At 34.1% G+C, this 72,089-nt stretch overlaps 1 long non-coding RNA gene and 1 pseudogene across 21 annotated transcripts; one reads left to right on the plus strand and one right to left on the minus strand.

Annotated features, from left to right (window-relative positions):
• Window positions 1-4,060: 4,060 nt before the first annotated feature.
• On the minus strand, window positions 4,061-33,233 carry LOC129891290 (uncharacterized). 21 transcript variants are annotated; one of them, XR_008767158.1, is made up of 9 exons: window positions 32,839-33,226; window positions 32,483-32,560; window positions 20,434-30,396; window positions 20,262-20,324; window positions 15,031-20,087; window positions 8,339-14,937; window positions 6,416-8,098; window positions 5,612-5,928; window positions 5,169-5,468 (listed from the first exon to the last, which is right to left on the minus strand). It is a non-coding gene; the product is annotated as an uncharacterized LOC129891290 (long non-coding RNA). The 21 variants fall into 21 exon arrangements; XR_008767153.1 differs by having other exon boundaries at window positions 6,416-6,554; window positions 8,044-8,098; window positions 8,339-8,367; window positions 10,329-14,937; window positions 20,434-33,226; XR_008767138.1 differs by adding an exon at window positions 4,061-5,162 and having other exon boundaries at window positions 5,251-5,468; window positions 20,434-33,226.
• Window positions 33,234-53,892: 20,659 nt separating this feature from the next.
• Window positions 53,893-61,050, plus strand: LOC129892925 (uncharacterized; annotated as a pseudogene).
• The last annotated feature ends 11,039 nt before the right edge of the window (window positions 61,051-72,089 follow it).

A 72,089-nucleotide genomic window follows, 5' to 3' on the forward strand; every position in this document is an offset into this window, starting at 1 on the left:
TTGGGCTCGACTTGGTGTTAAAGATCCCTTATGACTCCTAAACACATCTATCACACTTCAAATACTTAGGAATTAATCCTAAATCACATGTAGAATTACAAGTCCTCCGGCCTGAGTCTACCCACACGTGAAGAAATGTTTGATTATTTGCAAAATATTTTCCGGGGTGTCACAATATTTTAAAGAGGTTTTATATGGATAAAGCACATCCATTGAGTACCCCAATGGTTGTGAGATCTCTTGATATTAATAAAGATCCATTTCGACCTCATGAAAATGATGAAGAGTTTGTTGGTGCTGAAATTCCATACCTTAGTGCAATTGGTGCATTAATGTATCTTGCCAACAATTCTAGACCAGCTATAGCCTTCTCAGTAAACTTATTAGCAAGATTTAGTTCTTCCCCAACTCGAAGACACTAAAATGGAATTAAGCATATATTCAAATACCTTCGAGGTACTATTGATATGGAATTGTTTTACTCAAATAATTCCACGTCACAATTGATCAGTTACGCAGATGCGGGATATTTATTTGATTCCCATAAAGGTCGGTCGCAGACAGGCTATTTATTTACATGTGGTAGTACAGCTATATCATGGCGTTCAACAAAGCAAATTATGGTTGCCAATTCATCAAATCATGCAGAGATAATAGTCATTCATGAAGCAAGTCGAGAATGTGTTTGGTTAAGATCAATAACTCAACACATTCAAGAAACATGTGGCCTTTCTTTAACAAAAAATGCTCCAACATTATTGTATGAAGACAATGCTACATGTATAGCCCAATTAAAGGGAGGATACATCAAAGGAGACAGAACAAAATATATTTCACCAAAATTCTTTTTCACTCACGATCTTCAAAAGAAGGGTGAAATAGATGTCCAACAAATTCGTTTAAGTGACAATTTGGCAGATATGTTCACCAAAGCATTGCCAACTTCAACCTTTGAGGAAAAATGAGATACAAAATTGGAATGCGTCGTCTTCGATATATTAAGTGATGTTTTCATCAGGGGAAGCAAAATACTCGTTGTACTCTTTTTTTCTTAGCCAAGGTTTTGTCCCACTGGGTTTTCTCTGGTAAGGTTTTTAATGAGGCAGCACTCAAGGCGTATTACCAGATGTGTGTACTCTTTTTTCTTCACTAGGCTTTTTTCCATTGGGGTTTTCCTAGTAAGGTTTTAACGAGGCACAACATCCATGGATGCTCAGAATAACTATGTATATTATTTTTGTAAAGTTTTTATTAATATACATTTCACGTGGACATCCAAGGGGGAGTGTTAAAAAGCAAGATGGACAATGAATTGGATATCCACTTGCAAGTGTTGTGTGGGGCCCACTTAAAGTGGGCAATTTGCCCACTATTTTTTCTTCCTTTGTAACTTTTCCTATCTATAAATAGCTTGTGTTTTTGGCATTGAAAGATGCACACAGATATATATATACAAGGCAAATTCCTCTTTTCTCTCTTCCATTCTTTCTTTCATACACTATCTTTCTGTCTAATTAATTATTAAGTTAGTGTATTTTATAACACAATTCACTTTGTCCAGTATTATTCCAGATTATATTTAGTGCTTTATGGGACAATCACCCATTTTGTCACTAGACAAAAAAATTATATTACTGCATTTTTGTTGACCAATACACCAAATATATTTTGTTGCATACACCTTAAAAATAACAGTGAGGTTACGCCATATTTCCAAAATTTCATCCATTAGTAGAACATTTCTTCAAAACAAAACTTTTTTCCATTGATACAGATGGAGGGGTTGAGTTCATTGGTCTTCATCCCTATCTTCAAACTCATGACATTAAACACTTAATTACACCTCCCTATACATCACAATGTGTTGCCATAGCTAAACGTAGACCTTGTCATATTCTTAAAACGCTTAAAACCTTCTTCATTAAGCATTCTTACCACCTGAACTTTGTTCTTTTGCCTGTCATTATATTTTCTACCTTATTAACCGACTTCCCATTCCCATCCTAAATAATGAGTTGCCCTAGCAAAAATTATTTGGTCTCTTGGCTATACCACCCTAAAAGTTTATGATTGTCTTTGTTATCGAAGGCTTAAAACATTATATCAAAAATAAACTTGAACCCCAATTCACCCTGTGTGTATTTAGGTATCTCTCATATCTGCATAACCCACTTCTATCTAAAAAAAATTGTAAGTTGTGATAAAAAAAATCTTCATTCATTTACGAAAATATACTTCACAATTAAATTGGGAAGTTGTCGAGTGCAAAGAGACAGTTAATAACTCCTTTTTTTTCTATTTCATCACTTTTCCCAATCCCTGTAGAGTTCAACTCTAACAATACAACTAATATTCACTAACCAATGCCCACTCCAACAGCAACGACCAAGTGACAGCAGCCACAGAGACATCAGACAACAAAGTTTAAATCTCACAAATCAAACAGTTGATGCCTCTCCTGCTATACTAGCTCAACCGGTCCCCCACTACCTTCAAACTGAATTGTCACTCCGAGTTCGGTATCTATTTAAGCTACAAAGAAATAAAATTGACACAAACAAGTCATATTTTTAAAATGTAATTAAAATAGGCTTAGTATAATTTTTTTTCCATTTTATAAAAAAAAAATTAAACAGGATCTTAGTGTCGGAGGATCATTTCCTCTTCCGGGCCCTTCCAACCTATCAAACTCCTCCTCTAAAGATTCGTTCGAGGAGACGTTAATTTTTAACATCTAAAGTTTACCTTAAAACGAAAAATCTCCGTACACTTTATAAAATGGACAAATAATGAAATTCTCCCATAGATGAAGTCACGTGATAGACAACTTTTGTGCCATGGCTAGTGCAAGAGTTCGGAACCTATTTGAGCTACAAAAAGATAAAATTGACATAAATAAGTCATATTTTCAGAATGTAACTTAAATAGGCTTAGTGTAGATTTTTCTCCCGTTTTATAGAAAATAATTAACAGCAAACGTTAACTTTTAACGTCTAAATTTTAGTGTGAAACGAAATTTTTTCTTACAATTTGTAAAGTGTAACTATTTCTTACACTTAATAAAAGAAATTTCGTTTTACCAAAAACGTTACACTTTCCTTTTTCACTTTATTCCTCAACCTTTCAATGGTCCCCAACCTGACAACCCAACAATCGATCCCACATTAAAAATTTGAAAATTCGCGGAAAATCAAAGGTTTGTAGCTCAATCCGTCAATCCGGGTCCACAAATCTTTTAAATTAGGATATTTCCTGTACAAAATTTGCATTCCCAATGCTTCCTAGCCTATCGAAAACTCGGTTGAAGCTAGTTAGGTCCTCCGGTCAATCAAGTGTTGACACCGTTCTAACGTAGTGGGAGTACCTAAAGGAAGATGTTTTAATTGTGTAAATTGTAATATTTTATTTTAATTGATTTGGTTGCTTTAAAAAGAGTGAGATATGTAAGAGAGCTGAGCAAGTTATTTTCATATTTTTCATTCACTTTTTCCTCACAAAAAGATACACACATAAAATGTATTTGCATTTAATTTCTTAAAATTCACATTAATGACTAATAATACTATACATAATACTAGGTTCAACTACTCTTTCTTGAAATTCGTAGAATATCTTTTGGCCTAAATTTCGTATACCCGTTGGGTTGTGATAATTTTTGTACAGGCAGGATCATTTTTTTAAAAATTTGTGGGGCCGAATTGTTATGTTGTGCTACGAACCTCCGATTTTTGAGAATCTTCAAAAAAAACCTTCGAATTTTCAACGTGGGGTCAATCATTAGATTGTAGGGTGGGAACCATTGTAGGGTTGAGGGAAAAAATGAAAAAGAAAAGCATAAAGTTTTTTGAAATTTCTTTTATAAAGTGTAAGAAATAGTTACACTTTATAAAGTGAAACAAAATTACATTTTACATAGTTTAAAAATAAGTTTCGTTTTACATTAAAATTTAGACGTTAAAAGTTAACACCTGTTGTTAACTTTTCTTTTATAAAACGAAAGAAAAATCTACACTAAGCCTATTTTAGTTAAATTCAAAAAATATGACTTATTTATGTCAATTTTATCTCTTATCTCAAATAGATTCCGGACTCCTAATGCAAAACATGACTTCAAAAGACAAGATACTACTTGGGAGATGCATAACAGCTAAAAGCTACATATGTCAAGACAATTTTTGGGCCCACGCTAGTGCAAAACATGACTTCAAATGACAAGATATTACTTCAGAGATGCATAGCAGATAAAAAGTAATAATGTCAATCGCATCTTGCAACTCAACATACATTTTATACCATGAAGTGCACTCCATAATTTCATAGCACCTTCAACTAAAAATATATATAATATCCAGAAAGCAGATTCTCCAGTTCTAGAGCTACAAAGTAACTGCACAAAGAACTATATGTACCCTGAAATCAATATTTTGCACCAGCTCCATAACTTCACACATGAAGCCTTGGTAGTTCCCTGTCCTCGCATCTACCAAAGTTCGAGATGCTTCATCAAGTGCTTCTTGCGGGGTTAAACTTCCATTAGTCCATGTTTTTACCCTGAACTCAAGCTTTATCACATCCAAGATACTAATCCACAATACCAATCCCAAATCAAAAACCAAATAAGCATTGTGAGAGGAGACAATAATTTTGAGAACATTCAGTTCTTACTCATAATTAAAACTCGACCACTGACACTGCCGCCCTAATAGAACACTCATTCTTCATAAAATGCAAGGCACATCTATTAACAAAATACCACACAATGTAGGAGAAAGCACAATAGATAGTTCTCAATGGTACAAGTTTCAGTTTGTGAGGGAATTTAACACAAGATCACCTGAAAGGGAACCTAGGACAACTTAGTAATCAATGAGTAACAAAGAAAGCTTGTACCAACTCAAACCTTGCAACAACTTCAAGAGGTAAATTTCCAATGGAGGAGAATCTCGAAAACAATTCATAATTCACAGTAATCTTATCAAGTTTATTACCAACATGCCATGGTCGGTTAGCAGGGCGAGTAACACTATTTTGTACTGAAGTACTCTTGCACATCCACCACATGGTCATTCAAATAAGACCATTATAGTTGCAAGAATGCATATGATGATATGAGCCAACTTTTTGATAACTTGAGCTAATATTATTACTTAGTACCCTTGATACTGCAAAGATACAACAGAACAAAAGGATAAGTAAATTCCCTTTCACAACGGAATCCAAAAATTCCAAAAATAAGTGTCTCCAACATACCGGCCCAACACCAGAAATGTAAGTTTTATATACATTTGTATTTCACAAAAGATATTGTTTTGGCTTTCCCCATCAAAACATCTTCACAACTCATTTCCCGACGTACTCTCTTCTACATACTGCAAGTGGGAAAATGATCTTCCAAATCTGATTGATATTGCTGTCAACTCTCTGTCCTTGCCAGCTTGAGTGGGCCTTACCAATGGAATGCCAAAAATCTTGGAAAAAAAATTAGGATACGGTAAATCAAACTTCCATCGAAGAGAAGCAAATGAAAGGCTTTCATAAAATAGTCCATACTCCGCTGGTAGATATAATGAAGCAAAAAATGATTCCTTGAAGCTTAAAAATGTTAAGTTACCACATCACGTCAATGAACTCCACGAGAACAATTCAGAAATGTGTGGAGTGCAGTTCAGCTCTTTTAGCGCCCTGTGGCTCTGGTACCGTGATGCTTAACCAAGCCTCACTAACACTGATACATCGATTGATCCCCCACATGTAGTTCGGTGCCAGCAGACAAGACAGAACTACACCCTTGGAGAAAGCCAGCCAGGATGGTTTCTGTTGATATTCACAAAGACAGCAATGTTGTTTTTTGGTAATACATCATGTGGATATTAGGCATGCTCTCCATATAAGGATCAACCCAAAATAAGCTATTTTGATGAATTAGACCTGTAAAATCCTAATATATGTAAAATTCTAATAATGTATCAGAAAAGAGACTAAAATGGCATCATAAGCAACATGCTCAAACAAAAATGCCAAGTATCATGTGATGATGAGATTTCACCTCCTCCTATGCCCCCTCTCTAAAACACAACCTATTAATTTGACTATAATTTCAAGAATAAAAGACATACAAACTCACATGACAACATGGATACTGCTTAGAGTAGCCTGACATATGGTATCACGTTATTTCCAAATCCCCATTGATTATTGTTGGAAACGTGTATCTATATGAATGCGCTTCCCGGCGGAAGCAAAAAAAGAGAGAAACAACTTCACTAAATACTTCAGCTAAAGAATAGACAAAATGTAGCAATTTAAGCACATCATTTTATATACCTTCCTGAGGAACCTGAGAAAATAAGTTTCAACGCTTTTCAATCGACCTTTAAAGACCAAAAGACTAGAGCATACTTCATCTTAAACTTACCGGTTCTTAAATTACCTGTTGCACTCCCACAGTAAGTCATATGGTATTAGGGAGCTCTTGCATCCAGTGTTGCATCTCACAGCTGTAACATTGTTTGACACAGGAACTTGCACGAACAGACTTATCAGCCAAACACTACCTGCAGCATCCATGAACAACCTCACAAACAAAACAGAGTTAAGTATCAGCTTGCAAAGGGTTATCAATCAATGAGTATCAGCCGTTTGAGGATATATATATATATATATATATATATATATATATATCGGGCTATCTACTACGTCGAGAGAAGCACACTGATGATTCTTGAACAGACACGTCCATCTGTTGCATGGCACACTGCCAGGCTTAACACGAATCCCTAGTTAAATATTCAGTTGAAAATCATCGCTAGACACCAAAAAGGGAACAATATTTACAGTGTTAATGTGGATCATAAATAAATCGCAACAGGTGCAAACTGCAATGCTTAGTTCATCACACTCATTGGGAATTAGTTTCTCACTGAAGCTAAAAATTAAGTTGCCACAATTTCTAATTACCAATTGCATGATAACTGAGAACACCTGACACTAAGGTTGACAAGGCCCTAACACATATCTTGACATTTCTTCTAAGAACTATATAGATTCCTGATAAGTTGTAATCAGAGATGCCATAAGATAAAGAGAGAAACACTAAGGGAGCACATGTTCCATTTGAATTGCTCAAGACAAATAAGGAGAAATGGTCATTTCTTAATTAATTAAAAAGAACAGACGACTAATTGCAAACTTAAACACCTTCCCTCCTCCTTAGTCTGGGCTTGAAATTCAGATTGTGACCTACCGTTTACCGGCTCGGAGCAACAAGCTCAGAGAGCACTACTGGGCGGTGGCTTATCGTCGTCCATTATCTAACCAAAAAGACGTGAAGTGAAGTAAAGACGTGTTCTTATGTCAATCCAGGTAGGAATAGGAAGAGTAGCTATGACCGTGGCATACTTTTACTGGGTGGATGCCCAAGAGAGAACCCCGGTCAGTAGATAGAGATGGCCTTTAGCAAGAGGCTCAACCGATAGTCCAAAGGTTCTAGATCCAGATGGTTATAACGAGACTAATAAGTAGAAAGTACACGCCCATTGCATTTTACTCAAGCCCTAGAAACATCTGAATTAGGCTTCGGAGTTCATGTCGGCGGTAGGGTCCTCGTTGGGACTGGCTGATTTAACAGGCGGAATTACAAGAGTCACCTAAACAAAACATGTAGCAACAAATAAACCAACACTAGTACAAAAAACCACAAGGAGAACCACTATTGGTGCAGAAACAATGCGAGATCATATCGAACTAACAAAATGAACTTCAATAAATTCAACTTAAACACAGAGAACAGAGCCAGGAACAACTTGGAAATAAGATGGATTATACAAAGGAAATGAAGACGGGGAGAACAGACTGGGAAGTGACCTCCAAGGTTAAGAGTAACAAATTTTGGCGGAATTCTTTAAAGTGGATACAGGTAGACTACACTAATAAGGTGGGAGTAGTCTCCGTAGCGGCCAAGATGAAGGAAGTGACCTCAAGAGGTAAATTTCCAATGGAAGAAAAATATTTCATAATTCACGCTCATCTCATCAAGTTTATTACCTACATGCCATGGTCAGTCAGCGGGGCAAGCACACTATTTTGTACTGAAGTACTCCTGCACATCCACCACATAAGTCATTCAGAAAAGACCATTACAATTGCAAGAAAATGCATATAATGATATGAACAACTTTTTGATAACTTGAACTAATATTATTATTGACTTAGTACCCTTGGTATTGCAAAGATACAAGAGAACAAAAGAAAAGAGAAAATTCAAAACATTCCAAAAAGAAGAAGGGTCTCCACCATACTGCCCCAACAACAGAAGTACAAGTTGTAAATACAAACATACCTTCAAATAGAATTGTCACTCCGAGTCACCTAAACAGAACACGTAGCAACAAATAAGTTAGAATTGGAATAGGTATAGAATAGGAATAGGAATAGGAATAAGAATAGAAATAGTAAATAGTATCCTACTTGGTAAAGGATTGTATGATAGAGTCTATAAATAGTGTCTCTGTGTAATAACGTAGAGACACAATTCAATAATATTTTTCTCCTATATTTCTCACATAAACCAACACTAGTACAAAAGAAACCACAAGGAGAACCACTATTGGTGCCGAAACAATGCGAGATCATATCGAACTAACAAAATGAACTTCAATAAAATGCGTTCAACTTAAACACAGAGAACAGAGTCCAGGAACAACTTGGAAATAAGATGGATTATAAAAAAAGGAAATGAAGACGGGGAGAACAGACTGGGAAGTGACCTCCAAGGTTAAAAGTAACAAATTTTGGCGGAATTCTTTAAAGTGGATACAGGTAGACTACACTAACAAGGGGGAGTACTCTCCGTAGCGAACAAGATGAAGCGAGGTTAATGGTTCAAATATATGAAGAAGAGATGTGAGGATGCACTTGTGAGTGTGAGAGGTGGTCATAACAGAAGTTAGTAGAATTTGGAGAGGTAGAAATAGGCCGAAGAAGAACTAGGAAGATATAATTAGATAGGATATGAAACAGCTTCATTTAAGATGATTGGAATGGAAACCAGAATCCAAGATAATTAAACCATCAATAACAGTAACGTAAGCATGAGACTTTTTGGTAGTACTGGTGAACCAAATGACCGCAGCGATGGAATCTGGGACGGAAGACTTGTAGTATCTCTCTAAATCTAACAAAAGCGAAAGACCCCCTAACATAATCCAAATGGATAGCTTCACCTAAATGAGGACACGACCCTAAATAGGCAGGCCGGAAGGTCGAGGAGTAAGAAGGCTAATAGGAAAGCATAGAGGTCGAGGAGCAAGGTAAAAGGGCAATAGGTAATGAGTTTTATCATACTTCTTAGTGAGTAGTCTTTTTCTTTAATGTGTATTAATAGCTATTGTTACACTTGTTAAGTATATTTTATTATGTTCCCATCTTTCTTTCATTTTCCCACTTTTTTAAGCCTTTTTTAAGCCGAGAGTCGATCAGAAATGTCTTTCTGTGCCTCCAAGTTAGAGGTAAGACCTACATACATCATACCATCCCAAATCCCAATTATGGGATCACTTGTGAAATTGCACTGCGTATGTTGTAATACAAGTGTAAGTGCTCTTACAGGAAAGAAGTGAAGGAGAAAATTACACGTCAAAACCGAAATTCCTAGTCATGGTGCTAGAATACTATTGTATTCCATTATCTTGGAAAATCTCACAACTTAAAATTGGAGAACGGAAGAGACTCGTAGTGCTGGTACATTGTTGCAAACCTCAATGAAAATAAATCACTGCATTAGAATTCTGTGGAGCATTCTCCCAACTTAATTTGGAGATAGTTGTGCTGGACAAATAATGAAATCAGTCACGTGATAGACAACTTTTGGGCACTTGCTATTGCAAAACATGACTTCAAATGACAAGATATTATTACTTCAGAGATGCATAGCAGATAAAAGGGAACTCCTAAGGAAGAGCCTATTCATGTACAGATTCTCGAAGAGTTGAGCTAAGACTGATGCCCCTATGAGTGAGCTGGCTGGATATCTTCTGGTTGTTGTACAAGTAGACTTGGCACTTGGCACTGCCCTTATAGGCAATAAGTGAAGAAGAAAATGTCAAAATCGAAATTCTTAGTCAAGGTGCTAGAATACTATTGTATTCCATTATCTTGGAAAATTCTAACTTCTTAAAATTGGAGATCTCATCATTTGGATCAATCCAAGAAAATAAGCATCTAGAATAAAAACTTGATGGCTGCAGAGTACAACACACACTAGTGGAAAATATTATGATTGTTGAGAACTTCCACACAACATAGTTTTGACAAAGAGAAAAGGGACCCACTGATTTGGAAGAAAACTGAATTGAAGCTCATGCTCTGGAAGACCCCACGGTTACATGCACGAAAAGACCACAACAGGTAAGTGGAAAACCATACCACGCAGAGAGATCACTAGAGACGCAAACAAGATAACATTGCAAAGTGCCCTGTTCTTGATGCCTGGTGATATATCCAACACCCAGATTATAGTGCAAGCACCAAAATGGCAAGAAACATGGTCCACAAGATGCACACCGAAACCAAACTATAAATTTCCAACTCTTGTCAAAACTCATCCAACCAAACTAAATCAACTGGTACACTAAAATAAATCAAAGAAGGTAAGCAGCGAGAACACGAAAAGTAGAGGAGTGCATTACAGGACCATCAAAAGATCCACGATTAAGTTTGAATACACTTATCATGCTTTTGTCCAACCATGGAGATCTCATCAGCTGGACCACCAAAGAACATAAGCAGCTGGATTATTAAAAAACAAATATGACAACAAAATACACACTAGTGAAGCAGTGTTGACAAGGGAGAAAGCAACCATTCTAATTAGGAAAGAAAACTGAACTGATCTCAATAATCATTATAGAAGATCCACGATTAAGTTTGAATACACTTATCATGCTTTTGTCCAACCATGGAGATCTCATCAGCTGGACCACCAAAGAACATAAGCAGCTGGATTATTAAAAAACAAATATGACAACAAAATACACACTAGTGAAGCAGTGTTGACAAGGGAGAAAGCAACCATTCTAATTAGGAAAGAAAACTGAACTGATCTCAATAATCATTATAAGCATCAACCAGAAAACCTCAACACAAAATTGAGAGACGAGGCCTCTCCAAGAAAAGAAGAATCTATGGCTCTGTAAGACCCAGCAGCTGCAAGCACAGAGAATGGAACAGTCTAAGTGCAAAGCTGGTGAAGCTCGTACCACCTAGGAATTCACTATAAATGCCAGAAGAGATTTAGAATCGCCTCCTTTGGAAGCCTGATAATCTCCAGATTGTAGTGCAAGCACCAACATAGCCAAGAAACAGGATGCATAGGAATGCACACTGGACATCAACCTTCAAAATCTTCAGTCTTATTCCTCTCAACTGTCGCCATAAATCCATTTAACAAACAAAATCAAGCTAGCGTAAAACAGGAACGAGAACACCAAAAGAGAGGACCATTTTACGAGGCTTTCAAAAGATCCAAAATTGAGTACATGTCAGGCAGGTGTCCATGAGACCATAACCATCAACCATCAGGAATCTCACCAATTGGATCATTGAAGAAAATAAGCATCTGGACTAAACAATAAAATGATAGCAAAATACAACACACTAATGAAGAAAAAAACTATTTAAGTTGAAAACGTCAGAACTCATAAAAGCCTGAACCATGGAAACCTCGTTATAAATGGACAAAGAAAGCCACTCCATGAAAAGAATAATTCATTGCTCTGTAAGACCCAATGGCTGCAAGCACGAAAAGAAGGATACAATCAAGTCCAAAGCTGACGAAACCCATACCATCAAAGTAATCACTAGAGATGCCATATAGACAAAATCTAAAAACTCCTTTCGTTGAAGCCCTGACCAATATATCCAGATTTCAGTGCAAGAACCAAAAAAGACCGAGAGGGTACAGAGATACCATACTGGATATCAACCTTTGAAATCACCAAATCATAACCTTTATTACTGTCACCATATAGGCCACACATCCACCAAAACAAAAACAAAAAAACATGTTTTGATAAACAAAAGAAGATGGCAGCAAAGAACATATGTAGCTAGAAGACCAGAAGTAGAGGAGCCTTTATGGCGCTGTCAAATAAAAAGATCCGGAGTTCGCCGAGTACTTATCAAGTGTCCATAGCCATAGGAGACCTCACCAATTGGATCATCAAAGAACATAGTGTCTGGATTAAATACTTCACGGCAGCAGAACACAACACACACTGGTGAAAAATATTATCTTAGTCGAGAAACTTCCATATAAGAGTAGCTTTTATAGAGAAAAGAGAGCCATAAGAAATGACTGAACCGGAAATCTCGATACTCATAAAAGACTTAAAACAAAAGAAACCTCAACACAAACTGACAAACACGGCCGCTCCATGAAAAGAATAATTCACTGCGCTGTAACCAATGGCTGCAAGAACAAAAAGAAGGGAACATTTAAGTGCAAATCTGACGAACACCAAACCACCTAAGTAAACACTAGAGATGACATAGACGAGACTAAAAACCCCCTTCCGTTAAAGCCCGGAAAATATCCATATTGCAATGCAAGCACAAAAAAGACCAAACGGTGGCAGAGGATCACGAGTTGGTAAACCAAGCTTTGAAATTTCCAAATCTGAACATCCATAACAGTATCACCACATGGTCTACACATCCATCCAACCAAAAAAAATAGTGAGATAATGAAAAAGAAATGGAAGCAAAGAAGAAAAGTAAGTAGCTAGAAGAATAAAAGTAAAGAAGTTACGCCACTATCAAATGATCTAGAATTGGCTGCTGAGTACTTATCAGGTGTCCATAGCCATAGGAGACCTCATCAATTGGATCATCGAAGAACAAAAGCGTCTGGACTAAAAACTCCATGGAAACATAACACAACACGCACCAGTGAAAAATAATATCCTTGTTGAGAAACTTCCATACAGCAGTAGTTTGACAGACAAATGGAGCCATTAGGGAAGAAAACTGAATAGAAAATCTCAATACTCATAAAAGACTTGACCTAAAGAAACCTCAACACAAACGGACAAACACGGTCGCTCCGTTAAAAGAACAATTCACTGCCCTGTAACCAATGGCTGCAAGAAGAGAAACCAGGGAAAAGTTGAAAGCAAATCTGACGAACCCCAAACCACCTAAGTAACCACTAGATGCCATAGAGGAGACTGAAAAACTCCTTTTGTCAAAAAGCCCGGACAATATCCGGATTGCAGTGCAAGCACCAAAAACCCGGACAATATCCGGATTGCAGTGCAAGCACCAAAAAGACCAAAAGGTGGCAAAGGATCACATTTTTGTTAACCGAGCTTTCAAATTTCCAAATCTGAACATCCGTAACAGTGTCACCACATGGTCTACACATCCATACAACCAAAAAAAACTAGTGTGATAACGAAAAAATTGGAAGCAGAGAATATAAGTAGCTAAATGAACAACAGTAAATCAGTATTTTACAGCACAATCAAAAGATCTGGAATTGGTCAAGTACTTATCAGGTATACATAGCCATAAGAGAGCAAGAGACCTCATCACCATAAGAGAACTCATCAATTGGATCATCAAAGAACATAAGCATCTGACCTAAGAACTTCATGGCAGCAGTATACAACACACATTGGTGAAAACAATGTCCTAATTGAGAAACTTCCATACAACAGTAGTTGACAAAGACAAAGGAGTCATTAAGGAAGAAAACTGAATTGAAAATTATCTATACTCGTAAAAGACTAAACTAACGAAACCTCAACACATATGGACAAATAAGGTCACTCCATGAAAAGAAGAATTCACAGCTTTGTACTACGTAATGGCTGCAAGCAAAGGAATGAAGGAAAGAGTTACATGCAAAGCTGACGAAACCCACTAGAAAATGCCACAGACAAGATTGAAAAAAAACCTCTCTCGAAGCCTGATAATATTCAGATTGCAATGCAAGCACAAAACTGGCAAAGAAACAAGATTTAAACCCCTCTATCAAAGCCTGATTATCCAGAATGAGGGTGTGCAGGACCAGACACTGGGCATCAACCATCGAAATTTTCCAAATCTAATCCTCTGAACTGTCCTCCATCCAACAAACAAAATCATGCTGGAACAATTCAGAAATACGCGGAGTGCAGTTGAGTTCTTTTAGCACCCTATGGCTCTACTACCGTGATGCTTGGCCAAGCCTCACTAACACTGATACATCAATTCCCTTACACGTAATCCAGTCCCAGCAGACGTCCCAGCGGACAAGACAGAACTCCCCTTGGAGAAAGCCAGGCATGATGGTTTCTGTGAATATTCACAAAGATAACACTTGCTGCATATACAAAATCCCCTTCTTTTGTAATATGTCATGTGATGTACTAGACATGCTCTCCGCATAAGGATCCACCCAAAACAACCTACTTTGATGAATTAGACCTGTAAAATCTTAATATATATAGCACTTGAATAACGCATCAGAAAAGAGGCTGAAAGGGCATCATTTCACCTTCATTTATACCTCTCTCTAATATGAAATGCGACCTATTAACTTGACCATATTTTCAGAATAAACGAACTGCATATACTGCTTAGAGTATGCCCCTCACGTGACAGCATGGATATTGCTTAGAGTAGCCCAACATATGGTATCATGTCATTCTCAAATTCCAATTAAATTTTGTTTTAAACACTATATGAATGCACATCCTAGCAGAAGCAAGAAAAGAAACAAACAACTTCACTAACCACTTCAGCTAAAGAATAATCAAAATGTCACAATTTGAGCACATCATTTTCTATACCTCCCTGAGGAACCTGAGAATAAGTTCCAACGCTTTCCAATCGAATTTTGAAGACCATAAACTATCACAATTTGAGCACGTCATTTTATATACCTTCCTGAGGAACCTGAGAAAATATGTTCCAACGCTTTTCAATCGACCTTTATAGACCATAAAACTAGAGCATACTTTATCTTAAACTTACAGGCTCTTAAATTACCTGTTGCATTCCCACCGTAAGTCACATGGTATTGGATACTCTTGCATCCAGTGTTGCATCTTATGAATGGACTTATGATCAGCCAAACACTACCTGCAACATCCACAACAAACTCACAAACAAAATGCAAACAGTTAAAAAGAGTCGCAACAAGCAACGGGTGATCAATCGAGGAGTATCAGCCATTTGAGGATATATATATATACCGAGTCATCAAATACGTAGAGAGAAAAGCACAAAGATGATTCTTGAACACACATCCATGTGTTGCATGGCACACACATGATTCTTGAATAGACACATACATACGCTCACCACAAATCAGTTGACTATTGAGTTGGAAACCATCTATAGACACCAATAATGAAACAGTATTTCCAGTGTTAAGGTGGATCATAAATAAATCGCAACAGCTGCAGGACTGCAATGCCTTAACTAATCAGAAACATTGGGAATTAATTTCTCACTGAAGCAGGAAATTAAGTTGCCACAATTTCTAATTACCAATTGCATGATAAGCAAGAACCCGACACTCAGGCTGACAAGCCCTAATGCATCTTGACATTTCATCTAACAATCCTGATAAGTGGTGACTGTAATCAGAGATGCCATAAGATAAAGGGAACAACACTAACTAAGGGAGCACATGTACCATTTGTATTGGTCAAGACAAACAATGAGAAACGGTCAAAGGCAACTCCAGAAACATTTCTATTAATTAATTAAAAAGAACAAACTAATTGCAAATTTAAGCACCTTCCCTCCTCCTTCGTCCGGGCTTGGGACCGGCTGATTTAACAGGCGGAGTTACAAGGGTCACCTAAACACAAAATGTAGAAACAAATAAACCAACACTACAACATAAGACAAATGAAACCACAAGGAGGAATCACTATTGGTGTCGAAACAATGCGAGATTATATAGAACTAACAAAATAAACTTCAATAAAATGCATTCAACTCAAACACACAAAGAACAAAGTCAAGGAACAACTTGGAAATAAGAATGGATTATACAAAAAGAAAATGAAGACGGGAGGAAGAGACTGGGAAGGTTAAAAGTAACAGATTTTGGCGAAATTCTTTAAAGTGGATACAAGTAGACTATATTAACAAGGAGGGAGCAGCCTGACATGGCGGACTAGATGAAGGAAGCAAGGTTAATGGTCCAGACATGTGAAGAGAAGGTGTGAAGACAGACCTATTGAGTGTGAAAGGTTGGTACAGCAGAAGTTAGGAGAGCTACAGATAAGCCGGAGAAGAACCAGGAGGAGGTGATTCGACAGAATATAGCATAGCTTCAGCTGACTACAAGGAGATCGAGCGGTAAGAAGGCTTAATAGGAAGCATGGAGGTCGAGGAGTAAGCTAGAAGGGTAGTAGGTAGTAGAATGCTGTCATAGTTCTTAGTCATATGATTTAGGTATCGCAGAATTTGTTTCTCTAATACGCATTAATATTTGTTGTTACACTTCGGCATATTGTTATTTTCTAATCTCTTTCTCTCACTTACTTTCCTGCTTTTTTGAGCCGAGTATCTATCAAAATTCAGTCATTGTGTTAGACTACTGTGGAGCATTCTCACAACTTAATTTGGAGATAGTTGTGCTGGACAAATAATGAAATTCTCCCATATATGATGTCATGTGATAGACAAGTTTCGGGCCCTGGCTGGTGCAAAATATGACTTCAAGTGACAAGATACTACTTCAGACATGCATAGCAGGTAAATAGTACAAATGACAATAGACAACTTTTGGGCCCTCGCTAGTGCAAAAAAATGACTTTAAACGACATTACTTCAGAGATGCATTAGCAGCTAAAAAGTAGAAATGTCATAGCTCCAAGTGGTCCTAGTCTTTTTATGAGATTGCCCAAGGGTATTTATGCAATGGAAGGAACATTTGACCAGTACGTGAAAATCAATTCTATCTTACAACTCAACATACATCTAACAACCCAAAACAGAAAGCCAATTCACACCTATGCTCGTTAGAATATTACCCTATACACCACCTATATTCAGTAACTGCATTCCGAACATGTGGGAGGAGACAATAATTTTGAGAACATCCAGTTCTAGTTTTGAGAACATCCAGTTCTTACTCATAGATAAAACTCGATCACCGACACTGCCGCCATAATAGAACACTTAAATGATGCACATAGATTAATAAATTATAACACATTGTAGGAGAAAGTACATTAGATAGTACTGAGTGACTAGAACACTCTCAAGTGTAGTAGAACACATTCCCACACAAAATAACCAGAAGCCCTTGTAATGTTAATCCAAAAAGATATTCAAATACTTTGGAACGTGCAAAAATGACTAGAACAGGTCAATGGAAAAACAGGAATCCAAGTGATCTAACCAGGACCTTTTTCTTTAACATGCTCCACATCATACCAGAACCTTTTCTGTTTAACATACTCCACAACAACCGATGTACCATCCTCCCAACTTCTCATCACTTACGGAGAGCAAATCCTCTTATATGGAACTAAATTTCTGTATAGCCAAAAAAATATGTCCATTCCTAGCCCTATCAAAGTAGCTACAGGGACTTGAGAAAAGAGGAACAAAGCTGGACCAACAGTTGCTCCAAAGCAACATCTCTGAGGTGATAACTCTGACTGGAAAATTTAGACAACCAGAGCTTAGAGGAAGAGAAGTACCCATTCAGAGTTATCTGGCGAAATTGGCCAACTGGAGCTTACAAAAGAGAAATACCCTGGCAAATTTGGACAACTGGAGCTTAAAGAAAGCAGAAATACCCCATTCAGTGCCCATATTTAGAAAAGAAATACCACGACGAACTAAAGTCAAAGCATCCTTACTTCAAGATGCTAATACCTTCATCAACTACAAAAATAGTGCACTCACGTCAGTAGCTTTTTTACAGGTAAGATATCCAAATCAGCAAATACAACAAATGCTTTAAAAAACAGGAATCTGACATTATTAAAACCACTTTAAATGACTATGACTGCTTCTTAGAAACTCCTTAATCTCTCGTCCCTTCGCATGTTTGGTGCATGAACCAGCCTAACTAATTGGGTGAACCTAACTAACTGGGTGGATATCACTGTGCAACTAATACTTTCTGATGGAAGATAACACATAAAAATCCACCACTCTAGCACAGGTACTCCATTTAAAGCTTATGGGTACATGAAGGAAAAACCAGAAGACTTGGGAGGGAGACCTCTTCGTGATTTTGAATGAGCCAATCGCCTAACATGGAATACAGAGAGCAAATTCTACCAGGAAGACTCGGAAACTTCCACTGAATAGTGTTTCAAGGGAGACGATGCAAAAAAAGATGAAGATGAGGTTCACTTTGTTACAAAGATTATTGACATCCAACAACAGAAACTGCATGGTCTTATACTTACCATCATTACCTCGGGTAGAAGCAGAAAGAAATTGGCATAACTAAAACAGGAAGCTCTTGGATGCCTCAAGAAACCAACAAAAGTGAGAATTTACAGCAAAGTCAAACTTCAAAATGAATCTGCAAACCCAGAAACATACTCCCTGCGCCGTAAGCTCACCCTTCGGGTCTCACTTCCATCACAGGATGCCAAGCATTCCGCCAGACGTTCGACTCTGCAACTGACAGATCTTCTCATACTCCATACCTATATAGCAATATCAGAGAACTTACGGATACAACTGCACCAAAAAATCCAGACCTATCCAATTCTGTAAATACCCAAAATCATCAACTGTCCTAAGAACCTGAACGCCTGAAATCATAGTCGGATCCCTCTTTAACAAAATGTCGTTTCCTAATGATGCAACAGAGAAAATCAAAGCACAGTGGAACAGACTCAAATATAGACAAGGGAAAATTATAAAAACGGAGAACTTTCTCTATAACCATATGATATCTAAAGTATAACAGTCATATGTAAAGTGCAAGAGGTGAATGAAGACAGCAGTATTTTTCAAAACTGTTGAAACATGGTTTGGGTGGGGCTTGTTAAGATACCTTTAACTTGAGCAAGATTACTAATCGATCACCAATACAAGAAAACCATGGAGCAAGGAACAATTTTTGAAATAAGAAATGAATTATAGCTGGTAGTAGAACATGATGAGAACAAAGTAACGGAACCATCAGTGACAGATCTGTCAAGTGATAATTGCTGAAAAAATTATCTCTATAGTGACATTTTACAAAGTATAGCATCTGTGAAGTGACATTTGACAAAACATACATCAACGATAAAGCAACATCACGGAGAATGACAGAACAAAGGTTACCTATAATCAATGGCAATTTCAACCTATTAAGAAAATTAGAATGAAGCTTAACTCAAGATTATTTAGAAGAACAAGTTCATTGAAGAACTTCCCAACTTGCACGATGATCTGATATGTAATGGATTTACAAGGGTATCATGAGAAGATCTATTACACAGAAAAAATAGTTACCTTCGTGTTGATAAATATAACATAAGAGTGTACATGACCTGTTACACAAAAGATGAGCCAAGGTTTCTACTTGATCTGTTCAAGATTCAATGAACGACTTTCTTTCTCTGGTGGAAAGACTGTTCAAATGGCAATATTTTATGGAGAAAAAAAGTGTGCAGGAGCTCTCTTTTTATATTAAAAGTTTTACATAATAGCTAACAGTCTGAAGCAACTCCTCAAATGATTGAATATATGAACATAAATACACATGTTTCAGAAAAAAAAAAAGATAGGGGAGAGATCTCCAAAAATAAAAAGAGGCTTCATTTACTTAACAGTTGGTCTGAAAATAGTAGTGATTATGGCTGCAAAGACTGCACCCAAAAAATGAACCAGAAATTGAATAAAAATAAGCATGTACTGTATCCACAACTGACATGTAAAATTTTCAGTTAAACTAATTACTAGAAGAGCATCACTTCGAGAAGAGAGTGGTGAGAAAAGATCATACTGATTAGAGCAGAGAACCGAACTGAAAATCAGACGCTCAAAGGAGCTTGAACCTAAGGAAACCTCAACAGTAATCGACAAACAAAGGCTGCTCCACGAAAAGAAGTAATGTAAGACCACAACTGCAAGCACAGAAAGTAGGAACAGTTAAGTGCAAAGCTGGCTAAACCCAAACGGTTTAGGAAATCACTAGAAATGACGTAAACAATATTTAGAAACCCCTTTTTCTTGAAGCCCTAACGATATCCAGATTGCAGTGCAAGCACCTAAGTGTGACCAGCTTACTGAACACTAACCTTTTACACTTCCACATATAACCTTCTAATACTGTTTACTATGTGGTATAAACATCTTTCCAACTGAAAAAAGAAAAATGGAAGCAGAGAAGATAAGCAGCAAGAACACAAAAGGTATTAGATGAGCACTTCACGGGACTATAAAAAGATCCAGAACTGAGCGAGTGCTTACCAGATGTACACACACATAAGAGACCTCATTAGTTGGATCATCCCAAAATCTAAGCATCTGGACTAAAAGCTGAAAATGCACTAGTGGAAGAAGTTATCGTAGTTGAAAACTTCCATTTAACAGCACTTCTGACAACGAGGCAATCTCTATGACCAGGGCTGAATCGAAGAGCTAGATACTAATACAAAGCCTGAACTAAGGAAACTTCAAGGCTTAGACAGACAAGGCTGCTCCATGAAAGGAAGACCACACTGATCTTGAAAGAGCCAACGACAGCAAGCACCAAAAGAAGGGAACAGTTGAAGTGCAAGCAGCGTAACCCACGCCTCATAGGAGAGATCACTAGAGATGTCAGACAAAGATTGCAGAACTCCCTTGCCAGTGCCTAGTAACATCCAAATTGCAGTGCAAGCGCAAGCACCAAAATGGCAAAAAACAAGGTGCTCAAGGAAAGGACACACTGAAACTAAACTTTGAAATTACCAAATCTGATCTCCTCAGGGTCACCATGTGGTCTACGAACATGCATCCAAACAACAAAAATCAAGTGGCATGATAAACGTAAGAAAATAGAAGCAGAGAAGATAGCAAGAACACAAAAGTAGAGGAGCTCTTACGGCCATCAGATGATCTAAAACTGTGTTTGGGTACTTCTCAGGTGTCCATCACAATCAGGGATTTCATCATTTGGATCATCCAAGAAAATAAGCATCTAGACTAAAAACTTCAGGGCAGCAGAGTACCAACACATACTAGTGGAAAATATTATCTTGTTGAGAACTTCCACACAACAGTAGTTTTGACAGAGAAAAGGGACCCGCTCATTAGGAAGAAAACTGAGTTGAAGTTCATGCTCTGGAAGACCCAACAGTAACATGCACAAAAAGAATGTAACAGGTAATTGGAAACACATACCACAAAGGAGAGATCACTAGAGATGCCAAATCCTTTTCTTGATGCCTGCTGATATCCAATATCCAGATTGCAGTGTAAGCACCAAAATGGCAAGAAACATGGTCCACAGGGATGCACATCGAAACCAAACTACAAAATTTCCAAATCTTATCCTCTTACTACCACAAAGGAGAGATCACTAGAGATGCCAAATCCTTTTCTTGATGCCTGCTGATATCCAATATCCAGATTGCAGTGCAAGCACCAAAATGGCAAGAAACTATGGTCCACAGGGATGCACATCGAAACCAAACTACAAAATTTCCAAATCTTATCCTCTTACTATCACCATGTGGCCTATAAATATTCATCCAACCAAACTAAATCAACTAGTAGGCTAAACGAAATCGGATAAGGTAAGTAGAGAGAACCCGAGAAGTGGAGGAATGGCATTACAGGGATGGAAAAGATCCACGATTGAGTTAGAATACACTTATAATGTGTTGTCCATAACCATGGAGATCTCATCAGTTGGATCACCAAAGAACATAAGCATCTGCATTAATAAAAAACAAATAACAAATATGCAACAACATACGCACCAGTGAAGCAGTGTTGACAACAAAGAAAGCAACCATTATGATTAGGAAAGAAAACTGAATTGAAGATCTCAATAATAATTAGAAGCATCAACAAAAAACCTCAACACAAATTGACCGACCAAGCTGCACGCTCCATGAAAAGAAGAATCTATGGCGCTGCAAGACCCAGAGGCTGCAAGCACAGAAAAGAATGGAACAGTCTGAGCGCAAATCAGGTGAAGCCCGCACCACCTAGGAATTCACTAGAAATGGCAGAAAAGATTGAGAACCGCCTTCTTTCGAAGCCTGATAATATTCAGATTGTAGTGCAAGCACCAACATGGCCAAGAAACAGGGTGCACAGGAATGCACACTGGACACCAACCTTCAAAATCTTCCACAGATCTTATTCCTCTCAACGGTAACCATACATCCATCATCCAACAAACAAAATCAAACTAGCGTAATACAAGAAAAGGAACAACAACAACAACAACCCAGTGAAATCCCACAACGTGGGGTAAGAAAAGGAAGCAGAGAAGAAAAGCACAGTGAGAACACCAAAAGAGAGGACCATTTTACGAGGCTTTCAAAAGATCCAAAATTGAGTACTTGTCAGATGTCCATCAGACCAAAGCCATCAACCATCAGGAATCTCATCAATTGGATCATTGAAGAAAATAAGCACCTGGACTAAAAACTAAAAATGGCAGTAGAATACACAACACACTTAATGAAAAAAAACTGATTTAGTTGAAAATGTCAGAACTCATAAAAGCCTGAACTAAGGAAACCTCGACATAAATGGACGAAAGCCGCCCCTTAAAAAGAATAATTCACTGCTCTGTAATACCCAAAGGCTGACGAAACCCATACCCCATCTAAGAAGGGCACAATCAAGTCCAAAGCTGACGAAACCCATACCATCTATGAAATCACTAGAGATACCATATAGACAAGATTTAAACCCCCCTCTTTTTGTTGAAGCCCTGACCATGATATCCAGATTGCAGATTGCAGTGCAAGGACAAAAGAGACCAAGAGGGTACGAATATACCACACTGGGATATAAACCTTTGAAATCTCCAAATCATAACCTCTATTACTGTCACCATATAGTCTACACATCCATCAAAACAAAAAGAAAAAGTTGAGAAACCAAAAGATGATGGCAGCAAAGAATATATGTAGCTAGAAGACCAGGAATAGAGGAGACTTTATGGTGTTTCAAAAGAACAGACCCAAAATTGGCCAAGTACTTATCAAGTGTCGATATAGGAGACCTCATCAATTGGATCATCGAAGAACATAGTGTCTGGATTAAAAACTTCACGGCAGCAGAACACCAGACACACTGGTGAAAAATATTATCTTAGTCGAGAAACTTCCATACAATAGTAGTTTTAATAAAGGAAAGGGAGCCCGCCGTAAGAGAAGAAAACTGAATCAAGTACCCATAAAAGACTTAAATTAAAGAAACCTCAACACAAACTGACAAACACGGCCGCTCAATAGTTTACTGCCTGTAACCAATGGCTGCAAGAACAGAAAGAAGGGAACAGTTAAGTGCAAATCGACGAACCCCAAACCACACAAGTAATCACTATAGATGCCATAGACGAGACTGAAAACCCCCTTTTGTCGAAGCCCGGGCAGTATCCAGATTGCAGTGCAAGCAACAAAAAAGGCCAAAAGGTGGTAAAGGATTTCCAAATCTGAAAGTCCATAACAGTGTCAACACACGGTCTACACATCCATAACCACCCAAAAAAACTAGACTGATAACCAAGAAAACGGAAGCAAAGAAGATAAGTAGCTAATAGAACAAAAGTAAGAAGTATTTTACACCACGCCCAAACCACATAAGAAATCACTGTAGATGCCACAGACGAGACCGAAAACCCCCTTTTGTCGAAGCCTGGGCAATATCCATATTGCAGTGCAAGCATCAAAAAGACCAAAAGATGGTAAAGGACCACATGTTGGTTAATAACCAAGCTTTGAAATTTCCAAATCTGAACGTCCATAACAGTGTCACCACACGGTCTACACATCGATAACAACCAAAAATACTAGAGTGATAACGAAAAAACAGAAGCAGAGAAGATAAGTAGCTAATAGAACAAAAGTAAGAAGTATTTTACACCACTATCAAAAGATCTAAAATTGGTCAAGTACTTGTCAAGAGTCCATAGTCATAAGAGAGTAACAGAATGTTATTTCCTAATGATGAAACAGAGAAAATCAAAGCACAGTGGAACAGACTCATAATATAAATATATACAAGGGAAAATGATAAAAATGGAAAACCCCTCTATAACCATACGATAAACAATAACAGCCATATGTAAAGTGCAACAGGTGAATGGAGAGCTATACTTGATGATGATTGAAGGAAAATACAGCAGCGCTTTCCAAAACTGTCGAAACTCGGTCTGGGTGGGGCTTCTTTGAAGATCCCCTTTTAACTTGTGCATGGTTCCTAATCGATCACCAGTACAAGAAAACCAAGGGGCAAGGAACAGTTTCTGAAATAATAAATGAATTATAGCTGGTAATAGAACATGACGAGGACGAAGTAACGAAACCATTATTGACAGATGTGAAGTGACATCTGGCTGAACAAATTATCTGTTACTGACATTTTAGGTGATATTTTAGGAAACATACCATCTGCGAAGTGACATCAATATAGCAAGAACGCGGATAATGACAAAAAGTTACCTATAATCAATGGCAATTTCAACCCTATAAGAAAATTAGTACAAAACTCAGAAGAACATGACTCATTGAAAAACTTCCCAACTTGCGCAATGATCTGATATGTAATGGATTTACAAGGGTATCTCATGAGAAGATCTTTTACGCACAAAAAAAGTAGCTACTTTGTGATATAAATACATAAAGAGTGTACATGACCTGTTCCACAAAAAGATGAGCCATGTTTGTTACTTGATCTGTTCTAGATTTCTATGAATTGCCATGTTCAAACCTTGGAAACAGTCTTTGGCAGAAATGCAAGGTAGAGTTGCGTACAATAGACCCTTGTGGTCGGAGCCTTCCCCGAACTCTGAGTATAGCGGGAGCTTTAGTGCACCGAGCCACCCTTACATAAAAGCTAACAGTCTGAAGCAACTCAATACATATCCAGATTGCAGTGCAAGTACCAAAAGGACCAAGATGGTGCAGAGATACCGTACTGGATATCAACCTTTGAAATCTCCATATCTTAACCTCTATTACTGCCACCATATAGTCTACACATCCATCCAATCCCCCCCCCCCAAAAAAAAAAAAAAAAGTTGTGATAACATTATGGCAACAAAAAATATATGTAGCTAGAAGACGAGAAAGTAGAGGAGACTTTATGGCGCTTCAAAAGAAGAGATCCAGAATTGGCCAAGTACTTATTCAAGTGTCCATAGCCATAGGAGGCCTCATCAATTGGATCATCGAACAAGACAGAGTCTGGATTAAGAATTTCACGTCAGCAGAACACCCCACACACTAGAAAAAATATTATCTTAGTCGAGCAACTTCCATACAACAGTAGTTTTTATAAAGGAAAGGCAGACATAAGAGAAGAAAATTGAATCAAAAATCTCGATACCCATAAAAGACGCAAAACTAAAGAAACCTAAACACAAATGGACAAACACGGCCGCTGAATAACTCACTACCTGGTACCAATGGCTGCAAAATCTGACGAACCCAAACCACTTAAGTAATCACTAGAGATGCCATAGACAAGACTAGAAACCCCCTTTCGTCAAAGCCCAGACAATTTCCAGATCGCAGTGCAAAGCACCAAAAAGACCAAAAGGTGGCAGAGGATCACATGTTGGTTAATCACGCTTTAAAATTTCCAAATCTGAACGTCCATAACAGTGTCATCACATGGTCTAAACATCCATCAAACAAAAAAACCGAGTGTGAACAAAAAAATATATAAAAGCAGAGAATATAAGTGAGTAGCTAGAAGAATAAAAGTAAAGTATTCTACTCCACTATCAAATGATCTTAGAATTGGCCGAGTACCTATAAAGTGTCCATAGTCATAGGAGACCTCATCAATTGGATCATCAAAGAACATAAGCCTCTGGACTAAGAACATCATGGCAGCACAATACAACACACCGGAGAAAATAATCCCCTAGTCGAGAAACTTCCATACAACAGCAGTTTTGACAAAGACAAAGGAACCACTAGGGCTGAAAACCAAATCTAAATCTTGATACTCAAAAAAAAAAAAATCCACACAAATGGACAAACACAGCCGCTCCGTGAAAAGAATAATTCACTACCCAGATAGCTGCAAGAACATAAAGAAGGGAACAGTTAAGAGCAAATCTGATGAACCCCAAACCACTTGAGTAATCACTAGAGATGCCAGGATGAGACTGAAAACCCCCTTTTGTCGAGTGCAGACAATATCCAGATTGCAGTCCAAGGCACCAAAGAGACCAAAGCATGGTAAAGGATCACATGTTGATTAACCAAGCTTTGGAATTTCTAAATCTGAACGTCCTTCACAGAGTCACCACATGGCCTACACATCCATACAAGCAAAAAAACTAGTGCGATAATAAAAAAAAATGGAAGCAGAGAAGATAAGTAGCTAAAAGAACAAAAGTAAAGAAGTATTTTACGCCACTATCAAAAAATCTAAAATTGGTCACGTACTTGTCAGTAAGAGACCTCATTACCACAAGCGACCTCATCAGCGTCTGGACTAAGAACTTCATGGAAGCAGAATACAACACACATTGGTGAAAATAAGCCCCTAATTGAGAAACTTCCATACAACAGTAGTTATGAAAAAGACAAATTGAGTCATTAGGGAAGAAAACAGAATTGAAAATTATCTGTTCTCGTAAAAGACTGAACTAACAGAACCTCAACACATGTGGACAAATATGAGAATTCCTAAGAACCTGAATGATGCCTGAAATCATAGTTGGATCCCTCTTCACCAAGATGTTGTTTCCTAATGATGCTACAGAGAAAATCAAAGCAAGTGGAACACACCCATAAATATATACAAGGGAAAATGATAAAATGGAAAAAACCCCTCCATAACCATATGATATCTAAAGTATAACAGCCATATGTAAAGTGCAACAAGTGAATCACTATACTTGATGAATGATGGCAAAGACAACAGCATTTTTCAAGGAGCAAGGGACAATTTCTGAAATAAGGAACGAATTATAGCTGGTAATAGAACATGATAAGAACGAAGTAACGAAACCATCAGAGAGAATCTGTGAAGTGACATTTGGCTGAACGAATTATATGTTTAGTGACCTTTCAGGTAAACATTTTAGGAAACATACCATCTGTGAAGTGACATTTGACTCAACATACATCAACGATATAGCAAGAACACAGAGAATGAACAACAGTTGCCTATAATCAATGGCAATTCAAACCGTATTAAGAAAATTAGAACAAAGCTCAGAAGAGTATTTAGAAGAACAAGATTCATTGAAAAACTTCTCAGCTTGCACAATGATATAATATGTAATGGATTTACAAGGGTACCTCATGATAAGATCTTTTACCCAGAAAAAAATAGTTACCTTTGTGGTATAAATACATAAAGATGAGTCAAGTTTTTTACTTTATCTGTTCAAGATTCTCTGAATTGCTCTCTTTGTCGTAAAGACTCTTCAAATGGCAATGTTTTATGGAGAAAAAAAGTAATCAAATAATGTTGGTGCTGTATTAATGGGCGACAGTTTGTTGATACAAGAAGGAAGTTCTGTAAAAGCAACGGGAAGAATTGCTCTACTCCATCCGACTAGTTCTGGGTTCGAATCCCGGGCAACTCACTATCATATCGAAATTCTAGCTCTCTTTTTATATCTAAGTCATAATAGCTAACAGTCTGGAGCAACTCATCAAATGATTTAATATCGTCAAATGATTTAATATCTGAACATAACACATGTTTCGAAGAGAAAAGGATAGGGGAGAGATCTCCAGAACTGAGCGAGTACTTACCAGATTTCCGCACCCATAAGAGACCTCATCAGTTGGATCATCGCAAAACATAAGCATCTGGACTAAAAGCTGAAAATGCACTTGTGGAAAGAGTGATCGCAATTGAAAACATCCGTTCAACAGCACTTCTGAAAACGCGTTAAGGGGACCCCCTATGACAAGGGAATGAAACTGAATCGAAGACCTAGATACTAATACAAAAGCCTGAACTAAGGAAACTTTAACACTAAGACAAACAAGGCTGCTCCATGAAAGGAAGACTTCACTGATTTTGAAAGACCCTGATCTTGAAAGAGCCAATGACAGCAAGCACAAAAAGAAGGGAACAGTTGAAGTGCATGCTGCGAAACCCAAGCCACATAGGAGAGATCACTAGATATAACAGACCAGATTGCATAACTCCCTTGCCAGAGCCTGGTGATATCCAAATTGCAGTGCAAGCACAAATACCAAAATGGTAAGAAAGAGGGTGCGCAGAAGGGAAGGACACACAGAAACCAAACTTCAAAATTACCAAATACAATCCCCTCACGGTCACCATGTGGTCAACAAACATGCATCCAAACAAACAAAATCAAGTGGCATGATAAAACATCAGAAAATTGAAGCAGAGAAGATAAGTAACAAGAACACCAAAGTATAAGACTTTTACGGCCATAAGAAGATCTAAAATTGAGTTTGGGTACTTCCCAGGTGTCCATGGCAATCAGGGATCTCATCATTTAGACCATCCATGAAAACAAGCATCTAGACTAAAACCTTTATGGCTGCAGAGTACAACACACAAGTGGAAAGTATTATCATTGTTGAGAACTTCCACACGACATTAGTTTTGACAAAGAGAAAAGGGACCCGCTGATTAGGAAGAAAACTGAATAGAAGTTCATGCTCTGGAAAGACCCAACGGTTACAAAAAGAACGTAACAGGAAAGTGGAAACCATACCACGAAGGAGAGATCACTAGAGATACCAAACAAGATAAGATTGCAAAGCGCCGTTCTTGATGCCTGGTGATATCCAATATCCAAATTGCAGTGCAAGCACCAAAATGGCAAGAAACATGGTCCACAGGGATGCACACTGAAATCAAACTATAAAATATCCAAATCTTATCCACCTACCACCACCATATGGCCTAAAAAAATTCATCCAACCACACTAAATCAACTGGTAGGCTAAATGAAATCAGAGAATGTAAGTAGTGAGAATACGAAAAGTAGAGGAGTTTGTTCCAGGGCCATCAAAAGATCCACGATTGAGTTTGGCTACACTTATCATGTGTTGTCCATGACCATGGAGATCTCATCAGTTGGATCACCAAAGAACATAAGCATCTGGATTAATAAAAAACAAATATGGCGATAAAATACACACTAGTGAAGCAATGTTGACAAGGGAGACGGGAACCATTCTGATTAGGGAAGAAAACTGAATTGAAGATCTCAAAAGCATCAACCAAGAAACCTGAACATAAAATTGACAGACCAGGCTGCTTCATGAGAAGAAGAATCTATGACTATAAGACCCAATGGCTGCAAGAACAGAAAGTGTGGAACAGCAAGTGCAAAGTTGTTGAAGCTCATACCACCTAGGAATTCACTACAAATGCTAGACAAGATTGAGAACCGCCTTCTTTCGAAGGATAATCTCCAGACTGTAGTGAAACACCAATAACCAAGAAACAGGTGCACGAGAATGCACAGTGGACACCAACCTTCAAAATCTTCCAAGTCTCATTCCTCTCAACTGTCACCATACATCCATCCAACAAACAAAATCAAGCTAGTGTAGTAGCAGAGAAGATGAGCAGCAAGAACACCAAAAGATAGGACCATTTTACGAGGCTTTCAAAAGATCCAAAATTGAGTACTTGTCAGGTGTCCATTAGACCATAACAATCAAACATCCGGAATCTCATCATTGGATCATTGAAGAAAATAAGTATCTGGACTGAACACAAAAAATGCCAGTAGAATACAACACATACTAATTGAAAAAAAAACTAATTTAGTTGAAAGTATCAAAAAAACTCATAAAAGCCTGAACAATGGAAACCTCATTATAAATGGATAAAGAAAGTCGCTCCATGAAAAGAATAATTCACTGCTCTCAGACCCAATGGCTGCAAGCACAAAAAGAAGGGTACAATCAAGTCCAAAGCTGACGAAACCCATACCATCTAACAAATCACTAGAAATGCCATATAGACAAGACTTAAAAAAGGAACAGCCTCAAGCTGGTGGCCCCCAGCCCAAGAAGCTGCTGCTGAGCCCATAGAGACTGGAGCCCCTTTTGTTGAAGCCCCGACCAATATATCCAGATTACAGTGCAAGAACCAAAAGGACCAAGAGGGCACAGAGATACCATACTGGATATCAACCTTTGAAATCTCCAAAATCTTAACCTCTATTACTGTCACCATACTGGATATCAACCTTTGAAATCTCCAAAATCTTAACCTCTATTACTGTCACCATATAGTCTACACATCCATCCAAATAAAACCAAATAAACAAGTTGTGATAACCAAAAGAAGATGGCAGCAAAAACTATATGTAGCTAGAAGACGAGAAAGTAGAGGAGACTTTATTGCGCTTCAAAACAAAAGATCCAGAATTGGCGAGTACTTATCAAGTGTCCATAGCCATAGGAGACCTCATCAATTGAATCATCAAAGAATATAATGACTGGATTAAAAATTTCACGGCAGCAGAACACCCCACACACTGGTGAAAAATATTGTCTTAGTTGACACACTGGTGAAAAATAGTCTTAATTGAGAAACTTCCATACAAAAGTAGATTTTTTTATAACAGAAAGGGATTCATAAGAGAAGAAAACTGAATCAAAAATCTCAAAACTCATAAAAGACTTGAATTAAAGAAACCTCAACACAGACAGACACACGGCCGATCAATGAAAAGAATAGTTCACTGCCTGTAAACGAACCCCAACTCACTAGCGATGCCATAGACCGTCAAAGCCCGCACCGCACAATATCCAGATTGCAGTCAAGCACCAAAAAGACCAAAAAAGGTGGCAGAGGATCACATGTTGGTTAATCATGCTTTAAAATTTCCAAATCTGAACGTGCATAACACTGTCACCACATGATCTAAACATCCATCAAACCAGAAAAAACTAGTGTAATAAAGAAAAAAATATCAAAGCAGAGAAGATAAGTGAGTAGCTAGAAGAATTAAGAGTAGAAGTATTTTACACCACTATCAAATAATCTAGAATTGGCCGAGTACTTAAGCGTCCAGAGAAGATAAGTGAGTAGCTAGAAGAATTAAGAGTAGAAGTATTTTACACCACTATCAAATAATCTAGAATTGGCCCAGTACTTAAGCGTCCATAGCCATAGGAGACCTCATTAATTAGATCATCGAAGAACACAAGTGTCGGGACTAAAAACTTCATGGCAACAAAATAACCACACCCCGGTGAAAAATAATGTCCTAGTTGTGAAACTTCCATACAACAGTTTTGACAAAGACAAAGGAGCCATTAGGGAAGAAAACTGAATCGAAAATCTCGATACTCATAAAAGAAAGAAACCTCAACACAAAAGGACAAACACCGCTCCATGAAAAGAATAGTATAATTCACTGCCCTGTATAACCAATAGCTGCAAGAACAGAAAGAAGGGAACAGTCAAGAGCAAATCTGAAGAACCCCAAACCACTAGATATGCCATAGACGAAACTGAAAACCCCCTTTTGTCAAAACCCCGGGCAATATCCAGATAGCAGTGCAAGCATCAAAAAGACCAAAAGGTGGCAAATGGCCACATGTTCATTAACCAAACTTTGAAATTTCCAAATCTGAACGGCCGTAACAATGTCACCAAACCAAGAAAAGACTTAGTGTTATAACGAAAAAAATAGAAGCAGAGGAAGATAAGTAGCTAAAAGAACAAAAGTAGAGAAGTATTTTATGCCACAATCAAAAGATCTAGCATTGGTCAAGTACTTATCAGGTATCCATAGCCATAAGAGAGTAAGAGACCTCATCACCATAAGAGACCTCATCAATTGGATCATCAAAGAACATACGCGTCTGAACCAAGAACTTCATGGAAGCGGAACAAAGAAGGGAACAGTTAAAGTTCAAAGCTGACAAAACCCATATCACCTAAGAAATCACAAGAGATGCAAGAGACAAGATTGAGAACCCCCATTTTGGTCGAAGCCTAACAATATCATCTTGGAGTGCAAGCACCAAAAAGACCAAGAAACAAGGTGCACAGCAATGCATACTGGATACAAGCAGTTAAAGTTTCCAAAACTGATCCCCTATTACTGTCACCATGTGGCCTAAACATTCATTCAACAATTAACAACAAAATTAAGACTTGACTTTTGACTTTATCCGGTGCCCATAACACCATAAAAGACACCAGGATCATCAAAGAACACAAACATTTGAACTAACAACTAAAACTGGCAGTAGAACACACTACACACACTTGTGAAAAGAAATATCATAGCTGAGAACTTCCATATCGTACCAGTTTTGAACAAAGCTTTGAGAAACTGAAAAATCCAATACCTATAGTTACAGACCTGGGAACAGCTGCATCTTTCCCGACCACAAACACCGAAGCAAGGTAAAACCACTTGTTCCTGTAGAACCACTTGCACCTAGATGCCCAAACCAAATAACAAGGTAAAAGAAGTTTATGCGAGGAGACACATGATTAGCATCAAAACTAACATTAAATATGGAAGTCAAGATATCAAATCCAAACTAATAGCTCCACTAGAATAGAAGATCCGGGGAGCCAAATTTCCAATTCCTCATATTCTGATTCAACAAACAATGTACACCAACACACCAATTCTCACAACAAAAACCTCAGATTAACAAGGTAACAGCAAGCGTAGAAGGAGAATCATTCTCCTATCATCATTACCCATACCTGATCAAGCAAACAACGGTAACGAATCAATAAATTAGCAAAAAAAAACCAGAATTAATTGCGAACTGAGCAGGTCGAGAACTCCCAGAATCCTACACGCTCCCCAAATATTCTGAGATGGCCAAGAAATCAAAAACCAAACCGATCGCTCCCCACAGAGAATCATATACAATAATTACCCATAATATCTTCATCAACAATAATCACTCATATCTTGATCAAACAATACTACCTATTATCCTTATCAACAATAATTACCCAGTATCTTGATCAACAATAATTACCCAGATCAACAATAACAATAAGGCACAATAATTACCCATATCAACAATCAAACACTGCATGTATCAATGAAAGAACACTAAAACATAGGAAAGAGGAGATGCAAGCAGAACAAACCGGGATAGAAAGATTGGCTTCCTAGCAAGTCTACTTATAGGGTTGAGGGGGTTAGGACGGACGGCTATGATTAAGTGGTGAGGAGGATAAGAACGTTGCGCGAATGTATTTGGACCAAGAATATTTCAAAGGCGGTGAAGTTGGGTCGGTGTCTTTATTATTATTATTAGTAGTAGTATTATTATTGTCAGTTTAGAGTACATGTTTTGTACGTGTGTATCATATTATTTAATAAAAAAATTATATAATATGAATAAATTATTACTTGAGTAACTCATATATTGAGTACACACTTTTAAAAAAATTACGTAAATATTACTAAGCAATATATTTGAGTTACAAAATAAATCTTAAGGAAAAAGTTTAAGTTTCTAAAAATGAATTAATAAAAATTATATATATATATATATATAATAAATAAATTTTATTCCTCGACTAATTTTTTATCTATGGACTATTTTTTTATTTTGTAGGTTCTATATTTTTTCCAAAAATTTATATATTATTATTGTTCATATATAAATTACTCTTATCATATATTTTAGGACTTGTTAATTTTTAAAAAATACTTTTTCTTACCATATTATTTAGGATTTCTTAATTTTAAAATATATTTTCTCTTACCATATATTTTAGGACTTTTTAAAATATATCTTCCTAATTAAATATTATAAAATACGATTACGATAATTTGAGAAAATTATGAAAAGACGATTATCTGAAGCAGAATCTTTTAATGAAGGGCAAAAATTTCTATCAATGACCGAAGATTGTAGACAATTTACCTATCATTTATATTTTTCCAACATAAGAAATTATATAATAATTATAGGCAAAATATTGATGTCATTTATATTTTTTCAACATTAGAAATTATATAACAAGATATTAATCTCCAATAAAATAACTACAGCGTAAGAATTACTACATAAATTTATGAATTGTATAAATAAATAAATAAACATACCTGTAGAAGAAGTACAAGAAGGGCGGGCGAAGAATCTAAACAAAAAAAATTCTACCAGAGAAGAGACATTTACCTAACCACAATAAAGGTGGAAATAGGAAGAGAGGTGTTGATGGAGTACAATACAAGTATACAACGTTAATTAATGATATTCCTTAATTAGTTTATTCTTTGTATATATGCATATATATAAAAGAGTCCTAACCCTAATGTGAATCCTAAACCTAAACCTAAATCTAGAAAAAAAGAAGGCGTACTTAATAAAAACAGAAAGAAATCATTAGTGTTTACAATTACAATTTTATCCAACTTAAATAAATAAAAAATAATTGAAGGAAAATAGTGAATAGATGATTTTGTCTAAAACTGGTTCTTTAAAGAATGGAAAAAGTTCAAACAACATTATTAAAATTTTCATGATTTTAATATAGCATATATATATATATATATATATATATATATATATATATATATTAAAGAAAAATTTAACAATATGCACGTACAAGGATCCAAGTTTTAAGAAAATAATTATACAATTATTTTTATCTGATGTCAATATTCTTGATGCAACTTATATGTTTATCCTATAGAATTTATTTTAAATTATTATCTACTCTAAATCCTAGATGTAAATTATATGATATATCTAATCAGACTATATTAGTCGAAACTAATTTTACAAAGTCCAAAGTCACCACTAGGAGACCCATTAAATGGGAAGAAATTAATTTTTCAACCACATGGACTTTAGATTTGGTTATAGCCCCAAATCAAATTACTAATAATTTGACTAATAGTGAGTATTCTCACATTACCCAAAATCCTGATGGAAAGATATGTATCCAATTTAATGTTAATAAACCTATTGATTGCAAGTTGAATAAGCTATGACCCTCTTTAGATCATTCTGTAATATTTCAGTGGTTGCCGCAAGAAATGACGTCGATGTATAAATCTCCCTGTTTATAATAAACAGTCATTTTTGGGGTATCGTTACCTGAAATCCAACATATTTCTCCTATCAATCCAGAAGCATAGGGCTTTATCTCTACATACTCTAAGTGATACTTTGAGTGATAAAATGGTCGAAAGGGTAAAATTTGACCCAGTTACTAATATTGTATAGGCTACTGATAAATTATCCGATTTAGATCCAACTGCATCCGAAATGGATTTTGACCCTAATAAGGGCATTGACAGGAATAAAATTTGAATCATGATGACACACCAAATAGATTTTAGTCCAGGATTCCTAGCACTTCAACATATTCAAAAAGAATTTCATCAAGATAAATGGAGCAAGTTTAAGACTTGGTTTTTTGAGACTTATAGTCAAGATGATTTAAACAATATCTTTCAAGAATTCTATGAATTTTGTGCTTTACATAATCAAATTATGTATTTTGTTCCCTGATTTATAACCATTTATTTGCCTTTGTATGTCAAAGTTTTAGAACAAAAGACTTTTAAAGATGGAAGTGGTAATATCATTAAAGCGATTTACCCTCCTCAAAATTCTTTTATTTTACCTAATAATACAGGTCTCACCTTTTCAGCCGTCCAGAAATTCATTGATAATGATGTTGCTAAAATTAGCATACGAGAAATTAATAATTTGATTACTCAAAATAATTATTTAAGTCTTTATGTTAAAGTTATGGGAGAACATATTAGTTTCCTTGATAATAAACTTGATGAATTAATTTCATTAATTAAAACCATAAGTAAGAGTCAACCATCTAATGTTGCCTCCAAGTCTGAAAGCAAGACAATTCTTCAGACTCCTACTCATATTCAACGTTCCATAGAAGTAAAAAAAATTAAATCTAAGTCTTTAACCGATTTAGAAGCACTTCTTGATAAGAAGCTAACAAATTTAAATGTTAAACCTATTGGTATGATTGCCAACCTTCCAATTGAAGAAGATACTTCTGAACTAAAACAATTTCGCTTTAAAAGTTATCGCAACAAAGCGGATAGACTAAGTCAAAATAACAGATATGCTACTAAACCTTCTATGCTAACTTACTATTACCCAAGCCCTACTTCTCAAGATGTTTTAATTGAGGAAAAAGACTGGATTCAGATTAATATATCATATAGTGGTGATCAAATTTATGAATAGAATGTTGATGGCTTAACTGATAGACAAGTCTCCATTCTTTTATATCGAAATGTTGATGTATGCTACTATTTGTAAATCCACAAATCATAATGAAGATCATACCACTTGTAAAATGATAGTGGCAGAATTTACGGGCCAACTACGAGGTTGGTGGGATAATTTCTTATCAGAAGATGCTCGCACTGTCATTACTACTTCAATAAAAAAAGAAGTAACTATAGATGCAATTGTTTTTGAAGAAGGAACGTCTCAAAGACCTGTCGAAAATATTCTACAAGACGCAGTTTATACACTATTTTAATCATTTTAGAACATTTTAATGGTAGATTTATCAATCACAATGAAACTCTTAGAACTCTTCTAAATGGACTTCGTTGTAGACATTTAGGAGAATTTAGGTGGTATAAAGACACCTTTTTAAGTCGAGTAATGAACTTACCTGAAAGTAATATTAATCATTGGAAGACCAAATTTATTGATGGACTTCCCCCTTTATTTGCAGAAAGAGTTCGAAAAACTCTTAGAGGAACTCATTCTGTTATTCCCTATGATGTTTTTACTTGTGGTCAATATGGGCATATTACTCCCAATTGTAAACTTCAAAAACTTAAGAGTCTAAAACTTGATGAAAATGTTCATGATAAAGTTTATGGCTTATTATACACTTCTGGTTCAAAATCAGATTATTACTCTGAGTCAGAATTTAGATCTGAAAACTCTGCAAGTGAAGTTGACTTATTGATTGTTCTGATAAAGAAAATGATAATTCATCTAATTGTGGTATTAATTGCACAGATAATAACTGTCCGTGTAAAATTGACGAATTTTATAAACTTCAGTCTCAATTTCAAGATTTGAATGTCAATACCATTACTTCTGAAAATGTTATTGAACTACTAAAAGAAATTTCTGATGAAAATATGAGGAGCAAAATTATTAACATGGCTTCAGCAACCAGCTCACAGTCTAATAAAATTGCTAAATCTTTTAAATCAAAAATTGATCTTGATTCTAAACCTTATTCTTTAACAGAAGTTCTTGCTCATCTTGATACAAAGACTGATGTTGTAGTAAGAGATACTTCTTTAGATGATTTAAAAGCCTAAGTTGAAAAACTAAAAAAGGAGATTAAATCTCTTTGACAAATTCAGATGATTCATGATCATAGAATTTCTCAATTAAAAAATACTGATAAAAAGGATGATTCAGAGTTATCCCTCCCTACTGATAAAAGGGAAAGGTAAGGTTGATGTCTTAACCCGAGAAGAAGAAATTGGTGAACCTTCTTCTAAATAAAATTCATTTTTAGGAATGTTACAGATTGTAACTGCTCATCATTTGTACATGAAATGCACCATTTTAATTAATAATGAATTTACTATCACTAACACTGCCATGATTGATAGCGGGACAGATGTTAGTTGTATTAAAAAAGGATTAATTCCTTCAAGATATTTTTAAAAAACTACTCATGAGGTTAAGTAAGCATCTGGGCATACTTTAGATATAAAGTATAAATTATCTTGTTGACACTCAATTTTGACCCTCCACAACGCAAATTAGCTATCGAGTTTCTTTGAATTTTGAATATTTTTGAAATAATTAGCTTTTATAAAAACAAAGATATTTTCATGTTATTCTTAACTATTTTTTTTTATAAATTTTAGTATAATATACATATTTCTATATAACTATATCTTTGATTACTATTTATGTAGTTATTCGAAAATTATCTTTGAATAGATTTTATTTTTAACTAAATACAATGATAGTTAGGTTAGTTTAATTATAATTTGTATTTTTAAATTTTTTAGTTTTTTCTAAAAGAAAAAAAAACAAGTCTCCCACATCGAAAATCCTTGAAGAATTTGAGGTTTTTGGAGCCTATATAAAGGTTCATATTTTCATTAAGAAAAAAAGAAAGTGGGAGGTTTTTTAGCCATCCAAAATTATAAATTTTCTTAACTTGACTAGGATTTTATACTCTTGTCCTCAGCCTAAAAGTTGTAAAAATTTCTAGCTTTCAATCTATATTTTTCTTCAAGGAAAATAGGAGATTGAAGTCAAAATTTAGGCTAAGAACAGTGTTCTTATAACATCGAATCCATGAAGGTTCGAGTCTAAATTTTCAATTTTTCTTTTTATGGATTGAAGCTCCGTCAAACTTTTGGGTGGTGGTGACGTCGTCTTCCGCTTGTCGTCTTCAGTCTCACTATCCGAAAAGAGGTAAAATCTTTTCTCATTTTTTTTTTAATTATTTCTTGTTTTATATTTAGTTGATTCATAGTCTTATTTTTTGTTTAGTTAACATTTATTAAAAATAGTTAGATTAATGATAGAAATTTCTTATAGTTAGCAAGTGTTAGGATTAATTACCTAGCATGTGTTAGGATTATTTAATGAAATCACTTAGTTTTGTTCATTATTTTTCTAAGTAATTTTCTTTGACAATATATATTTTCATGATTTAGATAACAAAAATATGCTTAAGTTATTATTTAGTTAGAACTTTCATGGCCTAATTGATTTAATTCTTTCTTTAAAATTGATCTAGTTAACATGTGGTTAGTCACTTCTAAGATGCCTATCAATTTGATAACTTAAAATGTCATGATATATTTTTTGGTTTAGTTTAAAATGAGTAAATGTTTATATAATTTTATTTTGGTGCATGTGATATCAATTTGAGTACATCTTTGGACTCCATCCTCGCATATCGTCGAATTTTGAGTCTCTCATTATCTTGATCAAATGATTGAAAAGTTGATACATGAAAATGAAGGTAACATTCATGATTTGAATATTGATATTGGACTGTATACACAGAATACAGGTGGAAAGCAATGACGTATACACTGATATACAGTGTGTATGCAGTTTGATATATAGAAATAATATCATATACATTATATACAGTGTATATTCAGTATAATATATAGTGATATACAGTGATATACAATAGATAGGAAATAAACACTGTATATAGTGTATATACAGTCTGATACATAATGATATACAACAGATACAGGGGAAAAACATTGTATATAGTGTATATATAGTCTGATATATAATCTGATATATAGTCTGATATACTATGATATATAGTGATATATAGTAGATACATGGAAAAAACACTGTATGTAGTATATTTACAATCTGATATACATTGATATACAGTGATATATAGCAGATACAGGGACAAACACGTGATTTACAGTGTGAATACAGTTTGATATACAGAAATAATATTGTATACACTATATATAGTATATATATAGTCTGATATATAATGTATATATAGCTGCGATATATAGGAGAATTGTGCTTAAGATCTAAAATGCAGATGGCCCAATAGCTTAGTCCAGGCGTACAAAAACTAAGTGTCGGACCGTATTTTCATGTGTTATTTATTGTATTTATATTGATTCGAGTTGTAATAATTTATTTACTTATATTAGTTATACTTGCTTAGATATTAATTTTAATTTGTTTTAACTTAATTAGATTCTCATAGAGATAAACCAATTCATATTAATTTTACTCTTTAAATAATTTTTTACCTTTACTTAGTTATTTGATAAACTTTTACTTTTTTTTATATATATCTATATTTTTTTCAATGTTTAAGTTTGATCATTTTTTCTAAAAAATAATTTTAAAGTCCTCATTTCATTTTAAATTAATATTTTTAAAAGTTAGTCAAATAATTTTTCAAATCGTCGGATAACCGCGCGTTAGCGGCTACTTTGAATGTTTAACACCTTCTCAAAGTGGAAATAAGAACCTCGTACTTTTTTTCTGAATTTTCAAGACTTAAATCTGTTAGGGTCTTTTGAATTAAGTTTTCTTAATTTCTTTAAAAAAATTAAGTGGCGACTCTTCTTTTCTAAAATTGATTTTCTCTCTATAAAGTTGAAATTAATTTTAAATTATTTTTTTTCGACATAACATATCTAATACTCATATTTGTTAGAATAAAATCTGCAATCCTCATTTCTTTTTATTAGTAAAAGATCAAATGTATCCTTTAATTATACATGGAACCCCTTTCATTAATATGATATATCATTTTTCAAAAACAGATGCAAAAGGATTTACTGCTAGTTATAAAAATAAGAAAATATCCTTTTCATTTATAACTGAAACAGTTACTAGAGATATAAATATTTTAATTAATATAAAACAAAAGCATGTTAATTCTTTACAGTTGGAAATATACAGTATGAATATTTTTAATACATTAAAACTTGCTAAAGTACAGGAAAAAATTAAATTAATTTTTGAACAACTGGCCGTTGATATTTGTGCCGATCATTCCAGTGCTTTTTGGAATAGAAAAAAACATATAGTATTCTTCCATATGAAGACAATTTCTGTGAAAGTGACATGCCACTAAGTCACGTCCCTGTCAAATAATGCGGAGTTAGTGGAATTTTATAAAAATGAGATTGATAATTTTTTACAAAAGGGTTTAATAAAACCATCAAAATCACCATGGTCTTGTACTATTTTTTATGTCAATAATGCAGCCGAGAAAGAATGGGGTATTCCCAAATTGGTGATAAATTATAAACCGTTAAATAAATTTTTAAAATGGATTAGGTATTCTATTCCAAATAAAAGAGATTTATTATCTAGATTATATGATGCCAACATATTTTCAAAATTTGATTTAAAATCAAGTTATTGGCAAATTCAGATTTTTAAAGAGCATACTTATAAAATTGCTTTTAATGTTCCCTTTGGACAATATGAATGGAACGTAATGCCCTTTGGATTGAAAAATGCTCTGTCTGAATTTCAGAAGATTATGAATGATATCTTTAATCCTTATCTGAATTTTATCATTGTTTATATTGATGATATTTTGGTATATTCAAAGACTTTTGAAACTCATATCAAGCATCTTGATTTTCAAAAAGATTGTTATACAAAATAATTTGGTTATATCTAAATCCAAAATGAGTTTGTTTCAAACAGATGTTTGATTTCTTAGACATAATATTTGTCAAGGAAAAATCACTCACATTCAAAGATCAATTAACTCTGCTTTTAAATTTTCTAATATTATAATAGACATGACTATGCTTCAAAGATTTTTGGAAAAATTAAATTATATTTCTCCTTTTTTAAAAATAAAAATCTATCTAGAGATTTATCCCCCTTATATGAACGGTTAAAAAAGAATCATAAATCTTCTTGGATAGTCTAACTGAACTAGTTAAATCTGTTAAATAGCGTGTTAAATCGTTACTTTGTTTAACACTGGCTAACCTAGCTTGGCCAAATATTATAGAAACCGATGCATCAAACATTGATTATGGTGGGATATTAAAGTAAGTAAACCCCAATGATAAATGTGAATATCTTATAAGATTTTATTTAGATAAATGGACTGAAGCCCAACGTAAATATGCAACGGTGACCCATGAAATGTTATGCATTGTTAACTGTATTTTGAAATTTCAAGATGATTTATACAATCAACGATTCCTGATCAAGACAAATGCTCAATCGGTCAAATATATGTTTGACAAAGATTTTAAGCATGATGCCTCCAAATTAATATTTTCTAGGTGGCAGGCTCAATTGACCCCATTTGATTTCGATATTTAGTATGAAAAGGAAATTGATAATTCTCTACCGGACTTTCTATCTAGGGAATACTTAAGCAATTAATCATGCATCATTTTGCAGCCTTCTTTGATGATAAAACACTTATAACCATCTTAAAGACAATTCCTTTAGGTGAAGGTATTCAGACCATAATTCTGGATATCATCATTGAAAAAATTATAAAAGAAGAAATGGAGCCTTTTCACTTCTCTATCCATTCTTATGACGATGATGATGGTCATTATTATCTTGATCTTGATGATTTCTTTGATTTCCATCAATCTGATTTAATATTTGCAAAAATGGCAGATCCTCCGTGGTCTATAATAAGAGGACGCAATAATAATTGAGCTAGAGGCAGGGGAAGATCAACCCCTTCATAGATGTCATTATATGGCTCATTTTCATCATCATCTAGCAATGTTTAAGTCTTACGATTGGGAAATAGGAGTTTGATAAACTCCAAGGTCGGTGAAATATCTTCATCCACCCCAAAGAAAGATATTCCTTCGATCAATTTGCAAGATATTCTAGAAGATAGTTCATTATATGGACAATTAAAGATATATTTGAAATTTAAAAGGCAAAAAGATACTTTTGCTTCTATGGTTAAAGAAGCCGATGAAGATAAGAATTACGAAGAAGGATCTACAAGAGAAATTATATTTCTTTTAGAAAACTCTGATATTCAGAGATAAGATGACCCATGGAAGATTTTCCAAAGGTATTTGGTAAGGGGATTATATTTCCCAGGAGAATCATATAAGACTCGAACATATTACGAAACCATATTGATAAAAACTAGAAGTGGTGACTTTCAACACTTCACAACAGAAGAGAATGTTTATAACTTCTCAAAAGTGATCATCAAACAGATTATATCTGTTGAAGAGTGGAAAATCTCCACAATGAATGAAAGACGGGTTTGTGTTGATAATATGAACATTAATTTAACATATTGGGACTATATCCAAGCATTCAATAAAGTCTTTTATTATAATAATGATAAACATAAGCATACTTGGTTCATTAAAATTTGTGCCAAAGTATTCGATGAACCAATTCCGAATTGGTTTATCAGGTGGTAGACATTTCACGGACCTACGTTAAAGATTTTACCATATGAATACCTAAACTTATACAAAGAATGGACGAAGGTTTTCTCTTTCCTCATAGAGTTATATCTCTCCGACCATGTATGTAATTTAGACAAAATTGATTAAATGTACTTCTTTATTAAGTTCTCAATACCATAGATTCATAAATGACTCTCAGAAATGGGGTATACCCAGATGAAAAAATTTTGTGCTTATATCGCGTATGTTATAATAATTTTTGGGATAAATTAACCAGAAAAGATCTCAAAACCAAGCAAGCATATGGCCAAGAGCTCGTAGAAAGTATTCGAGCAAAAATACAGAATTATACGGAGCTACCCCAAAAGAAATTAGTAGATGATAACTCAGTTAAACACATTGCCCAAAATATTTTGGTACAACAAGGTGATAAGCAAGAAATGATCAATGAATACCTTGAAGAAGTTAAAAGAAATTTGCTTCAAACTCTTAATAAATATAATAAATCTGACACCTCTATGAAGAGTGAAGCAAGCGATGATATCGTCGATGCCTAGTCCGATGGATCCAGGCCCATATTAACTGAAATTGATCTCAAGAAAGTGGAAGAATTCCTCGAATTATTACACGACAATGAAGATTTCCTTAAAATAGCTGTCAAGGGCAAAGACAAATTCGAATGAGACGATCATTGCGGACCCTTAAGTGGTTGAAAAATTACTGAGCCATGTGAGGATATACTCCAAGTTCAGTAAAAATAAAGAAAGTCATTTTTTTTATCAATAGTAGAAACACTGTATATTAACAATATATATACTGTTCTAGGGACCCACTTAAGGGACTCACTTTTATTCATTGTCACCTTAGCCCTCTTATATAAAGGGCATTTATTTTCAGTTTATAGGTAGAAGTTTTTAGACTTCTTTCTCTCCTCTCTCTCTTTCTCTCTCTTGTATACATTTTCTTTGTAATATATCGAGTTAGAAGAAATAAAGTTTGAAGTTTAGAACAGCCTTCGGTGCAAGGTATTTTATTTCTCTCCATCTTTATTTTTAATTTCTTATATTTCTTCATAGCCGTGACTATGTCTAACTAGAAATATCATATCTATGCCAGATATCTAACGTTATATAATATATGTGTCATGAAAAAACAAGACTCAGTTAAAATATACAAGATTTTATTATAGTTCTATGACTTAGTTCTAAGATGGTGGTACAGTCGATTCCGGCACTACTCTATTAATCAAGTCTAGCAAGCAGTGGTGGTGTAAGTCCTCATTAAAAGGAAAAGAAAAAAGAGGTAGTATTTCACACTGAACTAAATAATAGTATTAATAATAGTATGTATTGGAATATTTGACAAGCCCCTTGCTCAGGTGGAAGTTTTCATACAACCATGAACTAAATAAAATCTTTCATAATTTGATTTTATCCTTGCTAACTGCAAGTTTAAGGGTATAATTTCAATCAGAATCTGGATAGCCGCGCGAACTACCGCCAGCCTTGTAGATCCTGGTTGCGATGATATACATTGTAAGTATATATAATATAATGTAAGTATAACATTATAATAGACAGTATATCACTATAATAGATAGTATATTGCAAGTATATTTGATATTATAAATAGTACTTATACATACTATAATGTAACTATGAGCCCATTTGGATGGGCTTATAAGTTGGTCAAACCAACTTATAAGTCATTTTTAGCTTATTGTGGTGTTTGCCTAATGCTAACTTTAAGCTATAAAGTTCTTAAAGTCAGCCAAAAATGAAAAGTTAGAATTTCTAACTTTTTTTTCTCTAAGTGCTTAAAACCATTTTCTTTGACCATGGAAATTACTTTTATATCCCTTATATTTTAACTAAATTCCCAAACTACCATTTTTATTCTTTTAACCATAAAATTCACATTATTTTTCTCATTTCTTCGGCATAAGCACTTTTATCCAAACACTTAACTGCTTATTTATAAAAATAACTTTCAGCACTTCAAAGTTCTAAAAGCATTTCATACATAAAAGTTACTTTTTAAGCCCATCCAAACGGGCTCTATATCATTATAACATACAATATATTATGAGTTTTTTTATATACATTGTATGCATATATAATATTGTAACTATATCACTATACTATCTATTATAGTGATATACTTATATTATATTATATATACTATATATAAGTACTATTTATAATATCAAATATATACTCACAATATACTATCTATTATAATGATATACTTATATTATATTATATATACTTACAATGTTGTAACACCCCTAAAAAATTTCTCTAAGATTCAGACCCTTCTTGTATTTGGGTAGGGTCGAACTCGAGTATTGAGGAGCGCATGCATGAGCTAGGATGAGTCCCTGAGAAATTGAAGGAAGTTAGAGGTGATGTGGGGTCACAAGGGGCCCCTAGGACCAAATTAAATCCAAAAGATTCGTCGTGGCTAAGTTTGAGGAGGAGTTTACATAAGGGATCGACTTCTAACGACCCTATCTTTTGAAGGACGACAATCTGGGTGTCCCACGACCTATTAAATTAAAGGTCATCGAGTCTTCTTTCTAACGCCACCAAGAATGTAAATTTTGAAGTTTGGAGTCAAAAGATATGACGATCCTAAGACGAACTAGCACGACAGGGATTTCAGACCTGGGTTGAAATTTCTGGAAAAATGGGCTTGGCTCCCCAGTGGCACGATGCGCCACTATCGTGCCAGGAACATGCCTCAGTAGTTTGGTCTCTAGCGCGGCGCGCCACTATTGGAATTGTAGGGTTTTCAAGCCTAATTTCCAAAACCCAGAAAATATGGCCTTGGCGCCGTAAGGGCGCGACGCGCCACTATCGCGCCAAGAACATGTCTCAGTAGTTTGGTCCTTGGCGCGGCGCGCCACTATCAGGTCTGCAAGTTTTAGGCGTAATCGACCTGGTACTACAATGGTGCGACGCTCCACTATCGCGCCAGGAGCATTTTATCCTATTTTCAGAACTTTTGAGAAGGGGCAATTTGAGAATTCATCCTAAATTATATATGTATCATCCTTGACCATTTTTGGAACATATTTTCAGCCCCCTCTCTCTCTCTAAAAGCCCTAGGAGTCTCTCTCTCTCTTCTTCTTCTTCTTCTTCTCCATTTCTAACAAGGAATTGCCTCCAAGAGCTTCAAGATTTGAGTTCTCCATTGAAGACCCGACATCAAGGTTTTCTTCAAGTCTTCACTAAGGTATGTAAGGCTATCCAAAACATGGGTTGAGTCCACTCATGTGCCCTACTCTTGCTTTGAGGTTAGAGGTCCATGAGAATGGAGTTTCTTGGTATGGTTTGTTGACACCCAATTTTTACCCTCAACAACATAATTTTTACAAAAAATAATAATAATAATAATACAATAATAATAAAAAATATATATAAAATTAAATAATAATAATAATAATAATACGAAATATACATATATGGTATCATCATTTTAAATTAATTTCTCTCTCTATATATATGGCTATATATATTTATAAAAAATAATCCCTGAATATAATATATTTTATTATTTATTCAAAAAAAAAAAAAAAATTCAAAAGATTTCTATTTTTTAAATAAATAGCTCTGTTAATTAGTTTGATTTAATTAATAAACTCATATTTCAAGTTAATTTATTTAAACCGAAGTTAATTATTTACTTTGTCAAAAATGAGAGGTTTGTTAATTAATTAATGCATACTTATCTTATTTTAATTTTAGACTTTTCAATTTTAATTAAATTAAAATAATTGGCTTTTATAAAACCATGCATATTTTCAAGTGTATTTTTAATAATTATTATTTAGTCATTATCTCTTAGTAATATTTAAATTTGACTTATAAAAAAAGAAAATTATTATTTACCATAATTAATTATTTCGTAAATTAATAATTAGTTACAATGAGGTTAATCATTTTACTTTTGTTAAAATTAAGAAGATCGTAAATTAATTCGTCTAATTTGATAACCAATTTCACTAATTAATTTTACGTTTTCATTACTTCTCCTAAATAACAAATAATTAATATTGAATTAATAATTTTTTATTATTTTTATTCTTCCATTAATACTACAACACGCAAATAATATATATGACATCTCCTCGTCAAAAAATAAAAAAATAAATAAATCAATAAATAAATAATAATAATAATAAATAAAGAAATTAAAAATATTTATATTATAATAATAATAAACATTAAATAATAATAAAATATATAATTGTTTTCTTTTCATCCAAATAATTTAAAAAAAAAAATGAATATAATATATATATATATATATATATATATATATATATATTATATTAATCCGATTTTTTTTAATTATTTTTTATTTATCTTTTTTAATAAAAATTAAAACATTATTTTAATCTACGCGTGCCCCGCCCATCATTTTTTGTCCATTTTTAAAAAATAATAAAAAATATATATATATTATAAAATTCATCCGATTTTTTTTTTTTTTTAAAAAAAATAATAATAATAAAAATTTTAATAAAATATATATATTACCACCACACTTTGTCCCCTCCCCGTTTCCCTATACTAATAAAAAAACTAAAGCGTGCACCCCCTTCCCCATATATATTCTTCCGAATATATATATATATATATATATATATTTTTTTCTTAAGAAATATTAATTAAAAGAAAAAAAAAAAAGACTGGCGCGCGTGCTCCTTTCATTTGTCCTTTTCAAAAATAAAAATAAAAAAAATAATTAAAAAAAATATACATATATATATATATATATATATATATATATATATATATATATATATATATGCGTGGCCCCCTCCCATTTCTCGTTTTCAAGAAATGTATATATATATATATTAATGACTAATGTGTCCCACCTCCCCAATCCCTTTTCAGAATATAATACTATATACTAATATTATATTCCCATATTTCTATTAATATATCTTATGCACCCACTCATACATGTCCCAATATTCCGCGTGCCCATACCCTTTTGTCCCCTATTAAAATATATATTCATCTGATTAAAAAATAAAAAAATAAAATAATAATAATAATAATAATAAATAATTAATATTCGCCCATTATTCTTTGTCTCTACACTATATATATATATATATATATATATATATATATTTTCATCGGCAAAAAAAAAATAGAAAAATAATTTCCGCTCATCCTGGCATATATATATATATCAACGCGTGCACCCCTTCCCCATATATATTCTTTCCGAAAAAAACATACATATATATATATATTCATTTCGCATTTTTATAATATTCATTCCGTATTATTTTAATAATCCGCCCATTCCGCATTATTTAAATATTCCACCCATTTCGTATTAATTATTATTTTTCCGTCGTTCCGCATTATTTTATATTTTCGCCCACTCCGCATTATTTTAATCATTCGTTATTATTTTTATTTTTATTTAATTTCTATCTCCCTATAAATAGAGGGATTAGACAGAAGGAAAAAAGGAGGAACACAGACAGAATAGGGAAGAATTTTTGAATTTTCTCTCAATTTGAACTCGATTTTACTTGAAAAACAAGGGTATATTCGTGACCAAAGCATTTTCGTTCACTGCCCAGCAACAGGTAATATTTATTCCGTTCATCTTTTATTTCTCATTGTTATTATCATAAAAGGTTATCCTAAATTAATATCTTGCTAATTTCGTCATTATTTTCTTGTTTTGCATGAACACCCCTGGAGCAAAAATGGAGTCTTGATCTGAGACTCGATATAATCATCCTACCCTCACATGGAGTCGATATCCTAGATATTTTAAAAATAGCAAACGAATAAGATCGCCATATTCAGTGTCAATCCGGGCTGTTTATATTTTCCAGCATTTATTATTATTGTTATTATTATTCTTATTATCAGTGTCTGTTTATTTGATGTCGTTATTATTGTTATTTTAATTATTATTGCTATTATTATTAGTAGTATATTTTATTTTCTGTTATTACTATTATTATTATTATTTTCGCTGTCAATATTATTAATAGAAGTAGTAGTATGTTTATTTTTCCGTTAGTATTACTTTTATTATTATTATTATTATTATTATTTTCGTTATTCATATTAATATTATTATTTTCATTATTAATATTATTAAAAGAAGCAGTAGAATGTTTATTTTTCTGTTAGTATTACTATTATTATTATTAATATTATTATTGTTATTGTTATTATTATTTTTCGTTATTATTATTATTATTAGTAGTAGTAGTATATATATTTTTATTATTACCGTTTTTATTATTATTATTAGTAGTAGTATTTTATTTACTGTTAGCATTATTATTATTATTATTATTAGTTTATTAATATTTTCGTAATTATTATTATCATTATTATTAGTACATTTTGTTTACTGCTATTACTATTAATGTTACCATTATTATTATTATGTTATTATATGTATTATTATTTTCGTTATTTATATTATTAGTATTACTATTATTATTATTATTATTATTATTATTATTATTTTCGTTATTCATATTAATATTATTATTTTTATTATTAATATTATTAAAAGAAGCAGTAGAATGTTTATTTTTCTGTTAGTATTACTATTATTATTATTAATATTATTATTGTTATTATTATTATCATTTTCGTTATTATTATTATTATTATTATTTGCATTATTATTATTATTATTATCATTTTCGTCATTATTATTAATAGCTATTTTTTACTATTATTATTACTTCGTTAATATTACTATCATCATTTCATTACTATTATTATTATTATTATTTTCGTCATCATTATTATTAATAGTAGCAATGTTTTTTTTATTCACTATTATTACTATCATTGTTAGTATTTTTGTTATTATTATTGTTATTACTATTATCATTACTAGTATAGTTATCATTATTAATATCATCATCATTATCATTATTATTATTATCATTATTTATTGTTATTATCATTATTATTATTATCATTATTATATTTATCGATATTTTATTTATTATTATTATTATTATTATACTATTATTGTTATTATTTTATTATTATTATATGTTATTGTTATTTGTTATTAACGTTATTATTTATTATGCTTATTGTTATTATTCTTATTCTTATTATTATTATTGCTATTGTTATTATTATCTATTTATTATTATTCGTATTATTGCTATTGTATTTACCGTTATCATATTATTATTATTATTATTATTATTATTATTATTATTATTATTATTATTGTTGCTATTATTATTATTGTTGTTGTTATCACTATTTATCATCATTATTATTATTATTATTATTATTATTATTTACTTATTGTTATTATTATTATTATTATTCTTTTTGTTATTATTATTATCATTATTATACTAGTATAGTTTATTTACCATTATTATTATTACTATTATTGTTGTTGTTGTTGTTATGAGTTGTAGTTGTATTTTATTTTACTGTTAGTATTATTATTATTATTATTATTATTATTATCATTAGTATTAGTAGTATTTCTATCTACTATTATTATTATTATTATTATTATTATTTTCTTCATCATTATTATTATTATTAGTAGTACTAATAGTAGTAGTAGTATTTTCATTTACTGTTATTATTATTATTATCGTTACTATTATTATTCGTAGTATTTTATTTTACTATTATTATCGTTATCTTTATTAGTATTATTAGTATTAAATTCGTTATCATTATCATCATTAGTATTTTTATTATTATTATTATTATTATCGTTATTAGTATTATTTAGTGTTGCTATCATTATTATTATTATTATTTACTGCCGTTATTAATATTATTATTTCTATTATTATTATTATTATTATTATTGTCGTTGTGTTCTCACTAATACAATAGCTAACATTATATGGATATTTAGATTTGTGAAAACTTTAATTAAAATGGTTCATCATAATAAAAAAATCAATATTTTTCTTTAAGGCTTAGTTATTAAAATATATATATATATATATATCGTATTTAAACACTCACTTAGTTACTAAGCTTTGTTTTCAAAACTTTTTGAGCAACCTTTTTATAATTTTAATCATTTAACCTAAGTTTGGCCGGTAATCGTTTTTTAACGAATCTTGAAGGATGCCTAACCCCTTCCCTTTAGGATAACTAGAACCCTTATCTAGAATCTCATAAGCTAAGTAGACCACTAATCGGAGATCATTTTTTTAGCATTGAATAAGTTAATTATTTAGGTATCCTAATTTACCTTAAAAATAATTAGGTGGCGACTCCTTAAAATTAAATAATTTAGGAATCATCAATATGTTGTACACCGTTTGACCTCGAGTTAAAATGGGGTATTACAGCTTGGCGACTCCGCTGGGGAACATAAAGGTTCTAAACCATAACAGACTTAGGTTAATAATTTAGATTTCCTTATATTTTTTTTTAGTTTTTTTTTTTTTGATGATATATGTTATGATTATTTATTTGCTATTGCTCGATATTAATGTATGTTTGCAATTATTTTGTTGCTTTATATATTTGAATATTTGTTACTGCTTTATATAAACTGTCATTCCGTTCATACTTCCTCCAATTCTGGAAAATTGACACTATCACACGTACACGTGAGGTGTGTTTTGCGCACCCACAAAGTTTTTTTCAAAAATCCCAAAATTTAGGAGAGTTGGCGTATGCGCGGGGTGTCCGGATCTTTTTCCGTGTGGCCGCGTAGCCTTCTCACTCGAGTTGTCCACTCGGGAACCTTTTGTCTAGTAAGCCAAATCTTAGAAAAAACATAAGATAGAGCTGTGCTTCCCTTCGAACTAAGTCATGCATGCATACGCCTTAGGTGGATTGACCCAAGGTGTCAATTCCACATTTAAGAAACCACCCATACGTCGACGGGTTTCATGACCCAACGACCAATAAGCATATTTTATGGAACGTGATAATGATAGACTGATCCAAGCCAATTTTGACATAATGAGTTTGGAAAATGTGTCCTCATTTTATTAATTTGTATTGTAGGATGGATTCAACTCCCCAAATACCCAAAATTAGGATGGTCGAGGGTGTCCCGTACAAATTGAAGAAATGGTGGGAAAATTTTAGCCCCATCGAGAAATCAGCAATTACGAAAAAATTGGGCTTCCTCCCTATGCTATTCAAGGTCTCCCCGGATAATCATGTGGTTAGCGCATTACTTCCATTCTGGGATCCAGATCGTGTTGTGTTCGCATTCAAAGACTTTGAGTTAACACCCACATTGGAGGAAATCTACTATTTCACTAGTTTGAAGTATCGAGGAAGAAGTCAAATTATCCCACACGGTCAATCAGGGAAGAAATTTCTTCGATACTTAGGATTGAAAAACACTAGGAAACTAGGGTGTTTCAAACACAATTGGGTTTCTTTGGATTACTTATATGGGCGGTATGGATGTTCGGACAGTTACAAGTTATTCAGAAAAGAATTCTCTTGCACCTCTACCCATTGGCAAGCTAACCGTCCTATTGCATTTGCTGTGGCTTTACTAGGAACCTTGGTATTTCCACAAGAACATGGGAAGATTAGCACTTGTATATGTTATGTGGCTAAAGCACTTTTCAAAGGAGTCGACGGAAAGGAAATCACTTTGGTTCCTATGATTTTGGCTGAAATACTTCGAGCCCTTGGAAAGTGTAAAAGAGGAGAAACAAGTTTCTTTGAAGGTTGCAATCTTCTTTTGCAAATGTGGGCGATGGAACATTTTTACCAACGTGATGACATGGTAGACATATGTTTTAGTAATACAAGTCATATTAACAGTTTTTATGATAGGATGAAAAAGTTTGTGTCTCCAGTTGGTACTAATGATTGGTACAAATTCTTGATTTCTCGCACTAGTGACCAAATTCAATGAAAATACCCATTACTCTCATGTCCTATTGCATTCATAAGGTGTAGAGGATTTTACTACATCGAGCTCATTGGATTGGAAGGTCTCCAACCATATGCCCCAATATGCGTGCTTCAACAGTTCGGTCAAGCACAAATGATTCCTCTACAAGCAAATATGAAATCTTCTGAAATTTCCTTCGAATCAGACTTTAAAGTCCCTAGAGTTGATAAGATTCTTCATGAATGGGATAATATCATCACGCTAGAGATAGGAGATGGACCAGCAAAAAGAACTCCAGAATATCAGGCATGGCTTCGAGAAGATCGCAATAGCATAAGCCCGGAAGGTGAACAGGGCTTTGAGGATATTAGGACGACGATTTGGATACGACACTGTCATCTTGGAACCAAAATAGTTACACCAGAAATGTGGGCTCAAATGGTGAATATAATACAGATTCTGGATAATGTGAGAGCAGGATCTAACAGTGTTGGAGCATCATCTTCATCCACTTCACCATTTTGATTAAGAGCAAGAATTAGGCTAAGTCTTTGTTTCCATTTTTTGTCATCTTTCCATGTATTTTGTTGATTATTGTACCCTTTTATTGTTGTTTAATGAAAATTGGATTATTTTTTTTCAAACTCGAATTATCTCAAGTTAATGGCTTGGATCAACCTATCATAAATCTCGTTATTTGGCATTTAGGCCCACCTTTGGCATAAAAGAGGTCCCGTGCATATTAGGTCGCATTTGTACTATTAATTTCTCTTCTTACTATGTGATTTATTTGCTATGTGGTACATGTTCCCTTATTTGCCAACGCTATTTACCTAATTGATTATTCTATTTATACTAATATATTTCTTTTCTTTTTGTTTTACAGAGGTTTCTTTTTCCTTTCTAATTTATTTCCCCAAAGGTTGATTCGTGTTGACTGCGAACTGGCGGATCATCCATACTTCACTAGATCAAAAGGCCGATCACCCGCCGATATGACTGGTTCAAGTGCATCCGATCAAGATGGTTTAGGACTTGTCACTATCCCAAGAGATGAACCTGAGGCTTCAGAAGGAAGGGATCCTATTCCTTATAATGAACATATTGCTAACCTAATGCAACAAATGGCCAATATGCAAAGAGAGATCGATCGACTTCGAAACCTTACCAATTTGTCCATTAGCCTAAATACACCACTTCCCGAACATAGGGCAGATGCAACTATTCCACCTGTTGACTCTCCCTCGCCTCAAGACTTCCTTCCAAATCCTTCCCCTTTCAAAACCAATATGACTGCTCCTAAACAACCCGTCAACCAACCACAAGTCAATTTCGCAAACATCAACTCACAACAAACCAATCCACTACCTTTCACTACCCCTTATGTTTCCCAAACTCCAGTCATCCAAACTACACTTACCCAAGCTCCACTCACTGAAACTAACCCACTTACCCAAAAAGCCCCACTCACCCAAACCAACCCGCTCATCCAAAAATACCAAACGATCCAACATATACCTGTGATACATACTACAACTCCTAACATGCAATATGTGCCACAAGTATACGTAACAGAAGCTCAACCTTTCGTTACTCCAATACCAACCATGCCAGAAGTCGATCCATATGAGGAGATGGAGAGAAAGGCCAGATCAAAAGCAGATGAAAGTGTAGCTAGGGAGATTCATAATTTGAAAGAAGCGTTCAAAAGTATCCAACTTCACAAGGAGTGCGAAGGGTTTGAGTATGAGGATTTATGTGTTCATCCTGATGTCGAGTTGCCTGTAGGATATAAAGTACCAAAATTTGATGTGTTTGATGGGAAAGGAAATCCACGAGCTCATTTAAGATCGTATTGTGACAAGCTAGTTGGAGTGGGGAAAGATGAGGCCATTAGAATGAAATTATTCATAAGGAGTTTGACAGGAGAAGCACTGGATTGGTATACAAGTCAAGATCCGAAGAAATGGCATAGTTGGAGTATCATGGCACAGGATTTCATGGATAGGTTCAAGTTCAACACTGAGGCCATACCAGATAGATTCTATTTGATGAAATTAGAAAAAAAGTCGACGGAGTCTTTTAGAGAATATGCCATGAGATGGAGAGCAGATGCTGCAAAGGTTCAACCTCCGATGACAGAAAGTGAGATGACCTCCCTTTTTATACAATCTCAAAAAGATGCAACGTATTATGAAAAGATGATAAGCGTGGTAGGACAAAAGTTCTTTGAAGTTGTAAGAATGGGAGAATTCATTGAAGAAGGTATTAAAACTGGGAGAATCACTAATTTGGCAGCCTTACAAGCAACAAGTAAAGCAATTCAGTCAGATTCAATTGGAGGAGCTTTTAAGAAGAAGAAGGACGGAGTGTCCGCTGTCATGACCATCCAGGAACGTAGGCCAAACCAAATGTTAACATACCAAAACCCTTTACCCCAACCTTCATACCATAGTCAGTATACCCAAGTCCCTCAACCATATTACCAGCCTTCTGTCGCCCCTTATCCAGTTTACACTACTCAGCCAATATATTATCCATCCAGAGCGCCCACTTATCCAAATACCTCACAATACCGACCTACATACCCACCTCAACCCCATTATCAAACACAAATTCGCCCATCAAATCCACCAAGGCCCCGCCCAAACTTTGAAAGAAGACCACCCAAAACCTATACACCTTTAGCCGAACCTTTATCCCAACTATATGAAAGGTTGAGAACCGCAGGGATACTCCAACCAATCCAAGCACGAATTCCCAACCCCCTTCCCGGATGGTATGATGACACTAAGCATTGTGTCTATCACTCTGGAGCTGCTGGACATGACACCGAAAACTGTCTTACTCTCAAGGACAAGATTGAGGCATTAATCAAAGAAGGAGTTATTCAACTCAGAGGTGCTGCCCCCAATGTAAATAACAATCCTCTTCCAAATCATGAGAATGTGAACATGATCACCATTGATGAAGAATGCAATTTGGAAGGGACTATTTTGCCAATCAAAGAAGAGAAGAATGTTATGGCATCTGCCTTTATTGCTCCCATTATCACAATCCAGGCGCGAGCGCCATTTGAAGTGGAAGTTTTGGTTCCTAAACCTAAGATTACGGTTTTGGTTGCTCAATCAACTCATTTTGATACTAAAGCAGTTCCCTGGAGTTACTCAACTGACACAAAGGACAAAGGGAAAGGAAAGGTAGTTGTAGAAGTTGCTGCTGCCGGAATGACAAGATCGGGGCGATGTTACGCCCCTGAAGGTGTTGCACGAATCGTACCGAATAAGGAAGTTAACCAAAAGAAAGTTGTGACAGAAGCTGAAATAGAGGATTTTTGGAGGAAAATGCCAACAAAAGAATATTCTGTTGTTGAACAGTTGAAGAAGACTCCCGCCCAAATTTCCTTGATGTCCTTATTGATGAGTTCTGAAACTCACAGGAGCGCTTTGGTGAAAGTTCTAAGTGAAGCTTATGTTCCGGCCAATATCACAAGTGAGAATCTTTCAGCCATGGTAGGGCAGGTTTTGGAAGCAAACAAAGTCTGTTTTCACGAAGAGGAATTACCATCTGAAGGTTTGGGACATAACAAAGCATTGAACATCACTGTCAGGTGTAGGGACAAGTTTGTTTCTAGAGTTCTGATTGACAATGGTTCAGCTGTTAACATATGTCCTTTCAATACCCTTCGAGCTTTGGGAATTAATATCGGGAAAATTCGTGAAAGCCATGTGATGGTTAGAGGTTTTGATGGAACACAAAGGGGAGTCATTGGCGAAATTGATTTGCCACTGCAAATTGGACCCGAGGAGTTCGTGGTAGAATTCCAAGTATTGGACATACCTGCTAGTTACAATTTATTGCTTGGGAGGCCTTGGATCCATATGGCTGGTGCGGTCCCTTCTACCCTGCACCAAAATTTGAAATTTGTTTGGAACCACCACGAGATTATTGTTCATGGAGAAGGTAGTAATTCTATGTATCCTGAGAATTCAATCCCTGTTGTTGAAAGTATGGAAGAACTGGATGGGTCTGTGTTCCATACTAAAGAGATTATGTGTGTTCATCAAACCGAAAGGGTAAAGTTACCACGTGTGCTTGTGATGGTGGCTTGGGAAATGTTGAAGAATGGTTTCATGCCTGGTCGAGGACTTGGAGTGAACTTAGGTGGAATAGTGGAACCAATTCAATTGTCGGGCCAGAAATACACCTTTGGTTTGGGATACAAGCCTACTCCTGAAGAAGTCTCATTGGCCGATCTCAAAAGGAAAAGTGACATTTCATTGCCCCATCCCATTCCGCACTTGAATCAGTCATTTTCCAAGGCATATATTATAAAGGAATCAGAGGAAGACGCTGAAAACACCCTCGTGGAAGGACTCAAAAACTTATTTATAGAAGAAGCGGAATGCAACATGATCTTGGAGGATTGTACCGAGATTCCGACCATATGGGATGTGGAGCCTAGAGATGCTTTGAACAATTGGACTTATAACCCATCCCCGTTTCCTCGAAAATCTTGGTAGATGTTTGTACTAGAATTAATGAAATAACATGATTCAAAATTGAGGCCTGAATCATGTTTAAGAATCTTTAAATATTTTGCCTCCACTTTTGAAATCTTAAATGCCACATCTAAGCCATATTTTCTGCTTTAAAATTCAAAATTTTGTACTTAATTATAATTTTTTTTACTCCCTTTCAGCGAGCAAATTAATGAATATGCCAATACCGAGAATGTGACATGTAATGAAATGAGCAAACAAATCTCAAATACCAAGCAATCTTTTGCGGAATATGAAGAAGAGGTGCAACCTGAAAAGTTGACTGAAGATTTTGAACATTTTGAGAATAAAATAAAGCCAAATTTGGATGAAACTGAGACGGTAAATTTAGGAGATTCAGAACTAGTGAAAGAAACAAGAATTAGCATCCATTTGACTCCGTCTCAAAGAAAGGAACTTATTGATCTTTTGGGACAATATATGGATGTATTTGCATGGTCTTATGATGATATGCCGGGTCTAAGCACAAATATTGTTTCACATAAGTTGCCAACTGATCCATCTTGTCCCCCAGTCAAGCAAAAGCCAAGGAAGATCAAGCCTGATCTGAGTTTAAAAGTTAAGGAAGAAGTTTCTAAGCAAATCGACGCCAACGTCATCCGAGTCACAAAGTATCCTACATGGTTAGCTAATATAGTGCCAGTGCCAAAGAAAGATGGAAAAATCAGAGTATGTGTAGACTATCGAGACCTTAACAAGGCCAGTCCGAAAGATGATTTTCCACTTCCAAACATTCACATACTTATTGATAATTGTGCAAAGCATGAGTTGCAGTCATTTGTTGATTGCTTTGCAGGCTACCATCAAATTCTAATGGATGAAGAAGACGCTGATAAAACGGCATTCATCACACCTTGGGGAGTGTATTGTTATCGAGTAATGCCTTTCGGACTCAAGAATGCAGGAGCAACATACATGAGAGCTATGACTACCATTTTTCATGACATGATCCATAAGGAGATTGAAGTCTATGTAGATGATGTCATTATCAAGTCACAAAAGAGCTCCAATCACCTCACAGATTTGAAGAAGTTCTTTGATAGGTTGAGGCGGTATAATCTGAAATTAAATCCTGCAAAGTGTGCATTTGGTGTCCCTGCTGGAAAGTTGTTGGGTTTCATTGTGAGTAGGAAGGGCATAGAATTGGATCCTTCAAAAATAAAGGCTATTCAAGACTTGCCCCCTCCAAAGAGTCGAAAGGATGTAATGAGTTTTCTTGGTCGACTAAATTACATTAGTCGATTCATTGCATAGTCGACTATAATTTGTGAACCAATCTTCAAGTTGTTGAGGAAAGACGCTGCCATTAAATGGACTGAAGATTGTCAACAAGCTTTTGATAGAATCAAGGAGTACTTATCTAGTCCGCCCGTCTTGGTGCCTCCAAAACCGGGGAGACCATTGCTACTATATATGTCAGTATCGGACAATGCATTTGGATGTGTATTAGGACAACATGATGAAACTGGGAGGAAAGAACAGGCTATATACTACTTGAGCAAGAAATTCACGCCTTATGAAGCCCGGTATACTTTATTGGAACGCACTTGTTGTGCCTTGACTTGGGTTGCACAAAAGTTAAGACATTACTTATGCGCGTATACCACTTTTCTCATCTCAAGGATGGATCCACTCAAATACATATTTCAGAAGCCTATGCCAACGGGGAAGTTGGCAAAATGGCAAATTTTACTAAGTGAATTCGATATTATTTATGTCACTCAGAAGGCCATCAAGGGACAGGCGCTTGCTGATCATCTTGCTGAAAACCCTGTGGATGAAGAGTACGAGCCTCTTAAAACTTATTTCCCTGATGAAGAGGTGTTATTTATTGGAGAGTATATTTTAGAAGAATATCATGGGTGGAGGATGTTCTTTGATGGTGCTGCAAATTCTAAAGGAGTCGGTGCTGGGGCAGTGCTTGTCTCAGAATCAGGTCAACATTATCCAGTCTCAGCGAAATTCAAGTTTCTATGCACTAACAATATGGCGGAGTATGAAGCTTGTATTCTTGGACTTAGAATGGCTGTTGATATGAATATACAAGAATTGTTGGTTATAGGTGACTCAGACTTATTGATTCACCAGGTACAAGGCGAATGGAGCACCAAGAATGTGAAGATACTCCCCTATTTGCAATGTGTGAAGGAAATATGCAAGAAATTTATCAAGATAGAGTTCAGGCATATTCCTAGAGCTCAAAATGAATTCGCAGATGCCTTGGCAACCATGTCTTCTATGATTCAACATCCAGACAAGAATTATATAGATCCAATCAAAATCAATGTGCAGGATCAACCAGCCTATTGTTTCCATGTGGATGGAGAAATAGATGGAGAACCATGGTACTATGATATTGTGAGGTATCTCAAAGAAGGAGATTATCCAGAAGGCATAAGCAATATTCAAAAGAGAACACTGCGGAGGCTTGCAAATCACTTTTTCTTAAGTGGAGAAATCCTTTATAGGAGGACTCCAGATTTAGGTTTATTAAGGTGTGTCGACTCCCAAGAGGCGAGCAAGTTGATTGAAGAAATACATGGGGGTACTTGCGGGCCACACATGGATGGTTTTACTTTGGCAAAGAAGATTGTGCGGGCCGGATATTTCTGGATGACTATGGAAACAGACTGCATTCGCTTTGTGAGGAAATGTCATCAATGTCAGATTCATGGTGATTTGATCCGAGTTCCACCGAATGAACTCAATGTGACGAGTTCTCCTTGGCCGTTCGTAGCCTGGGGCATGGATGTCATCGGTCCTATCGAACCAGCCGCATCAAATGGACACAGGTTCATTTTGGTAGCTATCGATTACTTCACAAAATGGGTAGAAGCATCCTCACATAAGTCTGTGACAAAAAAAGTGGTGACAGATTTTGTTCGCAATAACATAGTTTGTAGATTTGGCATCCCCCATTCGATTATAACAGATAATGGAGCTAACCTCAATAGCGGTTTGATGCATGAGATATGTGATAAGTTCAAAATCATTCACCGCAATTCTACTCCTTATCGACCACAGATGAATGGAGCAGTTGAGGCTGCCAACAAGAATATCAAAAGAATATTGCGAAAGATGATTGATAATTATAAGCATTGGCACGAAAATTTACCGTTTGCCCTCCTTGGCTATCGCACCACGATTAGGACTTCGACTGGGGCAACACCTTATCTTTTGGTTTATGGAACAGAAGCAGTATTACCAATGGAAGTTGAGATACCATCCCTGAGGATAATCCAAGAAGCTGAGTTGAGTGATGCCAAATGGATACAAAGCCGATATGAACAATTGATGCTCATTGATGAAAAGAGAATGAATGCAGTTTGTCACGGACAACTTTATCAACATAGGATGGCCAAAGCTTTCAATAAAAAGGTAAGACTGAGACAGTTCAAGCCGGGACAATTGGTGTTAAAACGGATATTCCCGCACCAAGAAGAAGCTAAGGGGAAGTTTGCGCCTAATTGGCATGGGCCTTATGTGGTTCACAGAGTGTTGACTGGAGGAGCGGTGATTCTAGCAGAAATGGACGGAAAGATATGGCCGAAAGCCATCAATTCAGATGCGATTAAGAAATACTATGTCTAGGAGCCTTTATATTATTTTCATGTAATATTTTATGTAATATTGAAGAACTACGTTCCGCCCTGATTCCCTTGGTGGGATACGTAGGCGGCCTGTATCGGCTTCGGTCACATTATGAGAAAATTTCATTTCCCTCCTTCTTATTATTATTTCGTATATGATAATTACGCATAGTCTAGTTCATGTTGGATACCTAGGCAACCAGTAAAGGACTCGGCCCCTTTGTTTCAATTCTCAAGGAATGTATCCACGAATTACGTATGGTTCGGTCTTTTCGTTATCATGGTGAAATATCATTATCTCCCTTTACCAAAACTGGGACAGTTTTGCGGGCAACATTAGAAGAAGACGTCAAGAAAATTGAAGAGTATGTGGGAAATAGAATAATCAGGTTGAAGAAAGAAAAGGACGTTTGCTTCGTTTCACGACATGTCACAATCTAAAATTTTGCAGAAATTCTTTACTATTATATATATATAATTTATCTTATTACTTTTAATATGGACCTTTACACCAAATATTTTCCTGTTATTTATTAGCCAAGATTTAGAATAGACGGGGATTGCAAGTCCAAACTAAGTTGAAGAAAGAAGGAGTATGAAGAACCAAGGCTTCAAAGTCAATGCGAATCAACCTCCCCCCCAAAACTCATAATTTTTCTTTGAATGCAGGCTTGCCAGAATTATCGGCCAATAAAGAGGTCAACATATGTACAGCCTCGGAAGGATCATATGTTGAATGGTTTGAATTACTTATAAATTTATGTTTTAAATCAAGCTTCTCAAAAATTCCAAATATCTTGATTTCACAAAATATTTTCAGTTGTACTACCTATGATATTAAATGCCCCGCATAAATATTCTCAAATGCACTCCACGAATACTTTCAAATAATTTTAAGTGCAATACGCCATACAAATGCTTTCAGATATCTTCGAACACATCGCACAGATGTCTTGAAATCTTTTCAAATGCACTGCATAAATGCTTTTAATTATTATCAAATGCACTGCACAAATGCTTTCAATTATTATCAAATGCACTACACAAATACTTTCAATTATTATCAAATGCACTGCACAAATACTTTCAAATATTATCAAATGCACTGCACAAATGCTTTCAGATATTATCAAATGCACTGCACAAATTCTTTCAAATTATTATCAAAAGCACTGCACAAATGCTTTCAAATATTATCAAATGCACTGCACAAATGCTTTCAAATATTATCAAATGCACTGCACAAATGCTTTCAAACATTATCAAATGCACTGCACTAATGCTTTCCAGTATATTCAAATGCACTGCGCAAATGCTTACAATTCATTCAAATGCACTGCACAAATGCTTTCGATATATTCAAATATTTTATTGCGCTCCACATGGCTTTCAATTGCTTTCTACTGCTTTGCACAAATACTTTAAATATAATTGTATAAAACGCTTGCAAAGTTGCAATATTTGCAAAGACGTCATTTTCATTAATCATTGACTTGAGAAGTTGCAATCTTCATAAATTATTTGGGTTAAAGCCTCATTTCATTAATCATTGCTGAAAGGCATCATTCTCAGGAATCATCGGCTAACCCTATTTTCGTAAGCTTTATTTAATCATTACGGTTCGCAAGACCGCATTATATATACTCGCACCCTAGAGGTGTCATTCTCATAAGCTTATTGCACATTGCTTTATATTTAATATTTACTAATTGTCTTATCAAGTTTAAGTTTTGCAGAAATCGCAGCATAACGTGGAATTGTTTCTAAGCAGTGAACGGGGATGTTTGTTGGAAAGTCAAACTCACCAACAATGGTCATGAATCTACTCTCGAACGCTACTCAACCTACTTCCATAATTCAGGTTTTAAAATCCAGTCTCCCCATTATTCGTTATTGGGACGATTTCTTTGGGGTTTAGGCTTTACTTCGTTCTTCTCAATATTCTCGCCCCTTGTCGAATCCAGGTTTTTAATTCCACTTTTATCTATTTATATTGTCAATACGCTCCCTTTTGCTTCACTTCATTTTTAAATAACTCTTCACTTGTTCAAAATCTTATTCTTCTCTGCGGCCGCCTCTGTCAATATTTTCTCATTCACTAATACTGACACGATTTTATAAATGATGGTGCTTACAATTCGCTCTACCTTATTCTGGCATAACTTCAAAGTTGCACTCGGCTTGAATCCCAAAAGATTCGAGACTTGTTGGTAACTCAAAAGGAAAATTCATCCACAATTTTTTTTTTCACAACATTGATGGTCGGGACAAAATTGGCTATTATGTCAACTTCTTTGCCCAAAAACTTTTTCATCATCTTCGGTCAAAGAGGGACAGCTGTTGACACCCAATTTTTACCCTCAACAACATAATTTTTACAAAAAATAATAATAATAATAATAATACAATAATAATAAAAAATATATATAAAATTAAATAATAATAATAATACGAAATATACATATATGGTATCATCATTTTAAATTAATTTCTCTCTCTATATATATGGCTATATATATTTATAAAAAATAATCCCTGAATATAATATATTTTATTATTTATTCAAAAAAAAAAAAAAAAATTTCAAAAGATTTTTATTTTTTAAATAAATAGCTCTGTTAATTAGTTTGATTTAATTAATAAACTCATATTTCAAGTTAATTTATTTAAACCGAAGTTAATTATTTACTTTGTCAAAAATGAGAGGTTTGTTAATTAATTAATGCATACTTATCTTATTTTAATTTTAGACTTCTTCAATTTTAATTAAATTAAAATAATTGGCTTTTATAAAACCATGCATATTTTCAAGTGTATTTTTAATAATTATTATTTAGTCATTATCTCTTAGTAATATTTAAATTTGACTTATAAAAAAAGAAAATTATTATTTACCATAATTAATTATTTCGTAAATTAATAATTAGTTACAATGAGGTTAATCATTTTACTTTTGTTAAAATTAAGAAGATCGTAAATTAATTCGTCTAATTTGATAACCAATTTCACTAATTAATTTTACGTTTTCATTACTTCTCCTAAATAACAAATAATTAATATTGAATTAATAATTTTTTATTATTTTTATTCTTCCATTAATACTACAACACGCAAATAATATATATGACATCTCCTCGTCAAAAAATAAAAAAATAAATAAATCAATAAATAAATAATAATAATAATAAATAAAGAAATTAAAAATATTTATATTATAATAATAATAAACATTAAATAATAATAAAATATATAATTGTTTTCTTTTCATCCAAATAATTTTAAAAAAAAAAAATGAATATAATATATATATATATATATATATATTATATTAATCCGATTTTTTTTAATTATTTTTTATTTATCTTTTTTAATAAAAATTAAAACATTATTTTAATCCACGCGTGCCCCGCCCATCATTTTTTGTCCATTTTTAAAAAATAATAAAAAATATATATATATTATAAAATTCATCCGATTTTTTTTTTTTTAAAAAAAAAAATAATAAAAATTTTAATAAAATATATATATTACCACCACACTTTGTCCCCTCCCCGTTTCCCTATACTAATAAAAAAACTAAAGCGTGCACCCCCTTCCCCATATATATTCTTCCGAATATATATATATATATATATATATATATATATATATATATTTTTTTTTTTTTATTTTTTTTTTTCCGGAAGAAATATTAATTAAAAGAAAAAAAAAAGACTGGCGCGCGTGCTCCTTTCATTTGTCCTTTTCAAAAATAAAAATAAAAAAAATAATTAAAAAAAAATATACATATATATATATATATATATATATATATATATATATATATATATATATATGCGTGGCCCCCTCCCATTTCTCGTTTTCAAGAAATGTATATATATATATATTAATGACTAATGTGTCCCACCTCCCCAATCCCTTTTCAGAATATAATACTATATACTAATATTATATTCCCATATTCCTATTAATATATCTTATGCACCCACTCATACATGTCCCAATATTCCGCGTGCCCATACCCTTTTGTCCCCTATTAAAATATATATTCATCTGATTAAAAAATAAAAAAATAAAATAATAATAATAATAATAATAAATAATTAATATTCGCCCATTATTCTTTGTCTCTACACTATATATATATATATATATATTTTCATCGGCAAAAAAAAATAGAAAAATAATTTCCGCTCACCCTGGCATATATATATATATATCAACGCGTGCACCCCTTCCCCATATATATTCTTTCCGAAAAAAACATACATATATATATATATTCATTTCGCATTTTTATAATATTCATTCCGTATTATTTTAATAATCTGCCCATTCCGCATTATTTAAATATTCCACCCATTTCGTATTAATTATTATTTTTCCGTCGTTCCGCATTATTTTATATTTTCGCCCACTTCGCATTATTTTAATCATTCGTTATTATTTTTATTTTTATTTAATTTCTATCTCCCTATAAATAGAGGGATTAGACAGAAGGAAAAAAGGAGGAACACAGACAGAATAGAGAAGAATTTTTGAATTTTCTCTCAATTTGAACTCGATTTTACTTGAAAAACAAGGGTATATTCGTGACCAAAGCATTTCCGTTCACTGCCCAGCAACAGGTAATATTTATTCCGTTCATCTTTTATTTCTCATTGTTATTATCATAAAAGGTTATCCTAAATTAATATCTTGCTAATTTCGTCATTATTTTCTTGTTTTGCATGAACATCCCTGGAGCAAAAATGGAGTCTTGATCTGAGACTCGATATAATCATCCTACCCTCACATGGAGTCGATATCCTAGATATTTTAAAAATAGCAAACGAATAAGATCGCCATATTCAGTGTCAATCCGGGCTGTTTATATTTTCCAGCATTTATTATTATTGTTATTATTATTCTTATTATCAGTGTCTGTTTATTTGATGTCGTTATTATTGTTATTTTAATTATTATTGCTATTATTATTAGTAGTATATTTTATTTTCTGTTATTACTATTATTATTATTATTTTCGCTGTCAATATTATTAATAGAAGTAGTAGTATGTTTATTTTTCCGTTAGTATTACTTTTATTATTATTATTATTATTATTATTTTCGTTATTCATATTAATATTATTATTTTCATTATTAATATTATTAAAAGAAGCAGTAGAATGTTTATTTTTCTGTTAGTATTACTATTATTATTATTAATATTATTATTGTTATTGTTATTATTATTTTTCGTTATTATTATTATTATTATTAGTAGTAGTATATATATTTTTATTATTACCGTTTTTATTATTATTATTAGTAGTAGTATTTTATTTACTGTTAGCATTATTATTATTATTATTATTAGTTTATTAATATTTTCGTAATTATTATTATCATTATTATTAGTACATTTTGTTTACTGCTATTACTATTAATGTTACCATTATTATTATTATGTTATTATATGTATTATTATTTTCGTTATTTATATTATTAGTATTACTATTATTATTATTATTATTATTATTATTATTTTCGTTATTCATATTAATATTATTATTTTTATTATTAATATTATTAAAAGAAGCAGTAGAATGTTTATTTTTCTGTTAGTATTACTATTATTATTATTAATATTATTATTGTTATTATTATTATCATTTTCGTTATTATTATTATTATTATTATTTGCATTATTATTATTATTATCATTTTCGTCATTATTATTAATAGCTATTTTTTACTATTATTATTACTTCGTTAATATTACTATCATCATTTCATTACTATTATTATTATTATTATTATTTTCGTCATCATTATTATTAATAGTAGCAATGTTTTTTTTTATTCACTATTATTACTATCATTGTTAGTATTTTTGTTATTATTATTGTTATTACTATTATCATTACTAGTATAGTTATCATTATTAATATCATCATCATTATCATTATTATTATTATCATTATTTATTGTTATTATCATTATTATTATTATCATTATTATATTTATCGATATTTTATTTATTATTATTATTATTATTATACTATTATTGTTATTATTTTATTATTATTATATTTTATTGTTATTTGTTATTAACGTTATTATTTATTATGCTTATTGTTATTATTCTTATTCTTATTATTATTATTGCTATTGTTATTATTATCTATTTATTATTATTCGTATTATTGCTATTGTATTTACCGTTATCATATTATTATTATTATTATTATTATTATTATTATTATTATTATTATTGCTATTATTATTATTGTTGTTGTTATCACTATTTATCATCATTATTATTATTATTATTATTATTATTTACTTATTGTTATTATTATTATTATTATTCTTTTTGTTATTATTATTATCATTATTATACTAGTATAGTTTATTTACCATTATTATTATTACTATTATTGTTGTTGTTGTTGTTATGAGTTGTAGTTGTATTTTATTTTACTGTTAGTATTATTATTATTATTATTATTATTATCATTAGTATTAGTAGTATTTCTATCTACTATTATTATTATTATTATTATTATTATTTTCTTCATCATTATTATTATTAGTAGTAGTACTAATAGTAGTAGTAGTATTTTCATTTACTGTTATTATTATTATTATCGTTACTATTATTATTCGTAGTATTTTATTTTACTATTATTATCGTTATCTTTATTAGTATTATTAGTATTAAATTCGTTATCATTATCATCATTAGTATTTTTATTATTATTATTATTATTATCGTTATTAGTATTATTTAGTGTTGCTATCATTATTATTATTATTATTTACTGCCGTTATTAATATTATTATTTCTATTATTATTATTATTATTATTATTATTATTGTCGTTGTGTTCTCACTAATACAATAGCTAACATTATATGGATATTTAGATTTGTGAAAACTTTAATTAAAATGGTTCATCATAATAAAAAAATCAATATTTTTCTTTAAGGCTTAGTTATTAAAATATATATATATATATATATATATATCGCATTTAAACACTCACTTAGTTACTAAGCTTTGTTTTCAAAACTTTTTGAGCAACCTTTTTATAATTTTAATCATTTAACCTAAGTTTGGCCGGTAATCGTTTTTTAACGAATCTTGAAGGATGCCTAACCCCTTCCCTTTAGGATAACTAGAACCCTTATCTAGAATCTCATAAGCTAAGTAGACCACTAATCGGAGATCATTTTTTTAGCATTGAATAAGTTAATTATTTAGGTATCCTAATTTACCTTAAAAATAATTAGGTGGCGACTCCTTAAAATTAAATAATTTAGGAATCATCAATATGTTGTACACCGTTTGACCTCGAGTTAAAATGGGGTATTACATGGTTTGTGTTTGAATGAGTTTTATCTCCTATTAATTTGATCCTATTTGTGTTGATGTTGTTGAGCTAAGAAGTTCCTAAAACCTTCATATTAGTATGAGTTGATGGAGATGACTTGTTAATATGTTTTGTTGATCTCTTTAACCATGTGATTATGTTGCATTAGTCAATTTCCTTAAATGTGCTATTCTACTTGAATTGTTGGGCTAAAGCCTTAGGGTTGTGATGAGTCCTAAGGAGATGATAATTGAGGAGAGGAAAGGGTTGTTATGTTTGTGAGATGTTATAAATACTTATCTAAATGAGGCCTGATTGAGCTGATTGGAGGATAGAATTGACGAGTGGACGAGGTCCTAAATGAGACTTGCCATTATGACTCGATTGAGTTGAATTGAGGATAGAGTTGAAGAGTTGGCAATGTGCTAAATGAAACTAGCCGTGAGGGCTTGTTTGAGATGATTGGAGGTAGTTTTATGAGCATAGAGTCATGAGAGGAGTATCGAGCACCAAAGCGGGTAAGAGCATAGTCCATACTCGAACCCCAGGAACTACGCCACCAACGTAGGTAGGGATGGAACCGTTAAAATCGGATGCTTCCCGTGGGATCGAACCGTTAAAGTCAGATGTTTCCCATTTTATCGTCCTGAAAAGATAGGACTTGACTAATCGATGGTATCCATGATTAGAGAGGCGTTCATGCCCTGGCAAGGTATGGACGGACATGACAAAAATGTCTGATTATTGTACTATCACTGGCTCATAGGTGATGGTTGTCGGATAAGAGAAACTCTCATTTAGGTCTTGATAGTGCTCCGAGTCAGTTGAGTTGAGTGGCTTGTGATTAGTCCCGTCTAAACCATATCTTGTTAGACTTAGGACACTTGAGTGAGTTGTTATGTATTTATGAGTTGAGATCCTGAGTTGATATTGATGTTTTCTTGATGTTTGTTTCATCTGGCCATTTTACATACCCGTACATTTCACGTACTGATGCCATTTGGCGTGCATCGTTTCATGATGTAGAGACAGGTACCAGAGATCCTCAACCGGCGCACCGTTGATTATCTACACACTTCCAGCTACTTGGTGAGTCCTCCTAGCTTCCGGAGGATCTTGAGCTCCCTGTATAGTTTCGTGTTGTCTCCTTATTTTGATTGTTGGTAGCCATGGGCTTGTTATTGGCACCTCCTAGACTTTGATAGAGGCTTCATAGACTATAGTGTGGGAAGGTTGGACTGTTATCTTGAGGAGTCCTGTTATACTTATTTTGTTGAGTTGAAATGTTTGGCCTTCGGCCCCCATATTGTGAATAATATTTTATGATTGAACCCTCCTTTGAGTGAATGTGATTGAATGATAGTGTGACTAAATCAGGTGGTTCGCTTGAAGGTCAGAAATGGCTTTCGAATGCTGGTCACGTCTAGGGTACCCTCCCGGGGCGTGACAAACATGGTATCAGAGCCCAGAGTTCAAGAGTTCTAGGGAGTCTATGAAGCCGTGTCTAGTAAAGTCTTGCTTATGGGTGTGTTGTACACCACACTTATAAGTAGGAGGCTATAGGATATTAGGAATTGTTTCCCTTCTTTCATACTCTGAATTTATGCGATGGAGTTAAACTCTATGAAACTTCCCTTATAATTTATGCGTTTATACGTTACAGATAATGCCTCCAAAACATACTGCTAGCCAGAGGAATGTCGATAATGCAGAGATGCCCTAGTCTGAGGTGCGCTCGGCAAGGGATAGAAGCCGACCTGCGAGGTATGCGGAGGCCCCTCAAGTGCCTGCTACCCCGCCTGCACCCACATCAGAGGCAGAATTTCGTAGGGCGATTGCAATGCTCACTCAATTAATGGCTGCCCGAAATGGTAACTAGAGTTCGCCGACTCTTAGCTCTAGTTCTCAAGAGCCGTCTGCTGCCGCCAGAATTCGAGACTTTCTGAGAATGAATCCGCCGGCATTCACGGGTTCTAAGGTTGATGAAGACCCCCAAAACTTTATTGATGAGATATGGAAAATTTTGAAAGCTATGCATGCTACAGAAATTGAGGGGGTTGAGTTGGTGTCTTATCAACTCAAGGATGTGGCAAACATCTGGTATAACCAATGGGAGCAAGGTAGGGGTGATGATGCTGAACTTGCTAGGTGGGATGAATTTGAGGGAGCCTTTCTTGACCACTTCTTTCTCTGAGAATTGAGGGAAGCGAAAGTGGAGGAATTTGTGAATCTGAAATAGGAGGGTATGACAGTTAAGGAGTATGGACTGAAGTTCATGCAACTGTCCAGGTATGCTCCAGAAATGATCCCAGATATGAGGTCAAAATTGAGGAAGTTTGTCTTCGAGTTAGGGAGGCATGTGAAGAAGGAGTGCAAAGCAACATTGTTGATCTCGGATATGGATATTTTCAGATTAATGGTGTATGCTCAACAGGTGGAGGATAAGAAGAGAAATGATAGAGACGAGCACCTGAGTAAGAAGGTAAAATCAGTGGGCCATGAGAGTGAATAGAGGCAAAATAAGGGCATCAAGTCCTTTTTCTAGAAGAGGCCTTCCAACTATGCCTCATCTATCGCCAGTGCATCTATGCCGCAGAACAGATATGATCGACAGGGACAGAGTCGCCAAAATCTCAGACCCTAGGGTTCTCAATCCCAGGCCAGCGTAAGTCAAGGCTCGAGAGGGAAGCCACCATGCGGCAAGTGTGGTAGGATCCACTTGGGAGAATGCAGAGCGGGAAGGGTTGGTTGTTATAAATGCGGCCAAATGGACCATTTTCAGAAGGAGTGTCCAATAGGGGGAAATAGAGTCCAGCATTCTGCCACCGCACCGTTGGCTAGGGGTAATCAGAGGGGCACTACTTCAGGTACGAGTGGAGGTACAAACCGCCTATATGCCATAGGTAGTCGTCAAGATCAGGAGAACTCTCCAAACGTCGTAACGGGTATGATACGAGTCTCTTCTCTTGATTGTTATGTATTGATGGACCCGGGTGCCACCCTATCTTTTGTGACTCCTTACATGGCTAGTAAATTCAATAAAGTTCCTGAATATCTTCGTGAGCCTTTTTGTATAACTACTCCTGTCGGTGATTCTATCTTAGCTGAGAAAGCCTATAGAGATTGCACTGTGTCAATCCATCACAAGGACACCTTAGCCGACTTAATTGAGTTGGACATGGTCGATTTTGATGTGATCCTTGGCATGGACTGGCTTTATGCCAGTTATGCCTCTATTGAATGTAGGACTCAAATTGTTAAGTTCAAATTCCCGAATGAAGCTGTCATGGAGTGGAAGGGTAGTCCTGTTATGCCTAAGGGTAAGTTTATTTCTTACCTTAGGGCCAGGAAGCTAATCTCAAAAGGGTGTATCTATCACATTATCCGAGTGAAAGATGACAATATTAAGCCCCTATCTATTGAGTCGGTCCCGATTGTCAATGAGTTTCCCGACGTCTTTTCCGAAGATCTGCCTAGAGTCCCTCCTGATAGGGAGATCGACTTTGGGATTGATGGTCTCCCTGATACCCAGCCTATCTCAATCCCTCCATATAGGATGGCTCCAACTGAGTTGAAAGAGTTGAAGGAGCAGTTGAAAGACTTGTTAGATAAGGGATTCATTAGGCCGAGCGTCTCACCATGGGGTGCTCCCATCCTATTTGTGCGAAAGAAAGATGGGTCCC

Source organism: Solanum dulcamara, chromosome 6 (assembly GCF_947179165.1).
Source record: "Solanum dulcamara chromosome 6, daSolDulc1.2, whole genome shotgun sequence".
Lineage (NCBI taxonomy): Eukaryota > Viridiplantae > Streptophyta > Magnoliopsida > Solanales > Solanaceae > Solanum > Solanum dulcamara.